General features: G+C 34.3%; 6 protein-coding genes and 2 pseudogenes across 6 annotated transcripts; 3 read left to right on the top strand and 5 right to left on the bottom strand.

Annotated features, from left to right (window-relative positions):
• The first annotated feature begins 11379 nt into the window (after positions 1-11379).
• LOC133829860 (receptor-like protein 49) lies at positions 11380-14332 on the top strand. The gene has a single exon (XM_062259675.1). The coding sequence runs from the start codon at positions 11394-11396 to the stop codon at positions 14100-14102; it is 2709 nt and encodes a 902-aa protein (XP_062115659.1). The 5' UTR covers positions 11380-11393; the 3' UTR covers positions 14103-14332.
• A 7016-nt stretch (positions 14333-21348) lies between these two features.
• On the bottom strand, positions 21349-22803 carry LOC133831850 (putative disease resistance protein At3g14460). Its single transcript, XM_062262261.1, has one exon. It carries the CDS (start codon positions 22801-22803, stop codon positions 21349-21351), a length of 1455 nt encoding a protein of 484 aa, XP_062118245.1.
• Positions 22804-23222: 419 nt separating this feature from the next.
• Positions 23223-25215, bottom strand: LOC133831851 (putative disease resistance RPP13-like protein 1; annotated as a pseudogene).
• Positions 25216-31052: 5837 nt separating this feature from the next.
• LOC133831852 (U3 small nucleolar ribonucleoprotein protein imp4-like) lies at positions 31053-33005 on the bottom strand. The gene is made up of 5 exons (XM_062262262.1): positions 32802-33005; positions 32352-32441; positions 31919-32025; positions 31737-31821; positions 31053-31154 (listed from the first exon to the last, which is right to left on the bottom strand). Exons 1-5 carry the CDS (start codon positions 33003-33005, stop codon positions 31053-31055), a joined length of 588 nt encoding a protein of 195 aa, XP_062118246.1.
• Positions 33006-43828: 10823 nt separating this feature from the next.
• Positions 43829-45793, top strand: LOC133831853 (receptor-like protein 6). Its single transcript, XM_062262263.1, has one exon. It carries the CDS (start codon positions 43829-43831, stop codon positions 45791-45793), a length of 1965 nt encoding a protein of 654 aa, XP_062118247.1.
• Positions 45794-45798: 5 nt separating this feature from the next.
• LOC133829861 (putative receptor like protein 25) lies at positions 45799-46539 on the top strand. The gene has a single exon (XM_062259676.1). The coding sequence runs from the start codon at positions 45799-45801 to the stop codon at positions 46537-46539; it is 741 nt and encodes a 246-aa protein (XP_062115660.1).
• An 18750-nt stretch (positions 46540-65289) lies between these two features.
• On the bottom strand, positions 65290-67005 carry LOC133831854 (putative disease resistance RPP13-like protein 1; annotated as a pseudogene).
• Positions 67006-67721: 716 nt separating this feature from the next.
• Positions 67722-71259, bottom strand: LOC133829862 (uncharacterized). Its single transcript, XM_062259677.1, has 9 exons — positions 71066-71259; positions 70883-70966; positions 70504-70613; positions 70327-70377; positions 69732-69875; positions 69278-69367; positions 68844-68950; positions 68662-68746; positions 67722-68197 (listed from the first exon to the last, which is right to left on the bottom strand). The coding sequence occupies exons 1-9, from the start codon at positions 71175-71177 to the stop codon at positions 68099-68101; spliced, it is 882 nt and encodes a 293-aa protein (XP_062115661.1). The 5' UTR covers positions 71178-71259; the 3' UTR covers positions 67722-68098.
• Between the last annotated feature and the right edge of the window lie 830 nt (positions 71260-72089).

Below are 72089 nucleotides of genomic sequence, written 5' to 3' on the forward strand. Positions count from 1 at the left end.
TGAAAACTGTGATAAGAAGTTTTAGGGAGTGTTTTTCTTTTTTCTGGCTTGTGATGAACAAATGTGAAGAAGACGAAGAGGGGGTCTTGTATATATAGGTGGGAAAACTAAATTAATCAGGAGCGTTGATTAAAATCCTCAACAGATCGAATGGATGGGGATCGGTGACAAGATGGCGCCGAAAAGTTGTCAGACGAGCGATCGTGGGCGTGTTCCCAAGGTACTCAAGTACCTAAAGTGAGCAATACCCATCTGGCACGTGTCCATTTTCAAGAGTGTGACAGTATGGTTCCCAGAAAGAGTAGTTCAAAAGTTTCCTTCTCTTAGGATTCGAACAAATACTTTTGAGGGGGCAAGATGTTATACCCAGATTTCGAGCCATAGTAAATATGACATCGAAAGCTGAGTTCGCAACAAATGGTCTCGTGAGGATTAGGGTGATCTAGGATTGTAAGTCGATCCTGCAAAGTATAATATATGATCTCGAATGCGGTGATCTCGAAATGATCTCGATCTCGAAAGGTAGTTCCGAGAACACCTTCATCTTCAAGAACTTCGGAGCATGGGTCTTGAGCTCGATATCCCATCTCGAAAGCAACGTTAGCTCGGGAGATGTCAGTGGCTCACACAATGACATGAAACCTGAAATGCTGGAGCCTTGGAGATACGCTATAACCACCTTGAATATCTACAAGTATTGTAAACATGAGATGTAATCCTCATTTATTGATGTAAATCCCCAAGAATCGTGGGATATTATTTAGTCAGTTATGCGTTCCCTGGTCTTTAGGGACGTTTCCTTTTTTATCTGATTAAAGGCATTTAAAGCCATTTATTTTTATTCACAAAAGAGTAACTACCCAAAATATGTGGGGTAGTATTCTGCATCCTTCTCTATAAATAGAGAAGCCATGCACCATTGTAAAGGACCGAAATTCTGATCTTTGAGAGAAAACTCTGGAGAATTCATGCTAAAGAATTGTCCAGAGATAATCTTGAGATTAATAACAGAGACTCGTGGACTAGGCAGATTTAACTGCTGAACCACGTAAAAAACCGTGTGTTTGATTCGTTTGTTTCTTTTGGCCATTGTCTTTAATTGTTTACGTGCTCTCTTCTTTTATCTGTTGACGAAAAATGGCGTCAACAAATAGCGTATCTATATTTGTTATAGAGCGTTCTATGAATTCAAGAGTGCAATTCCAAGTCTATAGTGGAGTCACGAGGAATTAATAAGTTAGTAAATTTATTTGTTAAATTTATGATAACTTATTGGAGCTTGATTTCATAGGCCCATGGTCCCCATTGTACCTTGGATAAAATCATCTAGATAGTCTCAATTAATTGATTTAATTATCAATTAGAATTATCAAAGTTGACCAGATCAATTTTGGATAGTTTCACAGAGTTGTGTAATTTTGAGAAGAATAGAGAAATTATGGTAGATTTATTAATTAAGATAAATTGGTATATAAATTAATAAATAAATGTAAATAAAGGTTTAAATTATAAATAATTAATTTGATAAAGGATTTAAATAATTATTTAATTAATTAAATCAATAGAAAATAATACAGGCCTTGATTTTAAGTCCAATGGGCTTATAATCAAATGGGAAATTTCACGGGCCTATAGTCCATGATAATTTCGACCTAGGGCTTCAAAATGACTGTTATTTTATTGATTTTTTAATTAAATTAAATGGCCTAATTGAGTCTATAAAAGGAGTGCTTAGTGAGAAATTTGATAAGTCACAAGTCAGATTTTCTGATAGTTTTAGATTCTCTCTAAACACAAGTCCTTTTCTAAACCTCTTTGTTATTTTCTCTTCTTCTCTCTATATCTACCTCATGTGTTGAGAATTGTCCACACTAGTCTAGGTGGTTCTAAGGATACATTGGAAGATTGTGAAGAAAATAGAAGATCGTTCAGTTTCTTGATAATACTCTGCGACAGAAAGGATACAAGAGTTAGAAAAACTGAAGGAAGGACTCTTAATTCCGCTGCGTATACTGTAAGTATGATATTATTTGTTTCTCTTTGAATTCAATTTTAGAAACATGTTTTTAGGAAATCTCGTATTAATTTGTTTAATATTAGATATACATGAAAATAAATAAAGATCTTATATAAGCTTATCCAACATTATCATCATCTTGTACTTACCTAGCTTTTATTTTTTTGAGAAGGGAAAAAGTACATGGTTTTGGTATTATAGTGGCTGCTGGATTTCATACAAGTCAAGGCATATTCACACCAAGCCTAGGAAGCAGCCCTCAACAAAGTCCACACTATATTCACACCAAGTTGGCATGAATCAAGAAATGGTTGAATATATTGACTGTTTATTGAAGATGATATGGTTAAGACGAGAGACACAATTATACCTCATATTCATTTGTCTATAGTCCCACCACCCTTCAAAAACGTCAGTCAAATTCCAATTTTAGTCCAAGTGTTGCTCCATCAATTTCACACTTTCTTGCACACTAGGCTAGGTAAATACCTAATATATTTTTAAAAAAAATCAAAACATGGTCTATATTTTTTTAAAAATAAATTAAATAAGATATTTTTTATTTAAAAAATCATTAAACCAAAAATTTGTTAGGAGCACATTTTTTATGTATAAAAATATGTGCATTCTAATTTTAAAATTTAATAATTTTCTTTTAAAAAAAATACATATGAATTTTAATATAATAAAATATTAAAAAATTCTAAATTAAAATTATGATGTGTCGCCACTAATATTATAAATATAACCGCTAATAATATTTTTAATTAGAAAAATTATCCGAAGTGATATCATTAGCGAAGAGTAATGATATGTGCACCCAAAATCTGTACTTAAACATTACATACAGTGACGTGGTAATGCTTTTTAAAATAGTGGGTCTCAATTTTAATAAATTTGATTAGCTAAGTTAGTCTGCCACGTCACTATGTGTAATATTTAGGTGCATATTTTTGGTGCACATATCATTACTCCACTAACAAATATGCTTTGTGGCTACTAATAACGACACTTCTAATCGCTACTGATATAATCACTCCTAAAAATCATTTTTGTTATAGAAGTAGTGTATTATTCAGCAAAAGTGTTCTAAAAGAAAAATATGACTTTGTAACTGTAGTGGTTGGTGGCGTTGGTCACATAAATGCATTTAAAGTCAAGGCAGTGGTTGTTGTTGGGGCCTAGCTAGCCTAGAAATCAACCCCCAACAAAGTCCAAAAATTCCCGCCAACTTCACATGAATAATGAAATGGTTGGATATATTCTCACTTAATTTATTGAAAATCAGGATTAGGACTAGAGATATAGGGTTGTTTGACATTGTTTTATGTTTTTTATTTTTAAAATTGTGTTTTTAGAAATAAGAATAGAAAATAATTTTTGTAGTTTTCAAAAATCAATAGTTGTTTGGTTAATGTTTTTTAAAATTAATTTTTTAATATTTTTTTTAAAATATCTTAAATAAAAAATTAATCAATATATTTACAAAGAAAAAAATCTTTTAAAAATTTGTAATAAATAATGAGATAAAGTAATGTGAAAGAAAAAATGATGAAAAATAAGAAAAAAAAATTAGAAAGAAATTGAGAAGGGAGAAATTGATACAAGAGAAAGTGATGAGAGAAAAAATAGCGAGATAAAAAAAATGAGGTGAGAGAAAATGAGAATATATGAAATGATTAGATAATAAGTGATGAGAAAGAAAATAAGGAGATCAAAAGTGATGAGAGCGAAAGTGATATTAGAGAAAGTGACGATAGAAAAAGTAACGATGGATAAATTAATGAGAGAAAAAATAATGTGAAATAATAATAATTAAAAATGTTATATGAAAAAAAAAATGACAAAAAAAATTGAGAGCTACTAAAAATAATTTTTTATTATTCTTAAAATTTTCTATTTTTGTAACTTTATTTTTAAAAATTATTTTCTGAAATCAATACTAAACACTCCTATATGTTTTCAAAATATAAATTTTAGATTTTAAAAATAAAAAACAATTTATTTTAGTTAAGGAACCAAAACCCTGTAATCTCATATTCATTGTGGTATTCAATTGCTTCACACCTCCAATTTGCTTAATATATTCATGTGCTTAAAAAAGCTTCAGTCAACATTATTGATTAACACCAAAGGATGAATTGCAACATTAGTAAAACTAATTCTTAAAAATCAAACTTAAATCTTTGATTAAAAACACCAAGAAAATATGAATTAAATAAAAGTCGTCATTAATTAAAAAAAACAAAAAACTTAAATTATGTTTTTTTGGCACAATTGAAAGAAAGAAAAAAAAACTGTAAAAGTGTACATCTCCTCCTCCTCGTGCTACTGAGGATCCTGATCACTTCTTCATTTTTAACTAAATTTAATTCTAATTTTAATCTGAAATCCAATATTGGATTCACCCAGATTTCAATCACATTAATCCAACTAATTAGTTTGGATTTACCATTTAAAACCAGGTTTCAATCCTCATCTTCCTCTAATTTAAACCTCCAAGTTTTAATCTTCATCAAAAGACACTAAAAAAACGTAATAACACATGCAACTAATTTATACAAAAAAGTCAAACAATCATCAAAAAAACTTTTGATTTAATTAACAATATGAGCACAAATATTATGTTTGATGATGAATTTCATCGGTGACAAAGTTCTTTATGAACAACACTTACGTTCACTAAAGTATTTTATTATTGCTTTTTTTTTTTGGAGTTGAGATTTGTAAAAGGATGACATGCTAAGATTGCCATGACTTGCATTCATGCTACTCCAAAGTATTGGAACATAGTTGTGAGATGAATACAAAATTTAATTGGGACTTTTATCTTCACCCAAAATATGTACCCAAATAAGGTGTTAAAACAGTGGGCCTCAATTTTCATAAATGTGATTAATTAGGCTAAACTGCCACATCATTGTGTGTAATGTTTTCGTGCATATTTTAAGTGCAAGTATCATTACTCTTCTTAGATACACTTTCCAAGTTAATTTTTGAATTTTCAAAAAAATTTGGGAACTTATAAATAGGTAGGACCCGTTAAAATAAATTGTGGTCTTCAATCGATTGGGTTTTCAAAATTATTGAATTTTTAAAAAAGTTAAAATGAAACTATACACGTTAACAACAATGATTTAGTCTCAATAAAATACAAAAGAGAATGAAATTGTTACAAATTAATTCAAAATCTAACCTTACTTAATTTCTTATTGTGGCCTTTACTACAGTATCTACTACATTTAAGTTCCATAGCTAATTGCTCGCCTAGTGACAATGACGTTTTTTCTTTGAACTTATAATTTTTTTCTTCCTTGGACTGTTGAACCTGGGATTTTAAAGAATGTTTAAGTGGGGTATAGCAAGGTATATTCAAGAAAAAAATACACAAGGATCATCGAGATCTAGTGAAGTGTATTCATGTTAAATGTTATTGAGGTCTAGTGAGACTTAGCGAGGTCTTATTGGTGTGTGTTATGCTATGGAAGCTCAAGCATTTATATCTTTCATTCTTAACATGTGCTCCTTGAGTATGCAAGTATTAAGAATCTAATTCAATTGTACTGATCAGTGATCAGTACTGACCATATAAGGGTAACCAAAAAGATCATTGAGAAACTCATGTTGCCTGTATAATTTGCTATATAATATAATACAAATGTCATTTCTGATGATGATTTATATTTTACACTACTTAAACCACTTTGGGGATTGACTTCCCATGGTAAAACTGTATAGTTGCTTATCTGAACTGAAATGAACAGTTGTAAATTCTGCATCAATCAAATTCTATTGGGAACTTGTCAACAGTTTCTCCTATTGTAGAATTTCTTGAAGAACTAATCCTTTTTGATGTGTTATTAGGATACAGATAAATTGAAATAATACATTTACTTGGAGATGATTATTACAGACGTATTTACTTTTAGCAAGACATATGTCAAATGTGGGACATCCTAATTCGATTAAATGGGATGACGGTTTCTCATTCTGCATTTGTAACATAATTTTTATCAAATCACACATCGCAGTATACCAGACCTTCTAATTCTTTAAGCGACTTATTTAAAAGATTTGCGATATAACTAGGAAAATTTTTTAAATACCACGCATGGGTTAGTGGGCATGCCAGTTTGATTCAATACTCTTTTCTCACCAATAAGGCTCTCAATAGTTTTTATTGGTAACCATATGGATTACATCAAGAAAAAATTATTTCACAATATCAAATAATTGGAAGAAATAAAAGAGTTCTATCTTTTTTGATATGTTAGCCGACTGAAAAGGTGTGAGCTAGATGGTTGACAAATAAATTAATATATTCTTTGATATATGGTTTCAATTTGCTTCTCCATGCATATCTGTTTTCTTCTGTTCCATATTTCTAATTCCTCCATCCTTATAAGAATATAAGGTTATTGAATTGAATACTATAACTCTCATTTGATTTCAGTAATAGCTTTAGGAAAAGGGTTGCTCATTGGGGTGTTCTCTACTATGAAAATGTAAGTTTTCTCTTAATAAAATCCACCACATGGTAGTTATGTCATTTTTTTATACCAAATAAAAAGACCCATGTGTTAAAAAAATTCCAGTAAGGGCCTTATGGAAGTTCCTTATGTGATAAATTAACGTGTTTGCATGCTCTAAGCAAACTCCATTAGAATATATTCAAAGCAAAAGCCTTGTAAAACTAACTCAACTTCATGAACTATGTCAAGTTAGTGTGAATTGTGGACTTGGTTGGGGTGTTGAAATTTATTTTGTTCTTAAAGCTCACATTGCTAGCTCAGTTTGTAGAAAGATGGCTTGTGCTCCAGTCTTTCTCTTTAGTTTGTGCTTTGTATATGAATCTTCTGTTTTGATTAAAACTTACTTTCTAGGACACTATTACTTCTGCAAAAAGACACTCTCAGTATAAGCCCTCCAAGATATTTGAGGCATCTTGTTGCTGTAAATAATGATAATAAGTTTCTCTAAAAAGATTGTGATAGCATATTTTCATATCAGATTGTACACATGAAGTTATACACTAACAACTAAATTGCATCAAGAACATTCACAAAATTTTCCTAATAAGTTCCAGATTATGGTGGAATAACCACTTCCATATACATACAAAACAACTCAAAAATAAACAAAGAAAGATGTAGTAATAGAGCATCTCTCATGGAATCAAATTATACAGATTTATCAATAGCAGTAATATGCTACATATCCTTGTCTGATATAAAGAGAGTGTATGAGCTCATGGGTCCCTTGTCTAAAAGAATAACAAAAAAAGTTAATGAACCAAAAAAAAAAAAGCTAAATTAACAGACAAGTTGTTAAGAATGCCATTTTAATTGAAAGAAAAAAATGTAGTAGCATTGCAGAGTGCATGTAATAATCACTAAATTTAGAATTGTAGTTTTAATCTTGATGATGATGCATGTTATAAATAAGTGATCCAATGACTACAACATGGATATCTTATATAGCACATGATTTCCTTAAAATGTATGAAATATACCTCTGTAGTGTGACAAATTTTGTTGTTTATATCTCATAATTTGTATGGCTTGGATAAACTTGCTCAGCTGCCACAATTCTGGCAACAGGAAAATAATAATCATAAGTTGTGGACATGAAATCTTATATGTAGGATTAAGATTGAGCTGAAATGAAGTACTCAAAAAGTAGCACCCGGATGAATATGATGAATTGAAGTAAAGGGAATCCATATTGCTCACCATGTTGTATTGCACTTCTTCAGGCAAGCATTGGATTTCATAGCAATCAGCAGTCCAGAACTCTTCCAGTGATGCCACTCATCGAAAGGCGTTGCCATTCAGTGATTTGAGGTGGGGGAGATTCTGAAGTGACAGAGAAGTCAAAGACGTTGGAAGCAGTCCCCAGGGGAAGGATTCCAACACTATGTCATCACAATCTTCAATGGTCAATGATGAAAGAAAAGCAAGTCTTTGAAGATCCCAACTCGCATGTTGCGCCACAAGTCTGCTGCATTTTGAAATCAAGAGGTGAATCCTGATCCTTGAGGAAATATCTCAACTTCAGGGCACTCCTCAATGAGAAACAAGCCAAGAGATGGAAGCATAGTGCCCATTTGTGCAGGTAGTGACCTCGATTTGTTGCATTGAATAACTTTGATGGAGCTGAGAGAGTGGAGAACAGTGCTAGAATTTTCAACAGGCTCATCTGAAGTAATGGTAAAGGATTCCAAATTTTGACAGTGCCTTACATCAAGAGATTTAAGCTTGGGGAAGTAGTCTAATGGAAAGAACTTCAGAGAATCACAGCTCTACACTATTGTCAGCTTTCTAGCTGATGAGCACTCCAAGCTCTCAATGAATTCCAGCTTTTTGCATCCCTTGATATCAAGAGTTTCTAGCATCATGTCTGTACTTGAGCCTCTTGTTAGTTGCTTGATATTTCCACAACCTTGTAATTGAAAGTGATCCAGAGAAAGAGACTCCATAGAATCACTAACGGCACCATAAATGTCCAAGCTTCTGAGAGAGATGTATGACTTGTTCTCTGGAAAGTTCAAATTTCTGCACCCTGAAGATCCGGATTTCATGAGATACTGCAAAATATCCTAGGATATTTATGTAGCCCATATTTGAATGTAATGTATTATTTGAATTTGTAACTAGTTGTAACAATCCTACACTACACATGTAGTGCCTGGATTGCCTGGATTAACTTGTAAGGGCCTATAGCCCATTAAGAGACTTTGTAAATATAGATATCTCTCAATCATTATTTCTAAATTAAATTTGTGCGCATTTTACATACAAAACTATATCGAATTGTATTCTTTTTCTACCAGGTGTTGAACTCTGTTTCTCCTTGATCTTGAGTCTGAAACCTTTTTTATTAATAAAAATACAAGTGGACGTAGGTCATTACTAATTCTTATGGTCAAACCACTATAAATTATTTGTGTCGTTTTACTTGATTTCAGTTCATTTAATTAATTCGTGTCGTATAATTTGACTATGTGTCGTTGACGAAAACGCCAGTCAATAGTAACTATTAAAAACTCTTCCACTTTTATATATTAAGTATAAGTAACGTGCAATACATATTTGCTTAGTTTTATTTAAAAATTATTATATATTTTTTAATTATCATTTAATTTTAAATAAATAAACAATATCATATATTATAAAAGAACATTGTCCATAGTCTTAAAAGAAATAAATAATATCATAATTTTTATTTAAAAATATCGTTAAACCAAAAATTTGTTAGATACACACTTTTTACGTATAAAAATATGGTGCATTCTAGTTTTAAAGTAAATAATTTGATGTTGCTTAATAGTTTTAATTTTAGTGTTCATAATAATTTAAACTTTGGTATTTTTTATGTTTTGATTTATATAATAAAAAACATTTAAAGCGAACACAGAAATTTATATATAAATATATTATTCAATAAATGACTAGAACAATTAAAATAGTGATTTCTCATTAAAATACTAAAGGACAAAATAACAAATATGTACATTTATGTATATGTCAATATTACATATATGTTTGGATAAACAAAATATATTAAGTGACAAGACAAATAATTGATAAAAGAAAGAAAAAAAAAACACATATATATTTTTTTGTTATAGTTTTTAAAACTTTAATATAAAATTTTAAAATATGTAATGAGAAATTATTATGGCTTATTTATTATTATTTTTTATTTTAAATTTATTTACCTTATTTAAATAATTTATTTACCTTTTTTTAGATGATTTTAATACTAACAGTGTTAGAAAACAATAAAAAACTATTAAATCTAACATAAATCAACAATTTCTGTTAAACTCACATTTATAATATATAAATATATATATATATGATATTTAATACTTTTTTGTTAAGATAATATTATATATACATAAAATACACCTAAGATGTAAAATATATATGATATTTTGATAATAAAAATATATAAACATATACTATTATTATTGTTATTATTCATTCATATACTATTATTAATGTTATTATTACTTGTTTATCCAAAAAAAAATAGACATAGTGATGTGACATATAATTAACAAAATGGCATGTATCCCGGCTGGTTAATTAGGCTCGACCAGATAGTCAAGAATTTCCCTCCTCGAGTTCATCCGATATAGTTAAAGGTGTTGTTCGGAGACAACAATTTAAATACATGCAAACTACCATGGCTCGAAGAAGCCCTGGTCGTAGGAAATCCCTAGATGCAATTCAAACTACCAGAGCAACCCAAATCTTACAAGATATTTATTTAACTGTGATTTGAATGTATTTTTTTTATATTCTTTTATTGCATATCCAATTGTAACAAACCTGTATTATTCTTGTAAAGCCCAAGACTCACTAGAGACTATAAATAAGAGAAATTATAGGAAATGGCCCAAAATAAAGCCATCAAAAAGCTAATGTCCTCATTTTTAAAATTGTAGATAAATGACCCTTTTACATTGTTGATTATCTAAATTGCCCTTTTTTATAATTTATTTATTTATTTAGGATTGTATGACTTTAATATAGTGGTATATGTATATTAGTTTTTATTTTAAAGTTATATTGATTTTTTAAGTTTTTTATAGGTTGTTGGTATATTATTTTCCAATTAATGTATTTGGTAATATGTGATATTAAATAGATAATTAGGCTATTTTACTACAAAATTAAAAACATGGACATTTACTTACTTTCACACAACATCAATGGTCATTTTGCACCATGCCCCCTATAAATAAAGACCTCTCACCGTCATTATTTTTCATGCACACTTTACATACATAAACTCTTTCAAACTTTATTTTCTCTCTCAAGCATAATTAAGAAATAAAACTCAGCTGAATCTTGCTCTTATAATCTTGAGTCTGAGACCTTTGTGATAAATAAAAGTGCAAGTGGACGTAAGTCATTATCAACTCTTAAAGCCAAACGACTATATATTTATGTGTTGTTTACTTAAATTAAGTTATTTTATTATTTATTATCATTTACTTGACTTAGTGTCGATGACTAAATCATTTATTATTATTTACTTTACTGTGATTAACATTACTGAATACATTTAATTTTGAAAGGTCATTTTTATTTATTTGAAAATATTTTTTGTCATGCCTTTAAATCATAAATATTTTTTAAATTTATTTATATTTTGAATATTTTAAAAAATATAAACAAAAAAAGTAAAGTACGGACAATTATGTCAATAAATGACAGAATCCAATGTTCATTCAACACCATTCTTATTCTATTAGATTCTATTACTATTAACAGTGAAGCCTAGAATTCCCTGTAATTATATATATATATATATATATATATCCACACACTTCTGTCTATTTTTAAAGGAATAAGGGAATTGCATGATCTCTACCAAGATCATAAAATCCATTATTAAGTTGGAAAGAAACACTATGGCTCTTTCATTATTAGTTGTGATTAATGTACTGTTTCATTTTCTGCTACTATCTCATCAACTTGTTAATTCTATGCAGCCTTCTTGCCATGATGAGGAGAGAAATGCTTTGATACAATTCAACAAAAGCTTTAAATTAGATTGTCAGAGTAGACCTAATCCCTATTTGACTATAGTTGTCCATCCAAAGACATCGTCTTGGGGATCGAATAATGGTACCAACTACTGCTCGTGGGATGGTGTTGAATGTGATGTGGAGACTGGTCATGTCATTGGTCTTTACCTCGATAGTTCATGTCTCTACGGCTCTTTCCACTCCAACAACACTATCTTTCACCTTGTTCATCTTCAGGAGCTTGATCTTGGTTATAATAACTTCACTTTCTCTCCAATTCCCACTGCCATGGGCTTTTTTCCGGAGTTGAAATCTCTTCGCTTGAGTTCTTCTTTCTTCCAAGGTCAGATTCCATCTCAGCTTTCACTTTTGTCTAAGTTGTCTCACCTTGACCTGTCATATAACACTGGTGTTAACGATCCATTTGTAGTTAAGAATCTTTTGAAACTTAAAAATCCCAATCTTGGAAGCCTAGTCCAAAACTTGACTGCTTTGGACACTTTGTTTCTACACTATGTGGACATGGGTTATGAACTAGGTGATTCCTTGGCAAATTTGACTTCTTTGAAAAATCTTGGTCTAGGAGGTTGTGGATTGTATGGGCCTATTCCATCTTCACTTGGTGAATTAACCCAGCTTTCTTTTCTGAATCTCAAAGAAAATGATTTCACTGGGTACATCCCATCTTTTGTTCAAAACCTCACCCACCTTTTCTTCATAAATTTAGATAACAATCAAATTTCAGGGCCAATCCCTTCTTGGTTTGGCAATCTTACTGCAAGAGAATACATATATTTTTATTCAAACAAATTGATTGGTTCAATTCCGCCATCCTTGTTCAAACTCAATAATCTTGAAAGTCTCGATCTCTCGCATAATAGTTTGAGTGGTACATTGCAGTTAGATTCATTTCTTAAACTGAGAAATCTCATTGCCCTTGATCTAAGCTACAATATGATTTCGTTACATATTGAAGAACGAGAAAGAGATCCTAACACCACACATTCAAATTTCAATTATCTATCGTTGGCCTCTTGCAACTTGAGCAAGTTTCCTGAATTTATTGGTAATCAAACTAATCTCGAACTGTTTGACCTTTCCAGTAACAATATATATGGCCAAATTCCCCAAAATCTAATGAACTCGAGCCTTCAACGCTTGGAAGAGATAGATATATCCAACAACTTGATAACAGGGTTTCATAACCATCAAACCATTCTACCTTGGTCTAGTCTGCGTGTGTTAAAAATCCAATCTAATTTGTTGCAAGGACAACTGCCAGTTCTTCCATCATCTGTCATACATTTCGATGCCTCTAACAATATTCTAAGTGGTGAAATTCCCAAGTCGATATGCAATTTGAGTTCAATTTTTTTCCTTGATTTGTCAAACAATAACCTGAGTGGGGAGTTTCCTCGTTGTTCAGGCGGTATGATCAGTGGCTCTATAATAGCTTTGAATTTGAGAAACAACTCTTTCCATGGCACCATTCCTCTTGAATGTCAGCAGCAGGAAAGTGATTTGAGGATGGTGGATTTCAGTCACAATAATTTTCAGGGAAAACTTCAACGACCATTTGCAACATGTGTGAATCTTGAGTTTCTTGACTTTTCTTACAATCAAATCAGTGATGTGTTCCCCACTTGGCTTGGGAGTTTTCCTCTGTTAAAAGTTGTTTTAATGAGGGAGAACAAATTTCATGGAGTCATAGGGAAACCTGAATACACTAAGGGTGCGTTTCCAATGCTACAAATTATTGATGTGTCTCACAATTATTTCACAGGGGCATTGCCTTCTCAATATATGCTCTTATGGGATGCTATGAAAGCTTTTAAGGTGAGTGATTTGAAATACATGAACGCATGGGAAAATGTCACCTTTAACACACATGAAATTGTTGGTGAAACCACTTTGTATAATTATTCAACAACATTTGTGATGAAAAGTGTGGCAACAAGCTATGGGAAAATCCCAGCAAATCTAGCAGTCATTGACCTATCGAGCAACAATTTCAGTGGTCAGATTCCTGAGTCCATTGGAAGCCTCAAGGCTCTCTACTCACTCAACCTTTCAAACAATGCGCTCACAGGTCACATTCCACCATCGTTGGGGACATTAACAGAACTGGAATCATTAGACCTTTCTCAAAACAAACTGTCGGGAAAGATTCCTCAGCAACTAGCAGAGCTAAAATTCCTCCAAAAGTTTGATGTCTCTTATAACAATCTCACAGGTCCTATACCACATGAGAGCCAGTTCAACACGTTCGAGAATACCTCATTTGAGGGTAATCAAGGACTGTGTGGAGATCCATTGTGGAAGAAATGTGAAAACTGGCTGCTCCCACCATCATCTGCTTTAAACAAAGATGTTGATTCTAATTTTGCCATTGAACTAGACTGGAAATTCGCTGTGACTGGACTTGTTAGTGGGTTTGTTATTGGACTCTCTCTTGGGGAGATGGTGATCCCAAGGACGCGGTTGGCATGGTTGATTTACTTCTCTAGAACAAGATTGGCGGAGCTGATGATCAGAAACTAATTAAGTGTGTATGTATCCACAATAGCTGTTGTTCCGATATTATTTTTCTGCTATATAAGTACTACTGTACAACTAATAAACATATTGGTGTGTTTTTATTTTGTATAAATTAAATTATGTCCTTCTTCCTATACCCAACTTTTTGAATGGTGACAAAATGTTTAAATCTCATGATCGTGACAAGATGTAACATATATCATTGTATAAGAACCACATTTTCTTTTTCCAAAGTTTTTATGCCCCTTCTAATTAGTCATTAATTATGTCATCTGCTTTTCTTTCTTTAATAATACATCTCTACCAAAAAATATCAGCATTCGTGGGGGACCAAAGAGATATGGCTCTCCTCTCTCGTCATATAATGATCCATCTCTCATTCTCTCGTACAATCTAAATTGAAAATATACTACTCACATGCAATTATTGTTGTAAAGACATGATTGACTAACTTTATTTTTAAACTAAATATTTTAAATTGCAAAAAATAGCAGCATATTATTCCATAATTCAGCTGTTTTTTTAAGTGAAAATTTCTTTTAGGGTGAATACAATTTTTACCTTATTTATCATATTCAATCTCAATTGATAAAATATATGAACAAAGAAGGTTTCGAAAATGAGCATTGACCTATTTTTGTAGTTGTGTAGAGAAGAAACTAACTAAGAACAATAAAGAGGTCAAATGATGAGACGAGAGAAAATAATGGACAAAGTACAACGTGTAAAGTAGGATGGAATTTAATGGAACTAATACTACTTTGATGATATTATTTTTTCTATTGAGAAGAAATTCATTATAGTCTCAAATGAAAAATCAAAACGTGTAGACGAAGTTGGAATAATTGACTCTTTATGTTTAATCGATCGAAGACTAGATAATGAATAAGAAAATGAATCATTTAACTCAACCATATAACTTATAAGATTTTTCAACATTATATATAAAGTATAATTATTTTTATCAAAGTCAGTGGAACTATTTTTGTTCAAAAGTCAGGCATATCACACATATACGTACAACCGACGTTAATAGTTTATCTTTTTTTGTCCATTTCTTTTACAAAATTTGACTTAAAACTATAATCTTTTATACCTTCTTATTTATTCATTTACTTAAATGAAGAAAAAATAACATGACAAATATTGATAATTTTAACGTTAGTAATTTTTGTAACTTTTAAATCAAATGGCCAATATTTTAAATAGTGCAAGGGAGCACTATATATTAAATATTGTGTAAAATTTAATACTATATTTGCCACATACATTAATTAGAGATGATCTTATTAACGGTTAATATAAATTTTAATTATAACTAGCTTTTTTATATTAAAAGATTTATACTAGTATTAATTGTTCATCTTTTCTTTTTCTTTTTTTTTAAAAAAGGAAGAAGAAATTGTTGGCTCATGCCTAATTAATAATGATAATAATTGGCATATTATGGTGTGAGAGTATTGCCCGAGAAGAAAAGTCATTAATTGATCACTTTCCCATAAGATAAGGTGGTCTCACTAGATGTGTCATTAATTAATGAGTGTCCTAAAATCTCTAAAAATATTTTTAAAGACTTGCATTTATGTGTGTATCTTATCCTAAAAAAGTGTCCTCAACAAGCCTAGGATTTCATATTCACACCAAGCCTAGGAAGCAGCCCTCAACAAAGTCCACACTATATTCACACCAAGTTGGCATGAATCATGAAATGGTTGAATATATTGACTGTTTATTGAAGATGATATGGTTAAGACCAGAGACACAATTATACCTCATATTCATTTCACACTTTCTTGCACACTAGGCTAGGTAAATACCTAATATATTTAAAAAAAAAAAAACCCAAAACATCTTCTATATTTTTTTAAAAAATAAAATAAATAAGATAATTTTTATTTAAAAAACCATTAAACCAAAAATTTATTAGAAACACATTTTTTATGTATAAAAATATATGCATTCTAATTTTAAAATTTAATTATTTTCTTTTAAAAAAATACATATGAATTTTAATATAATAAAATATTAAAAAATTCTAAATTAAAATTATGATATGTCGCAGCTAATATTAAAAATGTAGCTGCTAATAATATTTTTAATTAAAAAAACTATCCAAAGTGATATCACTAGCGAACATACTTTGTCGCTACTAATAACAACACTTCTAGTCATTGCTGACATAATCGCTCCTAAAAATCATTTTTGTTGTAGTAGTAGTGAATTATTGAGCACTCGTTGAAAGTGTTCCAAAAGAAAAATAAGGCAATGGCTGGTGGTTGGTCATAGTCCACATAAATGTATAGTGGCTGGTGGTTGGAACACTATAGTGGCTGGTGGCATTGGTCATAGTCCACATAAATGTACAGTGGCTGGTGGTTGGAACACTACAGTGGCTGGTGGCGTTGGTCATAGTCCACATAAATGTATTTTAGGAAAGTGAAGGCAGTGGTTGCGGTTGGGGCCTAGCTAGCCTAGAAATCAGCCCTCAACAAAGTCCACAATTCCCACCAACTTCACATGAATAATGAAATTGTTGGATATATTCACTTAATTTATTGAAAATCAAGATTAGGACTAGAGTTATGGGGTTATTGTTTTATGTTTTTTGTTTTTAAAATTGTGTTTTAAAAAATAAGAATAAAAAATAGTTTTTGTAATTTTCAAAAAACAACAGATGTTTGATTAATGTTTTCTAAAAATAATTTTTTAGTTTTATTTAAAAAATATATATCTTAAATAAAAAAAATTAATCAATATATTTACAAAGAGAAAAATCTTTTAAAAGTTTGTAATAAATAATGAGATAATATGAAAGAAAAAATGATGAAAAATAAAGAGAAATTTTGAGGAAGAAAAATTGATAAGGGAGAAATTAATATAAGAGAAGGTGATGAGAGAGAAAATGACGAGATAGAAAAAATAAAGATATAGGAAGTAATGAGAGATAAAATAATAAGATAATAAGTAATAAGAGAGAAAATAAGGAGATCAAAAGTGATGAGAGCAATAGTGATGTTAGAGAAAGTGATGAGAGATAAATTAATGAGAGAGAAAATAATGTGCAATAATAATAATTAAAAATACTATATGTGAAAAAAATATTGAGAACTACTAAAAATAAATTTTTGTTATTCTCAATATTTTTTATTTTTTGTAACTTTATTTTTAAAAATTATTTTTTGAAAACAATACTAAACACTTTTCTTGTTTTCAAAAAATATTTTTTAGATTTTAAAAACAAAATACAATTTCTTTTAGTTAAGAAACCAAACAACCTCTTAATCTCATATTCATTGTGGTATTCGATTGCTTCATCTCCAATTTGTCCAATTTGCTTATTATATTCCTGTCCTTAAAAAAGCTTCAATCGCCACTATTGATTAACACCAAAGGATGAATTTCAACATTAGTAAAACTAATTCGTAAAAATCAAACTTAAATATTTGATTAAAAACACTAAGAAAATATGAATTAAATAAACTTCGTCATTAATTAAATAAAACAAAAAACTTAAATTATGTTTTTTTTGACACAATTGAAAGAAACAAAAAAAACTGTAAAAGTGTACATCTCCTCCTCCTCCTCCTCTCCTCCTCCTCCTCCTCGTGCTACTGAGGATCCTGATCACTTCTTAATTTTTCACTAAATTTAATTCTAATTTTAATCTGAAATCCAATATTGGCTTCACCCAGATTTCAATCACATTAATCCAACTAATTAGTTTGGATTTACCATTTAAAACCAGGTTTCAATCCTCATCTTCCTCTAATTTAAACCTCCAAGTTTTAATCTTCATCAAAAGACACTAAAAAAAACGTAATAACACATGCAACTAATTTATACAAAAAAGTCAAACTATCATCAAAAAAACTTTTGATTTAATTATCAATATGAGCACAAATATTATGTTTGATGATGAATTTCATCAGTGACAAAGTTCTTTATGAACAACACTTACGTTCACTAAAGTATTTTATTATTGCTTATTTTTTTTGGAGTTGAGATTTGTAAAAGGATGACATGCTAAGATTGCCATGATTTGCATTCAATCAACTCCAAATTATTGGAACATAGCCGTGAGATGAATACAAAATTTAATTAGGACTTTTATCTTCACCCAAAATATGTACCCAAATAAAGTGTTAAAACAGTGGGTCCCAATTTTGATAAATGTGATTAATTAGGTTAATTAAGTTAAACTGTCAATATTTTGGTGCATATTTTGAATACATGTATCATTACTCTTCTTAGATACACTTTCCAAGTTAATTTTTTAATTTTCAAAAAAAATTTGGGAACTTTTTTAAATAGGTGGGACTCGTTAAAATAAATTGTGGTCTTCAATCGATTGGGTTTTCAAAATTATTGAATTTTTTTAAAGTTAAAATGAAGCTATACACGTTAACAACATGATTTAGTCTCAATAAAATACAAAAGAGAAGGAAATTGTTACAATTCATTCAAAGTCTAACCTTACTCAATTTCTTATTGTGGCCTTTACTACCGTATCTACTACATTTGCGTTCCACAGCTAATTGCTCGCCTAGTGACGGTAGACGTTTTTTCTTTGAACTTATAATTTTTTTCTTCCTTGGACTGTTGAACCTGGGATTTTAAAAAATGTTTAAGTGGGGTATAGCAAGGTATATTCAAGAAAAAAATACACAAGGATCATCGAGGTCTAGTGAAGTGTATTCATGTTAAATGTTATTGAGGTCTAGTGAGACTTAGCAAGTTCTTATTGGTGTGTGTGTTATGCTATGGGAGCTCAAGCATTTATATCTTTCATTCTTAACATGTGCTCCTTTAGTATGCAAGTATTAAGAATCTAATTCAATTGTGCTGATCAGTGATCAGTACTGACCATATAATGGTAACCAAAAAGATCATTGAGAAACTCATGTTGCTTGTATAATTTGCTATATAATATAATACAAATGTCATTTCTGATGATTTATATTTTACACCACTTTGGAGATTGACTTCCCATGGTAAAACTGTATAGTTGCTTATCTGAACTCAAATGAACAGTTGTAAATTCTGCATCAACCAAATTCTATTGGGAACTTGTCAACAGTTTCTCCTATTGTAGAATTTCTTGAAGAACTAATTCTTTTTTGATGTGTTATTAGGATACAGATAATTGAAACTATACATTTACTTTGTGATGATTATTACAGACGTATTTACTTTTACCAAGAGATATGTCAAATGTGGGATATCCTAATTCGATTAAATGGGATAACAGTGTCTTATTCTGCATTTGTAATATAATTTTTATCAAATCACACATCGCAATATAACAGGCCTTCTACTTCTTTAAGCGGCTTATCTAAAAGATTTGCGATATAACTAGGAAGACGTTTCAAATACCACACATGCCAGTTTGATTCTTAAACGATCAAAACAGAACTTATCAATTGCAGAACTATTTTAGAACAATTTCAGGGAAAGAGTCATAAAGCTTTGCAAAAAGTTACAAAGCTCAGAGACTTGGGTTGTATTTATAGAGGAAAGGAATACACTGTTAAGTATTACAATCAAGAAATGAAAAGTTGTTGCAACAACTAATCAAGAGAGATAAAACAGAAAAAAAAAAGAATTAACAAGTAAACTGTTTTGAACTAATTTTAACAGTGTACAACTAAGTCAATCCAAGTATAGGATTATCAATTCTACACTCTTTTCTCACCAATAAGGCTCTCAATAGTTTTTATTGGTAACCATATGGATTACATCAAGAAAAAATTATTTCACAATATCAAATAATTGGAAGAAAAAAAAGAGTTCTATTTTTTTGATATGTTAGCCGACTGAAAAGGTGTGAGCTAGATTGTTGACAAATAAATTAATATATTCTTTGATGAATGGTTTCAATTTGCTTCTCCATACATATCTGTTTTCTTCTGTTCCATATTTCTAAATCTTCCATCCTTATACGAATATAAGGTTATTGATTTGAATACTATAACTCTCATTTGATTTCAGTAATAGCTTTAGGAAAAAGGTTGCTCATAGGGGTGTTCTCTACTATGAAGATGTAAGTTTTCTGTAAAGGCTTTATAAAATCCACCACATGGTAGTTATGTCATTTTTTTTATACCAAATAAAAAGACCCATGTGTTAAAAAAATCCCAGTAAGGGCCTTATGGAAGTTCCTTATGTGATAAATTCATGTGTGTGCATGCTCTAAGCAAACTCCATTAGAATATATTCAAAAGAAAAACATTGTATAACTCAACTTTATGAACTATGTCAAGTTACTGTGAATTGTGGACTTGGTTGGGGTGTTGAAATTTATTTTGTTGTTAATGATTTTTTTTTATTTCTGTTCTTAAAGCTCACATCTCTAGCTCAGTTTGTAGAAAGATGGCTTGTGCTCCAGTATTTCTCATTAGTTTGTGCTTTGTATATGAATCTTCTGTTTTGATTAAAACTTACTTTCTAGGACACTATTACTTCTGCAAAAAGACACTCTCAGTATAAGCCCTCCAAGATATTTGAGGCATCTTGTTGCTGTAAATAATGATAATAAGTTTCTCTAAAAAGATTGTGATAGCATATTTTCATATCAGATTGTACACATGAAGTTATACACTAACAACTAAATTGCATCAAGAACATTCACAAAATTTTCCTAATAAGTTCCAGATTATGGTAGAATAATAACCACTTCCATATGTTACAAAACAACTCAAAACTAAACAAAGAAAGATGTAGTAATAGAGCATCTCTCATGGAATCAAATTATACTGATTTATCAATAGCAGTAATATGCTACATATCCTTGTCTGATATAAAGAGAGTGTATGAGCTCATGGGTCCCTTGTCTAAAAGAATAACAAAAAAAGTTAATGAACCAAAAAATAAAAGCTAAATTAACAGACAAATTGTTAAGAATGTCATTTTAATTGAAAGAAAAAAATGTAGTAGCATTGCAGAGTGCATGTAATAATCACTAAATTTAGAATTGTAGTTTTAATCTTGATGATGATGCATGTTATAAATAAGTGATCCAATGACTACAACATGGATATCTTATATAGCACATGATTTTCTTAAAATGTATGATATATACCTCTGTAGTGTGACAAATTTTGTTGTTTATATCTCATAATTTGTATGGCTTGGATAAACTTGCTCAGCTGCCACAATTCTGGCAACAGGATTAAGTTGAGCTGAAATGAAGTACTCAAAAAGTAGCACCCGGATGAATATGATGAACTGAAGTAAAGGGAATCCATATTGCTCACCATGTTGTATTGCCTTGGATTTTAAGGCGAGGGATGCGAGAAACCTTGAGCCAGTCCACTCCTTTATCTCTATGGTACCGTTGTTCTAATAATGGGCAGTATAAGATGCTCAAATCAACAAGAGAAGCAAAATGTAGCACTTCTTCAGGCAAGCATTGGATTTCATAGCAGTCAGCAGTCCACAACTCTTCCGGTGATGCCACACATCGAAAGGCGTCGCCATTCAGTGATTTGAGGTGGGGGAGATTCTGAAGTGACAGAGAAGTCAAAGAAGTTGGAAGCAGTCCCCAGGGGAAGGATTCCAACACTATGTCATCACAATCTTCAATGGTCAATGATGAAAGAAAAGCAAGTCTTTGAAGATCCCAACTCGCTTGTTGCGCCACAAGTCTGCTGCATTTTGAAATCAAGAGGTGAATCAAACTTGAGGGGAATCCTGATCCTTGAGGAAATATCTCAACTTCAGGGCACTCCTCAATGAGAAACAAGCCAAGAGATGGAAGCATAGTGCCCATTTGTGCAGGTAGTGACCTCAATTTGTTGCATTGAATAACTTTGATGGAGCTGAGAGAGTGGAGAACAGTGCTAGAATTTTCAACAAGCTCATCTGAAGTAATGGTAAAGGATTCCAAATTTTGACAGTGCCTTACATCAAGAGATTTAAGCTTGGGGAAGTAGTCTAATGGAAAGAACTTCAGAGAATCACAGCTCTTCACTATTGTCAGCTTTCTAGCAGATGAGCACTGCAAGCTCTCAATGAATTCCAGCTTTTTGCATCCCTTGATTTCGAGAGTTTCTAGCATCATTTCTGTACTTGAGCCTCTTGTTAGTTGCCTGATATTTCCACAACCTGGTAATCGAAGCTTATTAAGGTTTGGAAAGTGATCCAAAGAAAGAGACTCCATAGAATCACTAACCGCACCATAAATGTCCAAGTTTCTGAGAGAGGTGTATAACTTGTTCTCTGGAAAGTTCAAATTTCTGCACCCTGAAATTGTGATTAATTCTAATGTTCTGCTATCAGGTAAGAACTCAGTCAGATTTGGACAAGCACTTGAGTGAAGCTCCTTGAGACAAGGAAATCCTTGCATACATGCTCTGTGGGGAAATTCATAAAACTTGTTCCATCTTGGAATTTCATAAAACTTTAAAATTTCTAATGATGGAAACGAGGTACTATGCAGATAATCTTCACCATAAAACTCTAAACCTATTGTCTCTACAACATGAAAACTTATAATCTCAAGCTCGCGAAGAGAAGGTAATTGTCCCAATGGTGGCAGGGAAGGACAATGCACATTGTAGTTAAGATGAACAGATACTATGCTTAAAAATAAAGAATCTCCAACCCAGTTTCGAAAACTTGAACCTTTGAATGTACGAATGGTTAGTTTCTGCAGCGTAGGCAAGGCAAAATGGGGCGGTGGGACGGGGCTGGCCCCGTCGAGCATCTTTGCCCGGGTAAAAATGGGGCAGCCCCGCCTTGAAAACTTTTTTTTTCTACTACTTATATACATAATATATATAAAATTGACATTTTAGATGTGGTTTAGAATATTCTTAATTCTATATAGACTAGAAATAATTATAAATATTGAAAAATATGTTTTATATAATTCATCCTTATTTTTATATTTATTTTGTAAATTTTAAAATAAAAAACCAAAATTTAATATTTGATGGTGTAGTTGATACGAAGTGTAAAATATAAAGATTACAATAAAAAAATAATATTTAGGCTTAGGAAAAATTCTAACATTATAATTTAATATTTCTAAAAAAATTAAATGGGGCGGGACGGGGCAAAGTGTTTGCGGGGCAGAAGCAGGGCGGGGCAGACCCGCCCAATTTACATGCCTACTGCAGCGCCTCAACCATGAGCTTCCTTTCTTATGTCGGTAGTTTGGCCTTCCCATTCCTTATCTTTCAAATTAGCCTTCAGAACATCCTCAACATTATTTGTATTATGAAGCCTTGAAATAAGAAGTTTTCCCAGCAAATGATGGAGCTCCCCTAACTCTTTGATGCTAGCAAAACCAGGTTTTCTCTGATTATCACTAACTTTTCCCAAAACAAAATTAGTTAATGTCTGCAAATTTATCAATCTACACAACTCCAGTGGCATCATTTCTAAAGGTGAGAAACCAGTGTCGAGCTGACGCAAGTTTATGAGCCTCTTCATATTCTTTGGCAACTGAGTAAGTCTATCACAGTTGGAAAGCAACAAGGTTTGCAAATTGTACAAAGAGCATACAGAATCAGGTATACACGCTATTTCAGTCGAAGATAAGTTCAAATACCGTAGATGTTTTAGCTTACCAATCGAGTCAGACAGCTTGAAAGATCTAAATACAGAAAGGACTCTCAAGCATCCTAGAGTTGGCAATACTTCATGCAATTCCAAATCCAATAACACCCCTCCTTTAATTGTTAGAAGGGTATGCAATGATTCAGCTTTAGATAAACCAGCAACTTTCTCAATGTATGTCATACATGACAAATGACGAGTTTTGGTTGCAAGATTATCTAAGGAATTATCATCATCCAATCTAAAGCAGAATTCACCTGCTACAAATGAAGCTAAATCATGTACAAGGTCATGCATAAGAAAAGTTGTTGTACCCTTACTTGATTTATGTTGACTTGTCTGTTGAAAGAATGATCTTGATATGAGATCTTCAAACTACTGCTCTCCAACCTCCTCCATTGATTTCCCTTTCTTGTTTTGCAAAAGACCTTCTGCCATCCACAACAAGATGAGTTGTTTCTTCTCAAATTCAGAATCTTTGGGAAATATTGAGCAACAGGCGAAACATTGCTTGATGTTTGAAGGTAAGTAGTAGTAACTCAACCATAGAGCTGGAAGAATCTCATCATTGTGTGTCTCATACAACTCCCATACATCACTTTTGAGTACATTTTTCCATTTCATTTGATCTCTTTCAAAGTGTAAGAGACCGCCAAGTGATTTCACCGCTAAAGGTAGGCCTTTACACTTTTTCACAATCTCCTTCCCAATCTCATGTAGTTTTGAATGAGCATGACCAATGTCTTCCTCAAAGGCATGGTCAACAAATATTTTCCAGCAATCTTCATTGGATATTCCTTGTAGCTTGTGTACGTTTCTAGTGCTCATAACTTGTGCAACAACCTTGTTACGAGTTGTCACAATGATCTTGCTTCCACGTGCACCAGATTCAAAAGTACTTTTTAGAAAATCCCATTTATTATAAATCTCATTCCAAACACCATCAAGAACGAAGAAAAACTTCTTCCCCCTCAAAGCCTTCTTCAACTCACATTGAAGCTCTGACAAATCATCAATATCGCATTTTTCAGAAGTAACCTTTTGAAAAATCATTCTCATTATCTTGCAAACATCAAATTCTTCTGACACAGTAACCCATACTTTGAACTCAAAAGACTCAGCTATGGCGATCATTGAAAACAAGTTGAGCAAGAGTATAGTTGAACAAGTTGGGAATCACAGACATACACCCTTTAACATCATCTAGCAGCAATGACTTAAGGATGGCTTCTTTTTCAGCATCTCTACCATAAACTCTTTCTCTCCAAGGAGATGGTAGTCTCATCAAAGATCTATTTGAAACATTTTCCATCAAACCAAGCTCATATTTTTTATCGACAAGAAAACTCAACTTCCTCAAGAGTCCTCACTTTCTCAGGTTTTACAGCTTCATCGAACTCGTTGAATGAAGAAGATGGAATGAACTTGACCAGCATACTGGTGGTGCCACCACACTCATCTTGATGATCAGGCTGCTCCATCTTGCATCGTAAGGCTTCATTGTCTATCTTGTCAATCAAGTCACACGCTTCATAAAATGTCTTTAAACTTAGCAAGCCAATCCCTCAAATTTCGATCTCAAATAAGCTTCTGCTAAACATCACTAAGCAGTGCATTGGCTGACTTTAACTTGATCTTGAACTTGTCAAGTAGCTCAACAATAGGTTTCTTCTCATGAAATAAGTCTGCAAACTCTTGAGAAGCCATTCTTTGAAATATCACTTGGAATGTGGAAGAGAGAAAAGCTTCACATACCAACTCTACTGCTCGCCCTTAGAGAAAATAATAGGACAAGAATCAATGAGAGAGCTCGGGTTTTGGTGTGATTTTATGAACCTTGGTTTTCGAAATGAAGCTCTATATGTTCTTATTTGTTTTCCTCACTTCATGCACATTTGGGGAAATTTGAATTTTACAATATTCACAATATTAATAATATTATATATTATCATAAATAAAATGATTACATGTGAAATTAAAGGATTTATAAAGAGTTATCATCCCTTTCAAAAAAATTAAAATAAAGAGTCATCATCAATACACGACATGGATCAGAACCACAGCGTGTTACACGTGGTGCTTTCTATAGACAGTAATCCAATATTCCACCTTTTTTTTTTCTTCTTAAAGATAGAAAAGGTGCCAAACTAAGGAAAAAAAAATGATTTAGAAGTGAATGTGAATGGACTTTATCATAAAGAAAAGGTTGATTTTTCTAGCCAAAATGAACATAGATCAGGCTGTCTTCAATTATGAAGAGCAATAATTCATAATATTAATAGTGGAAGTGGTCTATGTTTTTTAGGAAGTGGTGTCTTTCTTTTACTCCACCATGCATTATATGCTAAAAGAAGATGCAATTATGTCGTTAATTTAATAATAAACAGAGAATCAAGATCGAGAAGAATAAGAATAAGGCTCAAATCAATCCACATGAATCATGAACTGCCAACAATTTTATCGTGAAATGCCGCAAGAAAATTGTGTGAAGATGTACCAAAAAAAAAGGGTATAATACAGTAATATTTGACTAGGGTATATATATTGTCAAAGAAGATGGGATATTTGTGGTATGCAAAACAGGTTCAATATTAAGATCTTACTATCAAAAATTTTACATTGACCACCAATTGGGAAATGACCATTCACTAAAGAATGGCGTAGAAAGACATAACATGTCGAGTACGTAAAAAACTACATTTCTTTCTAGAAGATATTAGTTAGTAGGAATTTGAACAAAACAAAAATCATCTACTTATGAAAAGCAAGAGTAAAGTGGATGATGCAGTTGTGTTAATCCCCAAGAAACTTCCTCTTCTTTGATGTATTCATATAAGGTCGGATGACCCATTCAGTCTACTGTTCCTAACTTTATCTGCAACACCAAACACAAAACCCCAATACAATAAATTATACATTAGATAGACCTGTGAGGCTGTAATTGTACTCTTCCTAGAAATAAATAAACTCCGGTTCAGCTCTAGGGAAGCTTTTGGTTCAAATAAATAATTTTTTTTTTAGTTTTGCTCTGTCTAATCTAGAGAGCTAAATATCAAACAGCATCGATGCTTGTTAAGCTTCTCCGCAAGCTTTATCTTCGATCTACACCACTGGTTGTTGCCAGAAACACAACACCAATAACAACAGAGCACTAGCTCTTAAACTCAGAACAAGAACAATAATGTATCTTTGAAACTCTTGTGTCTTTATTGTAATGAATTGGAATGTTACATAATAATGCATTACAATGTCTATCTATAGACTTGGTAACATAACAGAAAATATGGTCAGCTAGGCTGACCAATCCTATGTAACTAAAGTCTTGGTCAGATAAAACGAGACCGACCTCTAACAATTACTAAGAGTAGCAATTTAACTAACAATTTCTCCACCTAATTGCTAATCTAGTAATTACAAACTAAAAAACATGTAATAAGTTCAGACATTGTCTGAACTTTGATGATGGGAGAACCTTGGTGAGCATGTCAGCTGGATTCTCTTCAGATGCAATCTTAATAAGCTCCACCTTTCCATCTGTGATGATGTCTCGAATAAAGTGGAGTCTTATGTCGATGTGCTTGGTCCTCTCATGAAAGACTTGGTTTCTGCTCAGGTGAAGTGCACTTTGGCTGTCACAGTGCACGATCACGCTTCCTTGATTCACTCCAAGATCCCTTGACAGACCCTTCAACCAGATGGCTTCTTTAACAGCTTTTGTGCAAGCCATGTACTCGGCTTCATTAGTTGATAGTGCCACAGTAGCTTGAAGGTTTGCCTTCCAACTTATAGTGTAGCCCCTTAGTTGAAACACATACCCTGTTTGAGATCTCCTGGTGTCTAGATCTCCACCATAGTCAGAGTCAACAAACCCCACCACTTCTGAGTTGTTGTGTGATCCATACACCAGTCCAACCTTTGTTGTGCCTTTCAAATACTTTGAAAGCCATTTAACAGCTTTCCAATGCTCCACACCAGGATTTCCCATGAACCTACTGACTATGCTCACTCCATGACTTAGATCTGGCCGTGTGCATATCATTAGGTACATTATGCTCCCCACCAAGCTAGTGTAGGGAACACTAGACATGTATTTTTCTTCTTGAATAGTAGTTGGGGCTTGAGTGTGGGAGAGTTTGAACTGATGTCCAATAGGTGTACTGACTGCCTTTGCATCAGCAAGTGAGAATTTCTTTAAAATCTTGAGAATGTATCCTTCTTGAGAAAGTTTCAGTGTCCTGGATTGTCTATCTTTTGTGATTTCAATTCCCAAAATCTTCTTGGCTGACCCCAAGTCTTTCATCTCAAATTCCCTACTTAACACCTTCTTTACCTTCTTAATTTCTTCCATGTCTTTGCTGGCTATCAACATATCGTCGACATATAGGAGCAAGTAAATCACTGATTTGACTGTCTTCACATAGACACAGCTATCATACGAGCTTCTCCTAAAACCAGATTTGACAACAAACTCATCAAATCTCTTATACCATTGCCTAGGTGACTGTTTTAACCCATACAAGGACTTCTTTAAGAGACAGACATGGTCTTCCTTTCCTTTCCCCTCAAAACCCCTTGGTTGCTTCATTAGAATGTTTTCTTCTAGGTCTCCATGCAAGAAAGCAGTCTTAACATCAAGCTGCTCTAGCTCTAGATCTTCAGTAGCTACCAAACTCAACAACACCCTGATTGAGGTATGCTTCACCACAGGTGAAAAAATCTCATTATAATCTATCCCTTGCTTCTGTGTGAAACCCCTAGCTACCAATCTTGCTTTGTACCTAGCTTTTTCTACACCAGGAGTACCTTCTTTGTACTTGTACACCCATTTGCAGCTAACAATTCTTTTCCCCACTGGTTTTCTAATCAACACCCAAGTCTGATTTTTCTTCAGTGAGCATATCTCTTCTTCCATTGCAGTATTCCACTCCTGACTATCAGCTGAGTTGATTGCTTCCTCATAATATGTTGGCTCTTCTCCATCTATTCCGGCTATGTTTAAAGCATAATGGACCACATCTGCATAGCCGAATCTTACAGGTGCTTTGATAACCCTTTTCTGTCTATCTCTAACTAACTGATACTCATTAGTTTCTTCTGATTGACCATCTTCATCTTCAGGGTGATCAATTTCTTTTGTTCCACCAGTTTCTTGGGGTGTTGGGTTCACATTGTCATGAGATTGATCATCATTGGTCTCCACCTCGAAATGAGAATTATTATTGCTGCTGTCACTAACCTCCTTGTCACCTTCTGTCCTTTCTTTGAGTGTGTCCTTGTACATTTCTGATTCCTTGAATACTACATCTCTGCTGATGAAGTACTTCTGATGAGTTCCAGCCTCAATGCTCATCATTTTATAGCCCTTTACACCCTCAGGATAGCCAAGGAAGATGCATTTCCTTGCCCTTGGCTCTAACTTATCCTGTTTGGCATGGGCATAAGCTACACACCCAAAGATTCTAAGGTTTTCATACACTGTAGGCCTTCCTGACTAGACCTCAATGGGGGTTTTTAATTCAATTGCAGAGGAAGGACACCTGTTTATCAATTATGTTGTAGCTACCACTGCTTCTCCCCAAAAACTTTTCGGTAGACCTGAGTAGACCAACATACATCTTACCCTCTCCAAAATGGTCCTGTTCATCCTTTCAGCAAGACCATTTTGTTGAGGATTTTTAGGTACAGTTAGGTGTCTTCCTATGTCAGCCTTCTTGCAATAATTTTTAAACTTATCTGCACAGAATTCTAGCCCATTGTCTGTCCTAAGCTTCTTAATTCTCCTTCCTGTTTGGTTCTCCAATAATGTTTTCCATTCAGTGAACTTATTGAAAGCATCTGACTTGTTTTTCAACACATAAGTCCAACTATATCTAGAATAATCATCCAGGAAGAGAAGAAAATACCTGGCTCCGCCTTTTGTTACTATTCTTGAGGGCCCCCATAGATCTGAGTGAATGTAGTCTAATATTCCCTTTGAAATGTGCAAACCAGTTCCGAATTTAAGCTTTGTAGCTTTACCTAGTACACATTGATCACATAATTCCAGATTATGGATTTGATCATTTCCAAATACACCATTCCTAGCTAGAATCTTAAGACCTTTGTTACCAATGTGTGCAAGTCCTCTATGCCATAACATAGCATCATTTTTGTTATTTTCTGTTACATTCACTTCATCCCTTACTGCTCCTCCTTGCAACACATAAATACCATTTTCTTTCTTCCCTCTCATGATTATTCTTGAACCCTTTATCACCCTCATGCAGCCATTATCAACTTTGATCAGATAGCCTTCTTGATCTAACACAGCCACTGAGATTAAATTTCTCTTAATTTCTGGAACAAACCTCACTCTTTTCAATTCCGCTATAGTCCCATCATCCAATTTGATCATGACAGATCCAATCCCTTCAATTGTACATGCTCGATTATCCCCCAGTTTTACTGTGCCTGACTTCTTACATTGAAACTTACTAAATTTTGATTTATCAGGACAAATATGAAATGAACATCCTGAGTCAAGCACCCAATTCGAACTCAAGCTATCATCAGAAGCAATTAACACACCTGCACTCTCATAGCCATCGCTTTCTTCACCTTCAGATGCTATGTCTACATTTCCATGCTTATGATTATAACTCTTGAAAATTGGACAATCCTTTTTTAGATGATTGGGCTTATTACAGATGTAACACCTCCTGTGTTTCGGTTTTGATCCAATCTTCTTGTTCTGATTCGACTGACCTTTGTTTTCTTTCTTGAAGAACTTTCCATGAACAAGCAATCCATCTCCACCTACCTCCTTTTTCATCTCAGACTTTCTCTTCATTTCTTTAGACATCAATGCATTCTGAACCCTTTCAAGAGTCAAGGTCTCCTTCCCATACATCATGGTGTCTACAAAATGTTCGTATGAATCTAAAGGCAGTGAGTTCAGTACTATGATAGCTTGATCTTCATCTCCAATCTTCACGTCGATGTTCTCAAGATCAAGAATGATCTTGTTGAATTCATCCAAATGGTCTTCAATATTTTTACCTGATCCCATCTTGAATGAATATAGTTTCTGCTTCAAGAACAATCGATTGGCAAGGGACTTAGTCAAATACAAGCTTTCCAACTTCGTCCAGAGACCTGCAGTAGTTTTCTCCTTCGAAACTTCTCGCAATACCTTATCCCCAAGACTCAGGATAATGGCACTATGAGCTTTGTCCAGTATCTCTGTTTTTTCTTTCTCTGTCAAGCTTGCAGGGAGCTTCTCTTCACCCAACAAGGCTGCTTGAATCCCTTGTTGCACGAGCAAGGCTCTCATCTTCACCCTCCACAATCTGAAATCATTCCTGCCAGTGAATTTCTCTAGATCGAATTTTGCATTCCCCATGGTGACAGAATTCACCACAATCTTGAATCAAGAATCTTCCCTGAATCTTCTTGACCAAAGCTCTGATACCACTTGTTAAGCTTCTCCGCAAGCTTTATCTTCGATCTACACCACTGGTTGTTGCCAGAAACACAACACCATTAACAATAGAGCACTAGCTCTCAAACTCAGAACAAGAATAATAATGTATCTTTGAAACTCTTGTGTCTTTATTGTAATGAATTGGAATCGTTACATAATAATGCATTACAATGTCTATTTATAGACTTGGTAACATAACAAAAAATACGGTCAGCTAGGCTGACCAATCCTATGTAACTAAAGTCTTGGTCAGATAAAATGAGACTGACCAATAACTAGACACAATCTAACAATTACTAAGAGTAGCAATTAAACTAACAATGCTTCAATCATCCAGGATGCAATATAATACATGCTATGTATTTATTTTGCTGTCTAATCTAAAGAGCTAAATATCAAAGAGCATTGCTGCTTCAATCTCCCCGGATACAATATAATACATGTAATGTATACCAATCTATTTTTTTAGCATCCTAAAATTCTGCAACACGAGGTTTGAAATATTTATAAACATTTCAACAACTATTTAGAATGTGAACCTGGTGATGCAATTTGCAGAGTATGCATACCACTATACCAACCTTATTAAAGTATTCTTAAAGCATCTTAATTACCTGGAAAAGCCGCAACTCAAACCGAGGACCAATCTCCTTGAGCTTAACAGACTTTGGACCGGCCTGCTTCTCATAAATATGATGCCTATAATTATGTTATATTGATTAGCTAACTTGTATTGGAATGTGACACTAGGCTACAACAAGATCCATATTCCATCTGATTATGTGATAGAACAAACCTAAATGAAATATAGTCAGACTGATTGGCAAAAGTAATTATGCATTTTGTTTCTGGCTTTGGAGGAGGAAAGAGATGCTTCAAAATATTAGTTGCCCTTTCACCCACCTATAAACAGTTTAAAGTATATATATAAAAAAAAACATGTTAGTAATTCGGTAATAATAATAAATTAATATACATGATATGATAGTAAAATCTTCAACAGCAAAACTCAACCTGGATCTCTGGGAAAAAAAAGATGATGAAGGATAGAAATCATAAGGAAAAAGAGAGGGTTCTTAAAAGATATATTTTTTTTTTTTGGATTGCTATTATCATCTCTCTGCAGGTCTATCAGCCATGCTAGCAATTAAACCAACTTCTCAATGCATAACATATTGATCATGTATAAGCAAGATAAACTGAGACAAGTGACTACTGAGATATGATACCTTAGTTGTGAAATTGTTGAGAATCAAATGAGGGTAAGCCTGAGGCATTGTTCCCATGGCTTTCTTGTCCTTAATGTCATGTCTTGTAACCTACAGGGGAAAGCAAATTAATGCCCAAAAATAGTTAGGAGAGAATAAACAAACTAGTAAACATGTAAGTACGTAACAAAGTCCACAAGACACTCAAAAGAACTGTGCATATGTATATATATTTAGCAATCACTTCTCAAAACATCAGATATCTCTCTTTCATTCTCTGAGCAATATCACTTCTCAAAATATCAGATATCTCTCTTTCATTCTCTGATTAATATCAAAGTATATATGGATTTCCCACAAATTAACCATACATTTGCTACTGTCTGAATTTCTTTCCTGCTCTCCTATCCTATATCATTTGTCTTAAACAATTTGACGAACTTGTAAAACAAAACTGACTTGATTACGTACCACATTGAGTAATTGGAAATAAGTAGTTGGGCCAAAAGGCAGATGGCTTATAATTAAGCCATCTGGTACTCCACGATGCTCATGGACCAAAATAACATCAGTGAAGTCATGAGCACGACAGGTTTCAATAATTTCAGAAGTCATGAGCACCCGGTTATGTGTTTGTGATGGGATTAAGAGTTCCCTACATCTGTATGATGTCATAGATGGTATTATGTCATGGGACATGTGATAAACGGCCAAGGGGTGTCGTAAATAATACTTACGCACAGGGCATGGCTCGGTCACTAGTACCTGAGGACAGCTTAATATTCATTGAGCTCGGTTTAAGCGGGCCGGAGGGATAAATAGAGGGTGCGCCCTAAGGGCGCTAACCCTAGTTATCATATGTGAATTGATTAATGATATGAGATGATGTACTTGGTATGCTAAATACTTGAACAACATGAATGTCTGAACTGTTGAGTATATGTTTATACTGTGTGAGTTATCTTAATGATCATGCTCTGCTATTGTGTTTTCTTGCTGGACCTTGGCTCACGGGTGCTACGTGGTGTAGGTAAAGGCAAGGGCAAGTTGGACCAATCCTGAGATGGAGAGCTGCGGGGCTGAATGTACAAAATCAGTTGATCGGCCGCCACGGCCGAGGAGTGGATCGGGAAAAGAAAAGCTTAATTGTCTGTTTGGCCTTAGAGTGTCTAATAACTGTATTTTAATCCCAAAATTTTGTAGACTGTCTTTTAACTTTACTACTTTTGCGATCCCATGTAAGGAAAAATGTTTGTTTATAAGTAATGAAGCTTTTGAGACCAAAATCTTTTAACCCTAGCTCAACTGTAGTTTCAGTAACACATTTCAAATTAAATGACTTTATTAGCAAGTCTTGCACCTTTATAAACACACAGTGTAGCGGTCTTGGCTATCCAGGGCGTTCCAGCCTCTCTCATGAATCTTTGAATGTAGTCTTTCAGGGATTCATCTTTCCCTTGTTTGATGTCCGCTAACTGATTGGCATAAACTGGTTAAATATGCCCATTGCTAAAGACTTTACAGAATTCCTTCCTGAACTGCTCCCAGGAAGTGATGGAACCAGGTTTGAATTTCCAATACCATTCTTGAGCTAAGTCAGAGAGAGTGGTAGGGAATACCCTGCACCTATAATCATGCTCCACACCGAGTAACTCCATCTGATCTTCGAACTTCCCAAAGTGTCATACTGGGTCCTCTTTCCCAGTGTATGCAGAAAGTTTTGTGGTCTTGTATTTTTGTGGTGGTTGGGCAGCTTGGATCTTGGTACTGAAAAGACTCCCACTCCTATGAGCCAGCTCAAAATCTGAAGGTTTCTTTGTTAAACCTTGAATAGCCATAACGAGTGCATCTATTTGAGCATGCACTGCTGGTGGGATCGTTGCTCAAGGTGTGGTAGGTGTCACTGGTACCCCCTCTTGAGTGCTGGTCCTTCTGTTGATGACCTCCCTCAAATCCTGAGGTTGCGCATCTTTCCCCAGCCTATCGAACATAGTATTGGTGCTATTCATCGGTTTTTTTCCCTTGCGAGACTGAGGGTGTAGGGGTGGTAGGTCCGCCTTGCCCTTGTCAGTGCGACCCTGCCCCTGAGCCTCTCCTCTTACATGACTTTGAGACTTTGAGCGACCATTTCCATTCCTGTCACGCCTCTTAGATGTTTGACCCTCATCTCCGGTGTTGTTTCGTCTGTCCCCCTGGGAGGGGGCCTTCGGGCTGGTAATACTCCCACTCTGAGATGAAATGTTATTTTTCTTAGTCATGGAGGAGGTAGTCTTGGACTGTGCTTCTACATGTTGTCTCTGGGAAAGTGGTTCTGAAAGTGTCCTTGGGGTCATACTCCTCCCATGGGACTCTCTGTTACTGTTGTCTCGCATTCCTGCTGCTTTGGTCTGAGTCTCCCTCATCGTCTGAGCAGCAGCTTCAGTGTTAGTTCAGGCTAACTGAGTAGCCGCCTCCAAGGCCACAACAACCTCTTGGTGTCTTAACATTTTCCCAGAGGTTTTTATCGTGCATTATCCACCACGATCTAGAGAAACAATGAAAGACCCACGATCTCATAATCATGGGGAGGTGGACACGTATCTCCACTACCAAAATCACGTACTAAACCACGATCCAAGTATGATTGGTCATGTAACAACCCCTGGGTACTATAAATAAAGGACCCAGGGCTTCATTATGAAAGAAAAGGCTCTTTTATGGACTTTTGGACTCTTTTCTAGATCTCTTTTTCTGAAATTTTGGGAGAAAAATCTTTCTGTCGAGTAAACTCATCAGTTCATACTTGTAATTATTGATCAAGTAATTCAATACTAAAGACTAAGTGGATTAGGTTATTACTGTTCATCAAAACAGGGCTGAGCTACTATAAAATTTCTCTGTGTTTATTTGAGATAATCGTACTCTTTCGTTTATTCTATTTATTTCGTTCAAAAGGTGTTGTATATTGTGCATACGACCGTTGGCCAATTTCATAGGTCAACATGGGTCATTAAGAATATTGAGGATAGAGGGTGGTTGGGATCTTTAACTGGGTTTGGTGGTTTTATCCCTCGAGTTGTTCAGGAATTCTATGCTAATCTTAATGATGAATTGTTTGATAGCAAGTCTTTTATGTTTGGTCAAGTTTATGTTCGGGGCCATTGGTATTTATTTAGTGCTGCTAAAATTGCCAAGGTACTCAATGTGCCTTCTCTTGTTACCAATGATGCGGTGGATTTCAACAAATAAGGTTTTACCTGAATTGGTGGGACATAATATGGTTTGGGAACAACACTCGATTCTCAAAGTGACTGATCTTACTCATTACTATACCGTGCTTGACAAATTTGCCATCAACAATTGGATTCCCACCACTCATTCATCCACCATTAACTTTAAGGGCTTGGGATCAATCCTACTACCCAGTTTGGTAGGATTCGACGGCCCGGAGGCTAGGACTCGGTCCGGAAGTCTTTATTTACTCATTTTTTAATGAGATTTTATATTATGGTTGTGACTAGGTGATCGCTATGGGCTTGGAACAGAATCGTGCTTAAGGGTCGTTTATTGGTAACCTGTGCTTGGACCAAAGGTAAGAAAACTGCACCCAGTATGTAGTGCATGTGATGCATGTGATACATGTGATTATGGCATGACATGAATGTTGAATATGGAATTGATCAGAGCTCGAGTCTCTGTAAATGTGCATTATCAAAATTATGATGGTGATTGTTGATTAAGATTGTTGAATGCCTTATATCTGGATATTTGACTTATGATATATGCATGTTTGCATTAGCTCATTGAGGAAGCACTGACTTATTAGTTAAGAAACGACAATGGTTTTTAGTGTTGGTCGTGAAGCTCTGACTTATCAGTCATGATTGGCAATAGTACTGAACGCTGGTCGTAAAGCACTGACTTATTAGTCAAGAGCGGCAATAGCATCGAGCGCTGGTCGATATGAATGGATCTAATCAACAAGAACATTATATGCTTGTTTGACCCCATAGTCGAAGAAAACTAAAGCGCTTGGCTACTAAGGCTAATTACTTAGAGCCAAGGCTAAAAGGCCCAGGTGACTTGATGGTCACATGGCTTAGGGCACATGTCCCTAGAATGACTCCATAGTCATCTATTCAAGGCACAAGACCACATGTTTACTCCATAGTCATCTATTTAGGGCACAGGACCCCAGGTTGACTCCATGGTCATCTATTCAGGGCATAGGACCACAGGTTTACTCCATGGTCATCTATTCAGGGCACAGGACCCTAGGTTGACTCCATGGTTGTAACGCCCTACCACCTTAGAGTCGTTACTAAGTGGGTTAAAAATGTGCAATTAGCTCGCTAGACGAGGTTTTAGTAATAAAAGTGTGATTAAATAGGAATCTAGGCTGTAATGTTTAAAAGTACTCTATTTCGTTAAAAGTTTAAGAGTTTAACATTCGGGATCCCAAAATGAGATTTGTAAAATATTTACAATTCAAAACAAGTTTACAGATGACTAATTAGCAAAAACATAGTTTAATACAGCCATTTCTCAAAATGCCCCCAACCAAAGCAGTCGGGCAGGCCAAACATGTACGTGCTGCCCCCACACTCGCCATACTCATGGCTGGTTAACTTTCTCTTTACCCTTACCTGCAACACAGAGCACCCGTGAGCCGAAGCCCAGCAAGAAAACTCATATAGCACATAACATATGCATATCATATAATCACTATAGCAGATAACTCATATCTAATCAGGCAATCCTTAAGATTTAAACACATACACGGCCATGCCGTCCCAGAAGCGTTACCAAAGCCTGGGATCTCGGTCTACACCGTAAGGATATCCCATGTATCCATTGGGGTCTCACCCTAACCACGAGCACTCCATGTGCTAAGTGGTATTCCCGGCCCCACTGCCGTTCTCGGCCCTTCGTCGTTCCCCTTACTATTACATTCCCAAATAACAATCAAGTATAAAATCATTCATTTAGAGCTACACCCTAGCAACGATACAATCTAGGGCCGCGCCCTGCAACAATACTATGGGCCCAAGCCCTGCTCTACGAGTGCTACAGTTTTCTTACCTGTATCCCGAGCTTTCCGATGCACCAAGGCCGCGAGCACGGTCCTCTAACTCGAGCCTCTCCGAAGACCCAGTCACAACACATATAAAACATTCTTTAATACTAACCAATCCAAAACCACTTCACGGGACCAATCCCACACTCTCGGAATCCCTAAATTCCTAAAACAATTTATCGGAAACATCCCCCGAACCCCCGGAGCAAAAGCTCAAAATTGCAAAATTCCATGTTCTGAAAATAGCCTAGCGCCGCGGCGCTGCCCTAGAGGGCCGCGGCGCCCAGAAAGTCAAAGAGCATTCCCCTGTCCTGAAGCAGCCTCGCGCCGCGGCGCCCAAGAACAAGGCTGCGGCGCTCCTTCGCGAACCCAGAAATCTGGGTTTTCCCCTGCATTTTCCCCGAGCCAAAACACTCCCAATTCAACCCAAACACATACCTAAACCCCAAAATCAATTTAAAACCCCAAATAAACCATTTAACAACCTATAAACATCATAAACCAGCTCAATCATAAGAATCACACCCAAAATCCACCCTTTGGTTTCAAATTTCAGAAACTCAAACCAAGACTTGAAAAACTTAACCCATGCTTCAATATTCTCAAACCACACCAGAAGCGAAAATTCAAAGGTGATAAAAACTCTTACCTCGATCAATAACTCAGCTTGAGCTTCCTCCAATCCCAGCTTTAGACCAACTCCTCTTGATTATCAAGCTGAATTCTCATAAAAACCAGCCATAACTATCCTTAAATTTCCATTCTTACTTTCTAAAATCAAGCTTAAAACTCAGTAAAACAGGAGCAATTCTTACCTCAGAACAAATCTTGATTCTTGTTTGGCTTCAATTACTTCAAACCACCTTAATTCCTCTCCTAAATCTCAGAATTCCCAACTCCCTTCCTTTCTTCCTTTTCTTCTCTTTTCCTCTAGGTTTCTCCCAATTTCAGCATAAACAAAACATATGACTAAGTGTAATACGTATTCCCTTTTTCCTTCAGCTAAAGTAATCTAAATCCCTGCCAAATTACTATCCTATCCTCCCATAGTTATCCTCTCCTAACTAAACCTCAAGGGCACTCTTGTCCTTTCACTTATATTACAATTCTACCATTTTTCCATCTAAACTTGTTACTCTCAGCAGTTACTAATGGTTACTCAGGTTACCCAATCACCAATAACCATTAACCACAAATTCACAACTCAACTCATGAAATTCCCCAAAGTACCCCTAGGCTTCTCCCGAGCCGGGTATCAAATCCTGTTGTGACTTTTGAGTTATCTAGCTCTCTAGGACCGTCTCGGCACATGCATCACATTAATAACACCACACTCATGTGGTACAAATCACATAATACCATTAACCCATTTAGGCCCTCAGCGGGCTAAGATTTCCAATTTACCCCTAACATACAAACGGGGTCCACATGCATATTTATACCACCTAAACATGCATTCTAGTCACATATTCATTCAAATTCATATATAAACATGTTAACTCACTTATTGCCCTCCAGGCACGCTAATCATGGTCCTAAACCTTATTAGCAGATTGGGGTGTTACAATGGTCATCTATTAGGGCAAGGGACCCCAGGTTGGCTCCATGGTCATCTATTCAGGGCGCATGGCCAAAAATAACTACAGGTCATCTATTCAAGGCATAGGAACCCAGGTTGACGCCATGGTCATCTGATTAGGGCTACAATTCCCAAAATGATCCCATAATCATTTATTTGTACTTGCCTGCATGCATGAATAGGGTTATTACTGCTAGTCATGCCTATTATGATTTGATGACATGTTATCATCTGCTTATGAGCATGTTTGAGTTTTCTTGCTGAGCCTCGGCTCACGGGTGCTATGTGGTGCAGGTAAAGGTAAAGGAAAGCTGGACCATCCTTGAGTTGGAGAGCTTAGGTGAAGATGTGTACATATGTAGCTGCTCGACCACCACAGCCGAGGGTTTAATGAGGAACTAGGGTTAAACCCTATTTTGCTGCTTAGGTCGGCTGGTTGTAACTCTTTTATTGTAATTAACCTGTAAAATGTATTTTGGGATCCCAATGTATACAGTAAAAGTTTTAGTGAAACGTTGTATCTTTGACCAAAATTTTTAACCCTGAATCATTAATCACACTTAGTTACACGATTACGGCCAAATGACTCATTTAGCGAGTTTAGCACTGTTTAAAATACATAGTGTAACGATCCCTGGGTAGTAGGATGTTACACAACCTATCTCTCACACTCTCCATTCCTCTCTCTACTATGGCAACACCACCACCACCACCATTACCTCACCATTGAAGCTCTTTTTCTCACTCAAAAATCGTTTATCTCTATCATTTCTCCTTTGGTTCTCTACCCATGACCATCCTTTGGATTGAAGCACCATTGAAGCACCTACCCCCATGAACACCACAATTGAAGTACCCATTGAAGGGCTCGTCAAAATTGTGTGTTCTACATACAAATTTTAGGATTTTACATGATCTCGTCTTATAAATCTCGTAAAAATACCAAAATTAAAACAAATCATCTGAAACAGAAATTTGAGTGAAAAGATATGAGCCTCCAAAGTTTAATTTCGTCAAATAATTTCAACGCAGAACATCGAAATTGCATCGAAAAAACATCATTTTGGCTAAAAAATCAAGTTTTCATGATTTCATCGAAAGAGCATCGAAACAACATCAATTTTGTTTCGAAATTGCCTCGAAAAAGCATCATTTTGGCCAAATATCAAGTTTTCATTATTGCATCGAAACAACATCAATTTTGTATCGAAAAAGCATCGATTTTGCATCAAAAAAATATCGTTTTGACCAAAAATTAAGCTTTCATGATGGCATCGCAAGAGCATCGAACCAACATCGATTTTGCATCGCTTTGCATCATTTTTCACTCGAAGTTCCAGATTTCACAAGATACTGCAAAATATCCTAAGATATTTATGTAGTCGATATTTGAATGTACTTTTTATGTATTATTTGAATTTGTGATTAGTTGTAACAATCCCACACTACACATGTAGTGCCTAGATTAACTTGTAAGGACCCATAGCCGGTTAAGAGACTTTACAAATAAAGATCGCTCTCAATCATTATTTCTAAGTTAAATTTGTGCGCATTTTACATACAAAACTATACCGAATTTTATTCTTTTTCTACCAGGCTTAAGAAACTCAGTTGAACCTTGTTTCTCCTTGATCTTGAGTCTGAAACCTCTTTGATTAATAAAAGTGGAAGTGGACGTAGGTCATTACTAATTCTTGTGGTTGAACCACTATAAATTATTTGTATCGTTTTACTTGATTTCAGCTCGTTTAATTGATTCCTATCATATAATTTGACTTTGTGTCGTTGATGAAAACGCTAATCAATAGTAACTATTGAAAAATCTTCCATTTATATATACTAAGTATAAGTAACGTGCAATGTACGTTTGCTTAGTTTTATTTAAAAATTATTATATTTTTTAATTATCATTTAAATTTTAAATAAATAAACAATATCATATATTATAAAAGAACATTGGCTAAAGTCTTAAAAGAAATAAATAATATCATAATTTTTATTCAACAATATCATTAAACCAAGAATTCGTTAGATACACACTTTTTACATATAGAAATATGATGCATTCTAGTTTTAAAGTAAATAATTTGATGTTGTTTAATAGTTTTAATTTTGGTGTTCATAATCATTTAAATTTTAGTATTTTTTATGTTTTGATTTATATATTATATATGATAATTTTAATTATTTAATTGAATTTTTTTAAAAGCAAACACAGAAATTTATATATAAATATATTATTCAATTAATGGCTAGAACAATTAAAATAAGTGATTTCTCATTAAAATACTAAAGACAAAATAAAAAATATGTACATTTATGTCTTATGTCAATATTGCACATATGCTTTGATAAACAAAATATATTAAGTGACAATACAAATAATTAATAAAAGAAAGAAAAAAATTAAACACATAAATATTTTTTTGTTATAGTTTTTAAAATATAATTGATAGAGTAGTTTAATACTTTAATATGAAATTTTAAAATATGTGATGAGAAATTATTATGGCTTATTTATTATTATTTTTTATTTTAAATTTATTTACCTTATTTAGATAATTTTTTTAATATATTTACCTTTTTTTAGATGACTTTAATACTAACAGTGTTAGAAAACAATAAAAAAGTATTAAATCTAACAGAAACTAAGAATTTCTGTTAAACTCACATTTATAATATATAAAGATATATATATATACATGATATTTAATACTTTTTTGTTAAGATAATATTATATGTACACATAAAATACACACCTAAGATATAAATTATATATTATATGTTCATAATAAAAATATATAAACATATACTATTATTATTGTTATTAGTAATTCATATACTATTATTATTATTATTGTTATTATTACTTGTTTATCCAAAAAATAGACATAGTGATGTGGCATATAAAAATGGCATGTATCCCGGCGGGTTAATTACACATAAAATGGCATGTTGTTCGAAGACAACAATTTAAATACATGTGTTACACCTAATTTTCGAGAATAGAAATTATGATCTAGAAAGACAGACTCGTAAAATGTAAGCTCGAAATAAGCAAGTGTCATGTTATCAGTATTTACGTGGATTGGGTTTGACAGTCTCGCTCAGCATTAGGATGACGACAGAATTGGTGAGCTCGAAACTATGTGCGGTCTCGCGAAGATGTTTTAAGATTACAAGTTAAGCTCGAAGCTACAACCACAAAGGGTTCAACACTTGTATAAATTCCTGATTTGTTCTTATTGGTGATTGAGTATCATCAGTCAAGATGGTTCGAGTCTAAGCGTTGCGAGCTCGAAGGAGATGATCTCAGTAAAGTTACTTTCTAAGGACGGAGCTAATCAAAATGACGAGCTCGTGATGTTGGTCGGTCTCGAAAGTATGTACGTTATATGTTCAAGATCGGTAATCGCTTTGTCGATAATCTAGTTTGAATACGGTTACTGTTTGAAAATCCCTATTTCGTGGGGATTTGTTGTAATTTGATAATGAATCCCGATTATCATGAGATATTATGTAATTAATGCATTTATTTGTGTTTATTTGAAATTTGAATTATAACTTATCGAAAGAAGAGGGAAAATATTTTGTAAACCAGTCTATAAATAAATTGGAAAAATTCATTTGTAGGGACACTGAAATTGATACTAGGAAGACTCTGCTAAAATTGCTTTCTAAAAGCTTTGAGAGGAATCTATCATTCAATATTATTGACTCGTGGACTAGGTAGACTTTAACTGCTGAACCACATAAAATATCGTGTGTTTTTCATTGATTTTCCTAATTCTGTGTTTAATGCTCTTCTATTCTAAGTTGACGAAAAACGACATCAACAATATGCAAACTACAATGGCTCGAAGAAGCCCTAGTTGTAGGAAATCCCTAGATGCAATTCAAACGACCAGAGCAACCCGAATCTTACAAGATATTTATTTAACTGTGATTTGAATGTATTTTTTTATATTCTTTTATTGCATATCCAGTTGTAACAAACCCGTATTATTCCTGTAAGGCCCAAGACCCACTAGAGACTATAAATATAAAGACCTCTCACCGTCATTATTTTTCATGCGCACTTTACATACATAAACTCTTTCAAACACTATATTTTCTCTCTCAAGCATAATGAAGAAATAACTATCTTGTTCTTATGATCTTGAGTCTGAGACATTTGTGATAAATAAAAGTGCAAGTGGATGTAAGTCATATTTATATGTTGTGTACTTAAATTCTGTTATTTTATTATTTATTATCATTTACTTGACTCAGTGTCGTTGACTAAATCTGTGATTAACATTACTGAATATATTTAATTTTGAAAGGTGATTTTAATTTATTTAAAAATATTTTTTTGCCGTGCCTTTAAATCATAAATATTTTTTAAATTTATTTATATTTTGAATATTTTAAAAAATATAAACAAAAAAGGAAAATATGGACAATTAAGTCAATTAATGACAGATTCCAATGTTTATTCCAACAAGAATTCAAACATCATAATCAATTTTCAACACCATTCTTACCACTCAAACATTACGAATTAGTTTTAACGTTGCACTTACGAATTAGTTTTAATGAGCAATCACAAATAATGGTATTAATTAGTGCATCGGTGATGACTTTAAAGACTTTCCACCGTTTGGTTTTTGTTTTTTTTAACGTGGAAAATACGAATTGGTTTCATGTGGTGATGACTCGTTAGTATTGGGACGTGGACTTGAGCTCCGCCACTCGTGTACACATCAAGTTGAATAAATGGAGATAACATATATAATTATATATATATATATAATTAAGGGAATTGTATGGTCTCTACCAAGATCATAAAAACCATTATTAAGTTGGAAAGGAACACTATATATGGCTCTTTCATTATTTGTTGTGATTAATGTACTGTTTCATTTTCTGCTACTTTCTCATCAACTTGTTAATTCTATGCAGCCTTCTTGCCATGATGAGGAGAGAAATGCTTTGATACAATTCAACAAAAGCTTTAAATTAGATTGTCGGAGTAGACCTGATCCCTTTTTGACTGTAGTTGTCCATCCAAAGACATCGTCTTGGGGATCGAATAATGGTACCAACTGCTGCTCGTGGGATGGTGTTGACTGTGATGTGGAGACTGGTCATGTCATTGGTCTTCACCTCGATCGTTCATGTCTCTACGGCTCTTTCCACTCCAACAACACTATCTTTCAGCTTGTTCATCTTCAGGAGCTTGATCTTAGTTATAATAACTTCACTTTCTCTCCAATTCCCACTGCCATGGGCTTCTTTCCGGAGTTGAAATTTCTTCGCTTGCGTTCTTCTTTCTTCCAAGGTCAGATTCCATCTCAACTTTCACTTTTGTCTAAGTTGTCTCAACTTGACCTGTCATATAACACTGGTGGTAACGATCCAGCTGTAGTTGTGAATCTTTTGAAACTTAAAAATCCCAATCTTGGAAGCCTAGTCCAAAACTTGACTGCTTTGGATACTTTGTCTCTAAACTTTGTGGACATGGGTTATGAACTAGGTGATTCCTTGGCAAATTTGACTTCTTTGAAAATTCTTGGTCTAGGAGGTTGTAGATTGTATGGGCCTATTCCATCTTCACTTGGTGAATTAACCCAGCTTTCTTTTCTAAATCTCAAAGAAAATGATTTCACTGGGTACATCCCATCTTTTGTTCAAAACCTCACCCTCCTTTTCTTCATAAATTTAAATAACAATCAAATTTCAGGGCCACTCCCTTCTTGGTTTGGCAATCTTACTGCAATACAACACATATATTTTTATTCAAACAAATTGATTGGTTCAATTCCGCCGTCCTTGTTCAAACTCAATAATCTTGAAGATCTCGAACTCTCGCATAATAGTTTGAGTGGTACATTGCAGTTGGATTCATTTCTTAAACTGAGAAATCTCGCTGTCCTTGGTCTAAGCTACAATATGATTTCGTTACATATTGAAGAACGAGAAAGAGATCCTAACACCACACATTCAAACTTCAAGTTTCTATCGATGGCCTCTTGCAACTTGAGCAAGTTTCCTGAATTTATTGGTAATCAAACTAATCTCGAACTGTTGGAGCTTTCCAGTAACAATATATACGGCCAATTTCCCCAAAATCTAATGAACTCAAGTCTTCAACTCTTGGAAGAGATAGATATAGCCAACAACTTGATAACAGGGTTTCATAACCATCAAACCATTCTACCTTGGTCTAGTCTGCGTGTGTTAAATATCCAATCTAACTTGTTGGAAGGACAACTGCCAGTTCTTCCATCATCTGTCATACATTTCGATGCCTCTGACAATATTCTAAGTGGTGAAATTCCCAAGTCGATATGCAATTTGAGTTCAATTTTGATCCTTGATTTGTCAAACAATAACTTGAGTGGGGAGTTTCCTCGTTGTTCAGGCAGTATGATTAGTGGCTCTATAATAGCTTTGAATTTGAGAAACAACTCTTTCCATGGCACCATTCCTCTTGAATGTCAGCAGCAGGAAAGTGATTTGAGGATGGTGGATTTCAGTCACAATAATTTTCAGGGAAAACTTCAACGACCATTTGCAACATGTGTGAATCTTGAGTTTCTTGACTTTTCTTACAATCAAATCAGTGATGTGTTCCCCACTTGGCTTGGGAGGTTTCCTATGTTAAAAGTTGTTTTAATGAGGGAGAACAAATTTCATGGAGTCATAGGGAAACCTGAACACACTAAGGGTGAGTTTCCAATGCTACAAATTATTGATGTGTCTCACAATTATTTCACAGGGGCATTGCCTTCTCAATATATGCTCTTATGGGATGCTATGAAAGCTTTTGAGGTAGCAACTTGAAATACATGAACGCAAGGGAAAATGTCACCTTTAACGAACATGGTATTGTGAGTATTTATCGTGGAACCACTTGGTATAATTATTCAACAACATTTGTGATGAAAAGTGTGGCAACAAGCTATGGGAAAATCCCAACAAATCTAGCAGTCATTGACCTATCGAGCAACAATTTCAGTGGTCAGATTCCTGAGTCCATTGGAAGCCTCAAGGCTCTCTACTCACTCAACCTTTCAAACAATGCGCTCACCGGTCACATTCCACCATCGTTGGGGGCATTAACAGAACTGGAATCATTAGACCTTTCTCAAAACCAACTGTCGGGAAAGATTCCTCAGCAACTAGCAGAGCTAAAATTCCTCCAAAAGTTTGATGTCTCTTATAACAATCTCACAGGTCCTATACCACATGAGAGCCAGTTCAACACGTTCGAGAATACCTCATTTGAGGGTAATCAAGGACTGTGTGGAGATCCATTGTGGAAGAAATGTGAGAACTGGCTGCTCCCACCATCATCTGCTTTAAACAAAGATGCTGATTCTAATTTTGCCATTGAACCAGACTGGAAATTCACTTTGGCTGGACTTGTTAGCGGGTTTGTTATTGGACTCTCTCTTGGGGAGATGGTGATCCCAAGGACGCGGTTGGCGTGGTTGATTTACTTCTCTAGAACAAGATTGGCGGAACTAATTAAGTGTGTATGGATCCACAATAGCTGTTGTTCCTATATTATTTCTTCTGCTATATAAGTACTACTGTACAACTAATAAACATATTGGTGTGTTTTTCTCTGGTATAAATTAAATTATGTCCTTCTTTCTATACCCAACTTTTTGAATGATGACAAGATGTTTAAATTTCATGATCTTGACAAGATGTAATATATATCATTGTACAAGAACCACATTTTCTTTTTCCAAAGTTTTTATGTCCCTTCTAATAAGTCATTAATTATGTCATCTGCTTTTCTTTCTTTAATTATACATCTCCACCAAAAAAATATTAGCATTCGTGGGGACCAAAGAGATATAGCTCTCCTCTCTCGCCATATAATGATCCATCTCTCGTTCTCTCATACAATCTGAATTGAAAATATACTACTCACATGCAATTATTGTTGTAAAGACATGATTGACTAAACAAAATATTTTAAATTGCAAAAAATAGCAGCATATTATCCCATAATTCAGCTGTTTTTTAGGTGAAAATTTCTTTTAGGGTGAATACAATTTTTACCTTATCTATCACAATTAATCTTTATTGATAAAATATATGAACAAAGAAGGTTTCGAAAATGAGCATGGTCAAAAGAAATGATCTATTTTTGTAGTTGTGTAGAGTAGAAACTAACTAAGAACAAAAAAGAGGTTAAAGGATGAGACGGGAGAAAATAATAGACAAAGTACAACGTGTAAAGTAGGGTGGAAATTAATGGAACTAATACTACTTTGATGATATTATTTTGTCTATTGAGAAGAAATTCATTATAGTCTCAAAAGAAAAATCAAAACGTGTAGACTAAGTTGGAATAATTGGCTCTTTATGTTTAATCGATCGAAAACTAGATAATAAATAAGAAAGTGAATTATTTAACTCAACCATATAACTTATAAGATTTTTCAACATTATATATAAAGTATAATTATTTTTATCAAAGTCAGTGGAACTTTGTTTGTTCAAAAGTCAGGCATATCACGCATACACGTACAACCCACGTTAATAGTTTATCTTTTTTTGTCCATTTTTTTTACAAAATTTGACTTAAAATTATAACCTTTTATACCTTCTTATTTATTCATTTACTTAAATGAAGAAAAAATAACATGACAAATATTGACAATTTTAACGTTAGTAATTTTTTTAACTTTTAAATCAAATGGCCAATATTTTAAATGGTGCAAGGGAGCACTATATATTAAATATTGTGTAAAATTTAATACTATATTTGCCAAATACATTAATTAGAGATGATCTTATTAACGGTTAGTATGCTGTTAAATTTTAATTACAACTAGCTTTTTTATATTAAAAGATTTATACTAGTATTAATTGTTCATCTTTTTTTAAAAAAAAAAAAAGAAGAAGAAGAAATTGTTGGCTCATGCCTAATTAATAGTGATAATAATGGGCATATTATGGTGTGAGAGTAGTGTCTGAGAAGAAAAGTCATTAATTGATCACTTTCCTATAAGAGAAGGTGGTCTCACTAGATGTGTCATTAATTAATGGAGGTCATTCACATATTTATCAAGAGTGTCATTCTATTGGGAGAATAAAAACAAGAAGAAATATCAAACATAAACATGCCAAAACGTGTTATCATTATTTTGACTAGTTTCAAACTTTCAATGAAGAAAACTTGGTTCGAATTCTATTATATATATGTGATAAAGTCATTGATTTTTTATATATATCTTTTTACATGTGGTCTATGTATAATAGAGACAAATTAGGAAAATAATACATAACCAAACGTGTAAAGTATGGTAGAATAATACTTGACTTCTAAATTATTCATATATATCACTATTTTTCTCATTTTATTGTATCAATCTCTACAGCCATTTGTGATTATAAATCTTTATAATATATATGATTATGTATAATTTATCAAAGACATGTTTGAATGTTATTGTATAACTAATCAATGATCCGAAAATACTAACGCCAATTTTGTGCAAACCATTCATAACATTTAAAAGGTCTAAAAAAATACAGATTAAAAAAATTTGCCGTAATGTGTGCACACACTAAACATATTTACACAACATATTATACAATAGAGCATAAGCACCCCAAGGATCATTCAGACTCCTAGGATACCTGGCTACTTATCTCTTCGCTAATTCTCACGGTCGTGAACCATATTAAAATTTTGTATTTAAAGAGCCATGTAGAGATTCTCCTCATTCAGGATGGAATTTTATCATGGAAATTCTTAATGGACACAATCAGCGTTGCCATGAAATTTTTCGAATGGAAAAACATGCATTTTGTAAATTATGTGATAAATTAAGAAGTTATGGTTTAACATCCACTAGAGGTGTGAACTTAGAAGAAGTTGTAGGTATGTTTCTAATGATCTTAGGGCACAATCTTGGAAATCAAATGATTCAAGAACAATTTCAACGTTCAGGTGAAATTGTTAGCTGAAAATTTAGGCATGTTTTAAAAGCAATGATGAAGCTTGCTATTGAAGAAATTAAACCCCATGAAAATTGCGATGATACTCCACAATACATTCGACAAAATCCAAAGTATTTGAAATTCTGTATTTTAATATTAAATGTGGAATACTAATTAAGTTGTTTCAACAGATTTCAGTTTTGTTAATGCTGCTTATATAATTATTACAACAGAAACAGAAAAACAGGTAAAAATTCAACACACGAGAATTTTTACGTGGTTCAGAAATTCTTTCAGATAACTTACATCTACGGGGCCACGCCCAGAGAATCAACCAATTAGTAAAGAAATAATGTGTGCAAAAGCATCGACTTAAACAATGTAAGATTCCCTCTTAAACTATTGTCGCAGTCTTATTGTACTCTTCTCTCCAAATCTGGTTTTGATGAAATGCTGATTCTCTTGAAATTCCTTCAAAGAATAGTGAGTGCTTACTTCCTCCCGAAGTGAGACATAGATAGAATCATCTCCTGGAGATCCTTATGAAAACGTTCACAATAGACACTACATGTTTACAAAGGACTAGATAGATATCCACAAGTAGACTCAACACTCTCACAAATACTATGCTAATCTTAATGATGAATTGTTTGATAGAAATTCTTTTATGTTGGTCAAGTTTATGTTCGGGGTCATTGGTATTTGTTTAGTGCTGTTGAAATTGCCAAGATACTCAATGTGCCTTCTGTTGTTACCAATGATGCATTTGATTTCAACAAAGATAAGGTTTTATCTGAATTGGTGGGTTAGAATATGATTTGGGAACAACGCTCAGTTCTCAATGTGTCTGATCTTACTCATTACTATGTCGTGCTTCACAAATTTGCCATCAACAACTGGATTCCCACCACCCATTCATCCACCATCACCTTAATATTTGACACAATTATAAAACGATACGATTATTAAACGGGTCAACACGATTATGACACGACACTATTAAGGTAAACACGAACACGGCACGATTATTAAACGTGTCAAAAATTCAAACACTAACATGATTATTAAACGTGTCACTCAAACTCATTTATTTTCGTGTCGTGTTGTGTCATCATGTCGTGACCCAAATTATCACCCCTAAACTTGAAATTATATATTGTAGCAAGATGTAACCTCATCCATCCATTGTATAAGAAGAACCACATTTTCTTTTCCAAAGTTTAATTTATGTCGTTTCTAAAAGGGCAGTATCCTTTGCCTTTAATTTTTTCTTCGATAAAACAATATCATGGAACGCAGTAGGCCAGGCTAAGGCCAGAGGGAAAGCTCATATTGACTCACTCAATGCTTTATCATCATCTTGTACTTACCTAGCTTTTATTTTTTTGAGAAGGGAAAAAGTACATGGTTTTGGTACTATAATGGCTGCTGGATTTCATATAAGCCAAGGCATATTCACACCAAGCCTAGGAAGCAGCCCTCAACAAAGTCCACACTATATTCACATCAAGTTGGCATGAATCATGAAATGGTTGAATATATTGACTGTTTATTGAAGATGATATGGTCAAGACCAGAGACACAATTATACCTCATATTCATTTGTCTATAGTCCCACCACCCTTCAAAAACGTCAGTCAAATTCCAATTTTAGTCCAAGTGTTGCTCCATCAATTTCACACTTCTTGCACACTAGGCTAGGTAAATACCTAATATATTTAAAAAAAAATCAAAACATCGTCTATATTTTTTTTAAAATAAATTAAATAAGATATTATTTATTTAAAAAACCATTAAACCAAAAATTTGTTAGGAACACATTTTTTATGTATAAAAATATGTGCATTCTAATTTTAAAATTTAATAATTTTCTTTTAAAAAAAATACATATGAATTTTAATATAATAAAATATTAAAAAATTCTAAATTAAAATTATGATGTGTCGCCACTAATATTATAAATATAACCGCTAATAATATTTTTAATTGGAAAAATTATCCGAAGTGATATCACTAGCGAAGAGTAATGATATGTGCACCCAAAATCTGTACTTAAACATTACACACAGTGACGTGGTAATGCTTTTAAAATTGTGAGTCTCAATTTTAATAAATGTGATTAGCTAAGTTAGTCTGTCACGTCACTATGTGTACTATTTATGTGCATATTTTTTGTGCACATATCATTATTCCACTAACAAATATGTTTTGTGGCAACTAATAACGACACTTCTAATCGCTATTGATATAATCACTCCTAAAAATCATTTTTGTTATAGAAGTAGTATATTATTCAGCAAAAGTGTTCTGAAAGAAAAATATGGCTTTGTAACTATAGTGATTGGTGGCGTTGGTCACATAAATGCATTTAAAGTCAAGGCAGTGGTTGTTGTTGGGGCCTAGCTAGCCTAGAAATCAACCCCTAACAAAGTCCACAATTCCCACCAACTTCACATGAATAATGAAATGGTTGGATATTTTCACACTTAATTTATTGAAAATCAGGATTAGGACTAGAGTCATGGGGCGTGATTTATGTTTTTTGTTTTCAAAATTGTATTTTCATAAATGAGAACAAAAAATAGTTTTTTTGTAGTTTTCAAAAAACAATAGATGTTTGATTAATGTTTTCTAAAAATAATTTTTTAGTTTTATTTAAAAAAATATATATCTTAAATAAAAAATTAATCAATATATTTACAAAGAGAATTTTTTTTAAAAAAATTGTAATAAATAATGAGATAAAGTAATGTGAAAGAAAAAATTATGAAAAATAAGGAGAAATTTTGAGAAAGAAAAATTGAGAATGGAGAAATTGATACAAGAGAAAGTGATAAGAGAGAAAATGGCGAGATAGAAAAAATGAGGAGAGAGAAAATGAAGATATAGGAAGCGATGAAAGAGAAAATAATAAGATAATAAGTGACGAGAGAGAAAATAATAAGATAATAAGTGACGAGAGAGAAAATAAGGAGATCAAAAGTGATAAGAACGAAAGTAATTAGAGAAAAAATGACGAGAGATAAATTAATGAAAGAGAAAATAATGTGAAATAATAATAATTAAAAATACTATGTAAAAAAAATTGAGAAATACTAAAAACAATACTAAACACTCTTACTTATTTTCAAAAAACAAATTTTGTAATCTCATATTCATTGTTGTATTCGATTGATTCATCTCCAATTTGCTTATTATATTCCTGTCCTTAAAAAAGCTTCAGTCAACAGCATTGATTAACACCAAAGAATGACTTTGCAACATTAATAAAACTAATTCGTAAAAATCAAACTTAAATCTTTGATTAAAAACACTAAGAAAATATGAATTAAATAAAAGTCGTCATTTATTAAAAAAAATACAAAAAACTTAAATTATGTTTTTTTGACACAATTGAAAGAAAGAAAAAAAACTGTAAAAGTGTACATCTCCTCCTCGTGCTACTTAGGATCCTGATCACTTTTTAATTTTTAACTAAATTTAATTCTAATTTTAATCTGAAATCCAATATTAGATTCACCCAAATTTCAATCACATTAATCCAACTAATTAGCTTGGATTTACCATTTAAAACCAGGTTTCAATCTTCATCTTCCTCTAATTTAAACCTCCAAGTTTTAATCTTCATCAAAAGACACTAAAAAAAACGCAATAACACATGCAACTAATTTATACAAAAAAGTCAAACAATCATCAAAAAAACTTTTGATTTAATTAACAATATGAGCACAAATATTATGTTTGATGATGAATTTCATCAGTGACAAAGTTCTTTATGAACAACACTTACGTTCACTAAAGTATTTTATTATTGCTTTTTTTTTTGGAGAGAATTGTAAAAGGATGACATGCTAAGATTGCCATGACTTGCATTCATGCAACTCCAAAGTATTGGAACATAGTCGTGAGATGAATACAAAATTTAATTAGGACTTTTATCTGCACTTAAAATATGTACATAAACATTACATACAATAACGTGTCACTGTTTTTTAAAACAATAAGTCTCAGTTTTCATAAATATGATTGATTAATCACATTTTAGGTGCATATTTTAAGTGCACATATCATTACTGTCACATCACTGTGTATAATGTTTTTATGCATATTTTAGGTGCACATATCATTACTTTTCTTAGATACACTTTCCAAGTTAATTTTTGAATTTTAAAAAAAAAATTGGAACTTTTTTAAATAGGTGGGACCCGTTAAAATAAATTGTGGTCTTCAATCGATTGGGTTTTCAAAATTATTGAATTTTTTAAAAAGTTAAAATGAAGCTATACACGTAACATCATGATTTAGTCTCAATAAAATACAAAAGAGAAGGAAATGGTTACAATTCATTCAAAGTCTAGCCCTACTCAATTTCTTATTGTGGCCTTTACTACCATATCTACTACATTTGCGTTCCACAGCTAATTGCTCGCCTAGTGACGGTAGACGTTTTTTCTTTGAACTTATAATTTTTTTCTTCCTTGGACTGTCGAACCTGGGATTTTAAATAATGTTTAAGTGAGGTATAGCAAGGTATATTCAAGAAAAAAATACACAAGGATCATCGAGATCTAGTGAAGTGTATTCATGTTAAATGTTATTGAGGTCTAGTGAGACTTAGCGAGTTCTTATTGGTGTGTGTGTTATGCTATGGAAGGTCAACCATTTATATCTTTCATTCTTAACATGTGCTCCTTGAGTATGCAAGTATTAAGAATCTAATTCAATTGTACTGATCAGTGATCAGTACTGACCATATAATGGTAACCAAAAAGATCATTGAGAAACTCATGTTGCCTGTATAATTTGCTATATAATATAATACAAATGTCATTTCTGATGATGATTTATATTTTACACTACTTGCACCACTTTGGAGATTGACTTCCCATGGTAAAACTGTATAGTTGCTTATCTGAACTCAAATGAACAGTTGCAAATTCTGCATCAACCAAATTCTATTGGGAACTTGTCAACAGTTTCTCCTATTGTAGAATTTCTTGAAGAACTAATTCTTTTTTGATGTGTTATTAGGATACAGATAAATTGAAACTATACATTTACTTTGTGATGATTATTACAGACGTATTTACTTTTACCAAGAGATATGTCAAATGTGGGATATCCTAATTCGATTAAATGGGATAACAGTGTCTTATTCTGCATTTGTAATATAATTTTTATCAAATCACACATCGCAATATAACAGGCCTTCTACTTCTTTAAGCGGCTTATCTAAAAGTTTTGCGATATAATTAGGAAGACGTTTCAAATACCACACATGCCAGTTTGATTCTTAAACGATCAAAACAGAACTTATCAATTGCAGAACTATTTTAGAACAATTTCAGGGAAAGAGTCATAAAGCTATGCAAAAAGTTACAAAGCTCAGAGACTTGGATTGTACTTAGAGAGGAAAGGAATACACTGTTAAGTATTACAATCAAGAAATGAAAAGTTGTTGCAACAACTAATCAAGAGAGATAAAACAGAAAAAAAAAAAAGAATTAACAAGTAAACTGTTTTGAACTAATTTTAACAGCGTACAACTAAGTCAATCCAAGTATAGGCTTATCAATTCTACACTCTTTTCTCACCAGTAAGGCTCTCAATAGTTTTTATTGGTAACCATATGGATTACATCAAGAAAAAAATATTTCACAATATCAAATAATTGGAAGAAATCAAAGAGTTCTTTCTTTTTTGATATTTTAGCCGACTGAAAAGGTGTGAGCTAGATTGTTGACAAATAAATTAATATATTCTTTGATGAATGGTTTCAATTTGCTTCTCCATACATATCTGTTTTCTTCTGTTCCATATTTCTAAATCCTTCATCCTTATAAGAATATAAGGTTATTGAATTGAATACTATAACTCTCATTTGATTTCAGTAAGCTTTAGGAAAAGGGTTGCTCATTGGGGTGTTCTCTACTGTGAAAATGTAAGTTTTCTCTTTATAAAATCCACCACATGGTAGTTAAGTCATTTTTTTATACCAAATAAAAAGACCCATGTGTTAAATAAATCCCAGTAAGGGCCTTATGGAAGTTCCTTATGTGATAAATTCATGTGTTTGCATGCTCTAAGCAAACTCCATTAGAATATATTCAAAGCAAAAGCATTGTAAAACTAACTCAACTTTATGAACTATGCCAAGTTAGTGTGAATTGTGGACTTGGTTGGGGTGTTGAAATTTATTTTGTTGCTAATGATTTTTTTTTTTTATTTCTGTTCTTAAAGCTCACATCTCTAGCTCAGTGCTCCAGTCTTTCTCTTTAGTTTGTGCTTTGTATATGAATCTTCTGTTTTGATTAAAACTTACTTTCTAGGACACTATTACTTCTGCAAAAAGACACTCTCAGTATAAGCCCTCCAAGATATTTGAGGCATCTTGTTGCTGTAAATAATGATAATGAGTTTCTCTAAAAAGATTGCGATAGCATATTTTCATATCAGATTTGTACACATGAAGTTATACACTAACAACTAAATTGCATCAAGAACATTCACAAAATTTTCCTAATAAGTTCCAGATTATGGTAGAATAACCACTTCCATATACATACAAAACAACTCAAAACTAAACAAAGAAAGATGTAGTAATAGAGCATCTCTCATGGAATCAAATTATACTGATTTATCAATAGCAGTAATATGCTACATATCCTTGTCTGATATAGAGAGTGTGTATGAGCTCATGGGTCCCCTGTCACCATGTGATCAAGACCCTTTTCCACCTTGAACTGCTTTATTATGAACAAATAAAAACACTATTTGATTGGATAGGGATTGCTTGTTTTAAAAAGAAAAATGAAGAGTGAAGATCAATTTTACGAAGTTGTGTGCTAAAATTGATTTCGTCATTCACTTCACATTGAAAAGAATAGCAAAAAAAAGTTAATGAACCAAAAAAAAAGCTAAATTAACAGACAAGTTGTTAAGACTGCCATTTTAATTGAAAGAAAAAAATGTAGTAGCATTGCAGAGTGCATGTAATAATCTCTAAATTTAGAATTGTAGTTTTAATCTTGATGATGATGCATGTTATAAATAAGTGATCCAATGACTACAATATGGATATCTTATATAGCACATGATTTTCTTAAAATGTATGAAATATACCTCTGTAGTGTGACAAATTTTGTTGTTTATATCTCATAATTTGTATGGCTTGGATAAACTTGCTCAGCTGCCACAATTCTGGCAACAGGAAAATAATAATCATAAGTTGTGGAAATGAAATCTTATATGTAGGATTAAGATTGAGCTGAAATGAAGTACTCAAAAAGTAGCACCCGGATGAATATGATGAACTGAAGTAAAGGGAATCCATATTGCTCACCATGTTGTATTGCCTTGGATTTTAAGGCGAGGGATGCGAGAAACCTTGAGCCATTCCACTCCTTTATCTCTATGGTACCGTTGTTCTAATAATGGACAGTATTTTTTTTTTTGAAAAGAGACAAGGTCAATCAATGATTGACCCCCAATTTCATTAGAAACCCTCACTTAAGGCGGAGGAAAACCATGGATCATTACATAGAAAAACCAATACCTAGAACATAAGTACAAGTTATACATCAGATACGATTCTAATCATGGTCACTATCGTAGGATAAAATACAGCCCCAGTCTCTATTGAGATCTTGAAATGAAAGGTTTTTAAAGTATTTTGTCCTATAGACCCATGTTGCAACCCAAAATTTAACTTTATCCCACACCTCTACACTCTTCTTTTCTATATTGTCAAAAATTCTGCCATTCCTTTCTAACCATATTGCCCAAAGGATAGCCAATACAGTAGCTGTCCATAATCTAGCAGACCTCTTCCCCCCATCTATCTTGCAAGACAAGAGATCAACACATTTCTTTGGCATGCACCAACTTAATCCAAATTCTCTCAGTAATCTATTCCATAGACCTTGGCTAAAAGGACACTGAAGAAATAGGTGTGACAAAGATTCATCAGCATTCTTGCAGCAGACACACCAGCCCGGAGACAACACCTGGAAAGGTCTTCTCTTTTGCATTATCTCCTGAACGTTTACTTTTTCCAAAGCTAACAGCCAACCAAAAACTTTGATTCTAGATGGAGCGCAACCTTTCCACACCAACTTAGCCCAATTTCCTTGTGAATTATACTCGTATGAGACTAAACTTTGAAAGGCACTTTTACAAGAGAAAATACCATTAATCCCAGGAGACCAAATTCTTGAGTCATCCACTACATCAAGAATTGGTTTCTGTTCAAGAAGCTGAAGCAGATCTACTAAATGGGGGGCCTCCCACTCTCTCAATTGTCTTCTGAACTGAAAATCCCATCCAGAGTTAGATCTTGAGAGGCCTTCTCCCCCACCCGCCATTTCTTTTACACTCTTTTGTCTCCCATTAGAAATCTGCATTAGATCAGGAAATAGTCTCATAAAGGCTTCATCACCCACCCAAACATCCTCCCAGAATCTGATTCTATTCCCCTTACCAACCTTGAAGCGGACCCTAGTCAGGAATGCATCATACAATGCCGCAATACTCTTCCATGGTCCTCTAAACGACAGAGAATCCCCTCTTTTCGAATCCCAGAAGTTATCAGCTCTCCCATATCTACTTTTAATCACCTTATACCAAAGGGTCTTGTCTTCCAGCGGGAATCGCCACAGCCACTTCATCAAAAAAGCCTTATTTCTTGCTTCCAACTGCCCAATACCTAGCCCTCCTAGAAAAAGAGGTTTACACACCTTTTCCCAAGCCACTAGATGCTCACCCCCACCCAGATCACCCCCTTCCCAAAGGAAATCCCTCATCATCTTTTCAAGGGCGATGATCACAGTTTTGGGTGCTCTAAACAATGAAAGGAAGTAAGTTGGTAGGGATGATAACACAGATTGAATGATAGTTAGTCGACCCCCTCTAGACAAGTATGCACCCCTCCACCCATCTAATCTTTTCGCAAATTTTGCTACAACCGGTTCCCAGAACACTTGTTTTTTAGGATTCCCCCCCAAAGGCAACCCTAAGTACTTCAAGGGCCACTGACCCACTTCACACCCTACCGACCTCGCCAAAGAATCAACCACCTCCTCCACCATGTTCAGCCCCAAGATTTGACTTTTACTCATGTTGATTTTCATCCCGGATGCAGAGCAAAACGTCTTTAGAATATCAAGTAACTTTTGGACTGAACCTTTATCTTTAATGAAGAATATCGTATCATCTGCAAATTGTAAATGACTTACCGAAACCTTTTCCCTCCCCACAAGAAAACCATTATACAAAGAGGAGTCAATAGCTTTGTCTACCATCCTACCAAGTACATCCACTAGCAAAATGAATAGAAGAGGTGATAACGGGTCCCCTTGCCTTAGCCCCCTTTCCCCACAGATCTTTCCTCTCGGTCTTCCATTTATAAATATAGAGTAGGATGCTGAGGATACACAGCCTTTTATCCACTTCCTCCATTTATGGCCAAATCCTTTCTTTGCTAGTACCATGTCTAGAAATTCCCAATCAACATAGTCATAAGCTTTCTCAAAGTCTATTTTGAAAACTATACCACTTAGTCCTTTGCTTCTATATTCCTCCACCGCCTCGTTTGCCACCAAGACCGAGTCTAATATCTGTCTATTTTCCACAAAAGCAGACTGAGTTTCAGAAATAGTGTCATCCAATACCCCTCGAAGCCTGATAGCCAATACTTTGGAAATTATCTTGTACAAGCTTGTAGTTAGGCTTATCGGCCTATAATCCTTTATCTTACAGCTATTCAGTTTTTTGGGAATAAGGCAAATGTATGTCTCGTTCAAATTCCTTTGGATAATACCATCTTCTGAAAAACTTGTAAACGCCCTCATCAGATCCCCTTTTAAAATATCCCAATTCCTCTGGTATACTGCCATTGAGAAGCCATCTGGACCTGGTGCTTTGTCCCCATCACATTCAAACACTGCCTTTTTCACTTCCTCTTCTTCAAACGGTCTTTCCAGATGTGCAACGAGGAAGTCCGGGACTGCCTTCCACTCAATACCCTCGATTCCGATCACTTCTCGGTGTCCTGATCTATACAGCTTTTTATAAAACGAAGTGATTTCATCTACTATCTCGTTCTCTTTTTCCAATAATACCCCATCCTCCCTTTCAATTCTGGATATGAAATTTTTTGCCTTTCTGGCATTAAGCAGCCGATGGAAAAACTTGGAGTTTGCATCCCCTTCTTTTGCCCACTTGCATTTAGCTTTCAGCCAATTTCCTCTCTCTTCTTCAAAAAGAAATTGTTGCCATTCTTTCTTAAGAGATCTCCTTTCTTCCATATGTAGTAAGCTCCAGCAATCACTTCCTTCCATCCTATCCAACTCAGAGATTCTCCTTTCTATTGTTTGTTTTAAAATCTTTTTGCTTCCAAATTCCTTCATGCTCCACTCCTTCACCTTCTCTTTGATTATTTTAAGTCTTTCCATAAAGTTGTATTCTGTCCCAAACTTTTCTCCAACATCCTTCCACCAAGTTGCAAATTCCTTCTTAAAAGAACTGTGTTCCAGCCACATATTGTCAAACCGGAAGGGACTTGGCCCCCACTTGGGTGGGTTGGAGTCCAAGACAACCGGATTATGATCTGAAACAATTCTAACATGCACCTCTTGCCTAACAAAAGGGAATATCTCATTCCATTTGCTAGAAAACAGGAATCTGTCCAATCTACAACAAATTGGGAGCTGTCTAAAATTTGACCATGTAAATTGACCATTATTCAGCTTGGGAACAACGAGTCTCAGCTGTCTTATTAGATCATCAAACAACTTCATACTTTTGGTTACTGTCTTACTGTTTAACTTCTCTTCCAGCCTTCTAACTACATTAAAATCACCCCCTAAACACCATTTATCACCACATATGGCACTTAAGCCTGCTATCTCATCCCAAAACGCAGCTCTCTCGCCATATCTACTAGGTCCATAGACTCCTGAAAACCACCAAGGCTCCTTTCCCTCCGCTTCAATAAGTACCGATATAGAAAACTCTCCTATTAAAGAGTCCAACACTTTAATTTTCCTCGAATCCCAAACAATTAGAGTACCTCCTGATCTCCCCATGGCTGGAAGTAGAGACCATGCTTTAAATCTAGACCTCCAAATGCTTCCAACGAATTTTCTATTCACCAACTCCCTTTTGACTTCTTGTAACACAATAAAATCCGGATTAATCTTGCAAATCGTAGCCTTAATATTCTTTCGTTTCTCAGCTGCCCCACTTCCCCTCACATTCCATGTCAAAATCTTCATTTATCTGAAGTCCCCTTCCCCCCTTTCTTCTTAGAGTTGTTATCATAATTTATGTTACATGCCAATTTTCTCAGTTCCCTACTCCTCCTTGAATTCTGAAATATCACCTTCATCCCCAACTCATGCAAAGATTCAGCTACCTTATTCCAATCATTCTCGGGACTCTGACTTGGCTCCATTCTTCCTTTCTCCGTACTTTCTTTCCTTGATTCCCCCCTCGTGAAACCGTTAGAGGATCTGTGCTCCAAGGATATATTATCCCCCATCTCTTCCATTACTCCATTACTCCATAGCTTTCTCATATCTGGTAAAATCTCTTCTACTCTCTCTGTAGGAATTACAGAGTAATCATCTTCCTCTTCTGAACTACCCCCCTCCGAGCTGTCATCATTCATAACAACCTCTTGAAAGTCTTCAATCCTTTCCATTTCTTCTATATTGCATTCCATATTATTTTTCATTATGTCTGGGTACATCCTATCCCCCTTAGGAGTACTTTTCTTTTTCCTTCTATAAACAATCAGCTGTCCTTCTCCCTTTTCCTCCTCTTTTTCTAGCATTGTTCCATCTTTTATCAGGATTGAATTCTTTTTTTTCTTTGCTGTGTTGACAAACTCAGACCAAAAACTTGTTGCTGCCTTTGAAAAAGCAAGCCTAACCTTCGGGCTCATTTTCCTGAAGCTGTTAATAAAAAAACCCCTCACTAAATCCATCTGCTCCCTTTCTTTTTGAGCCATTCTTAACTGGGGAAAATTGGACCACACTACATTTGACACCTCAGCAGTATGGAGCTGCCTTTCCTTGCTGCCACGTTGGCACCCCCATATCTCCCCCCTTGGTTCTTTATTTATTTTATCTGAGTTCATTCCCATAATGGCCCGATCCTCTATACTCCAACTCTCCTTTCTAGAGTCCAGAAAAGTGAATAAGGGCCCACCAAGCCCATAGTCCTTTTGGCCCCAATCTCTCTGGTTTATATTTAAATTTAAATAAAACCAAGGCTTCGGTTCCTTTAGACAGAGTGAGCAATAAATGCGATTGAAAACCCTTTGGAGACTAATCAGCTTCTCCCCCCTGAATTTCTCTGACGTCGTGCAAAGCTGCAGCTCTTTGTTTGAAACCTCCTCGATTCCCCCACTCGCTTCTGCAGGGAATGGCCGCCGCCCCTTTATGCTTGATGATTGCATCTCAAAATCCTGGGTCTCTCCTAGCCCGACCTCGACAGCTACGCCTACACCTGCGATTTCTGCATTCCGAAGCCCTTCGGTCTTCTCCTCACCAGACTCCTTGCCGCCGACAACAGCCGCTCCACCTACCAGCGGTACTGGAAGCTGTTTTCCGTCGACCGTTTCCCCTCCATAGTCGCCAGTCAAACCAGCTCCTAAAAAATCACCCTCTTCCTGCCATCTTGTGTTGAGAAATCCATGAAATCTATAACCCCAATCATTTAGTCTGAATAATTTTAAAGAAAATTCAGAACCCTCATACTGGAGTCGAATGTTTTTAGGTACAAAGCCCTCTTTATCCCCTTCCATCTTGAGTCTCAAATGATTCAAGTACGTTTTTTCTGCTGTATCCTTCTCCACGTCTAGCAATCCTCCACACATGTCACCAATTTTCCTCATGATCTTAATATTCCATAAATTCAGAGACAGTCCTTCAACCCCAATCCAAGACCTCCTGCATTCTATTTTGATATTTCTGATTTGTTCTTCAAATGACCATCTCCTAAAAGAGACCTCCGTGCCCCCCGTACCCGGTATTACAGTCTTGTGCAATTTCATCAAACTCTCCATCTCTTCTTCGTTCTTGCACCAGATTATGATTCGATCATCATACATTTGGCTAGCCTCCCAAAACCTCTTAGTTTCCCGAGAGAGATTATAAAAAATAACACTCCATCCCACCTTACTGTTATCTCTAAACATTATTAGTGCCTTGTTCCAATCCTTGTCGCAATTTTCCGCTTGTAAGAATTCGTGAAAGTTTTTCTGTTTCATTCTCTCTCTCGGGAACTTGTTCCTTGGTCTGAAACTCCCATTCCCCATAGGTAAGAAGTCCCAATATCTTAGCTTATTAGTGTCCCGATTCTGTATTGTTTTGTGGAAGCTCTTATTTGTTATATGGTGGTGGTTCTGTTGTATATACTTGCTCCTCCCGCCAAATACCTTCATACCCCCATCGAGTGCCTTCCTTCCCCCTCCCATCTCTGGCTCGTTATATTTGGCATCAGGTTGTTTTCTTATTTTTTCTTTTGTCTGTTTAACTATGTTCGCATAAGAAGGCTTCAAAGCTCCTTTCCTGACAGACTCGCTATCCTCCATAATCAAATTCTGTTTCTCGTACTTCTGCATTTTTTGTCGTTTTAGCACCCCCCTAAGACACCTTGCAAGCTCGCTCCACCCCCTAGTTTGTCTTTCCTCCGGAATTATCACCTTGGACATCCTTTTATTCTTCAGGACTGATATCTTGATAAAGCCCCCTCTACTATTTTGAAAACTCTCTAAATAACAGCTATTCGAAGTGTTTCGAAAAGATCTCTTGAAGTTCACCCTCTGCGTCTCCTCCTTGTTCTACATTTCTTCCAGTAGTTCGATAAGCCATGCAGCTGCATCCAGTGTTATAGATATTTCATAACCCGATAATCGGGTCCTCTCACATATTCTAACCAAACCCCCGTCAAATGATAAGGTGAGCATAAACACCTTATACAAGGTACGAAAGCTCCAGTATCTTTGCTGCCCCTGGTCACCAAAGGATCCAGGTTGTTTTTTTAGGCCAAAACCAGTGGGGTAGTAGCCCTCTTTCTTCCCAAAACCAGTGGGGTTTTGGTGCCAACCATGGCCGGAAAGACCACGGTCGTACCTAACGTGCATGGGAAGACTCTTAGATTTCTCTCTCTAATGACATCATATATCTTTTGATTACTGCCTCCTAATAATGGACAGTATAAGATGCTCAAATCAACAAGAGAAGCAAAATGTAGCACTTCTTCAGGCAAGCATTGGATTTCATAGCAGTCAGCAGTCCACAACTCTTCCAGTGAGGCCACACATCGAAAGGCGTCGCCATTCAGTGATTTGAGGTGGGGGAGATTCTGAAGTGACAGAGAAGTCAAAGACGTTGGAAGCAGTCCCCCGGGGAAGGATTCCAACACTATGTCATGTTGGACGCCACAACACGTGAAAACGTAACTACTTTATTGATACAAAAGTAATTACACCAAGACTTGATTACAATTCTTGACCACACACACTAAACACTCTAGCTTACACTCTTTGGAACACTTTTAGATGCACTTTGTGTACTCACTCTCTTTTACTCACTTTTGGGACACTCACTTTTCTAGTACCTTGGACACACATTACATTTATATTTATAGGCTACCAAGGAAACATCTACATCTTTCTAGACTTTTCTAACTTTATAATTTATTTAACTACTTTCTTCATTTTTCTAAATGTTTCTAGAACTTTCTATATTGTCTAATTAGTTCTAAGCTATTCAAGAACTTTCTAGAATGTTCTATGTTCTTCCTAGTATATTCTAGAACATTCTAGAATTCTAGAGCATTCTAGATACGGTAATGACTTTTAACATGTCATCACAATCTTCAATGGTCAATGATGAAAGAAAAGCAAGTCTTTGAAGATCCCAACTCGCTTGTTGCGCCACAAGTCTGCTGCATTTTGAAATCAAGAGGTGAATCAAACTTGAGGGGAATCCTGATCCTTGAGGAAATATCTCAACTTCAGGGCACTCCACAATGAGAAACAAGCCAAGAGATGGAAGCATAGTGCCCATTTGTGCAGGTAGTGACCTCAATTTGTTGCATTGAATAACTTTGATGGAGCTGAGAGAGTGGAGAACAGTGCTAGAATTTTCAACAGGCTCATCTGAAGTAGTGGTAAAGGATTCCAAATTTTGACAGTGCCTTACATCAAGAGATTTAAGCTTGGGGAAGTAGTCTAATGGAAAGAACTTCAGAGAATCACAACTCTTCACTATTGTCAGCTTTCTAGCAGATGAGCACTGCAAGCTCTCAATGAATTCCAGCTTTTTGCATCCCTTGATTTCGAGAGTTTCTAGCATCATGTCTGCACTTGAGCCTCTTGTTAATTGCTTGAGATTTCCACAACCTCGTAATTGAAGCTTATTAAGGTTTGGAAAGTGATCCAAAGAAAGAGACTCCATAGAATCACTAACCGCACCATAAATGTCCAAGTTTCTGAGAGAGGTGTAGAACTTGTTCTCTGGAAAGATCAAATTTTTGCACCCTGAAATTGTGATTGTTTCTAATGTGCCGTTATAATCCCTGAAATTGTAAGAACTCAGTCAGATTTGGACAAGCACTCAAGTGAAGCTCCTTGAGACAAGGAAAAAATCCTTGCATACATGCTCTGTCATCTCCAACTCTAATACATAACCATTTGTTCCATCTTGGAATTTCATAAAACTTTAAAATTTCTAATTATGGAAACGAGGTACTATGCAGATAATCTTCACCATAAAACTCTAAACCTATTGTCTCCACACCATGAAAACTTATAATCTCAAGCTCGCGAAGAGAAGGTAATTGTCCCAACGGTGGCAGGGAAGGACAATGCACATTGTAGTTAAGATGAACAGATACTATGCTTAAAAATAAAGAATCTCCAACCCAGTTTGGAAAACTTGAACCTCTGAATGTACGAATAATTAGTTTCTTCAAGTTTCTGTGAGGCTGCAGCGCCTCAACCATGCGCTCTTCCTTTCTTATGTCGGTAGTTTGGCCTTCGCATTCCAAAGCTAGCTCACTGAGATGCTCCTTCTTTATCTTTCAAATTAGCCTTCAAAACATCCTCAACATTATCTGTATTATGAAGCCTTGAAATAAGAAGTCTTCCCTGCAAATGATGGAGCTCCCCTAACTCTTTGATGCTAGCAAAACCAGGTTTTCTCTCATTATCACTAACTTTTCCCAAAACAAAATTAGTTAATGTCTGCAAATTTATCAATCTACACAACTCCTATGGCATCATTTCTAAAGGTGAGAAACTAGTGTCGAGGTGACGCAAGTTTATGAGCCTCTTCATATTCTTTGGCAACTGAGTAAGTTTATCACAGTTGGAAAGCAACTGAATCACGTATACACTCTATTTCAGTCGAAGATAAGTTCAAATACCGTAGATGTTTTAGCTTACCAATCGAGTCAGACAGCTTGAAAGATCTAAATACAGAAAGGACTCTCAAGCATCCTAGAGTTGGCAATACTTCATGCAATTCCAAATCCAATAACACCCCTCCTTTAATTGTTAGAAGGGTATGCAATGATTCAGCTTTAGATAAACCAGCAACTTTCTCAATGTATGTCATACAAGACAAATGACGAGTTTTGGTTGCAAGATTATCCAAGGAATTATCATCATCCAATCTAAAGCAGAATTCACCTGCTACAAATGAAGCTAAATCATGTACAAGGTCATGCATAAGAAAAGTTGTTGTACCCTTACTTGATATATGTTGACTTGTCTCTTGAAAGAATTATCTTGATATGAGATCTTCAAAGTACTGCTCTCCAACCTCCTCCATTGATTTCCCTTTCTTGTTTTGCAAAAGACCTTCTGCCATTCACAACAAGACGAGTTGTTTCTTCTCAAATTCAGAATCTTTGGGAAATATTGATCAATAGGCGAAACATTGCTTGATGTTTGAAGGTATGTAGTAGTAACTCAACCATAGAGCTGGAACAATCTCATCATTGTGTGTCTCATACAACTCCCATACATCACTTTTGAGTACATTTTTCCATTTCATTTGATCTCTTTCAAAGTGTAAGAGACCACCAAGTGATTTCACCGCTAAAGGTAGGCCTTTACACTTTTTCACAATCTCCTTCCCAATCTCATGTAGTTTTGAATGAGCATGACCAATGTCTTCCTCAAAGGCATGGTCAACAAATATTTTCCAGCAATCTTCATTGGATATTCCTTGTAGCTTGTGTACTTTTCCAGTGCTCATAACTTGTGCAACAACCTTGTTACGAGTTGTCACAATGATCTTGCTTCCACGTGCACCAGATTCAAAAGTACTTTTTAGAAAATCCCATTTATTATAAATCTCATTCCAATCATCATCAAGAACGAAGAAAAACTTCTTCCCCCTCAAAGCCTTCTTCAACACATTGAAGCTCTGACAAAATCATCAATGTCGCATTTTTCAGAAGTAACCTTTTGAAAAATCATTCTCATTATCTTGCAAACATCAAATTCTTCTGATACAGTAACCCATACTTTGAGCTCAAAAGACTCAGCTATGGCGATCATTGAAAACAAGTTGAGCAAGAGTAGTTGAACAAGTTGGGAAATCACAGACATACACCATTTAACATCATCTAGCAGCAATGACTTAAGGATGGCTTCTTTTTCAGCATCTCTACCATAAACCAAGCTCATATTTTTTATCCACAAGAAAACTCAACTTCTCAAGAGTCCTCTCTTTCTCAGGTTTTACAGCTTCATCGAACTCGTTGAATGAAGAAGATGGAATGAACTTGACCAGCATACTGGTGGTGCCACCACACTCATCTTGATGATCAGGCTGCTCCATCTTGCATCGTAAGGCTTCATTGTCTATCTTGTCAATCAAGTCATACGCTTCACAAACTGTGTCTTTAAGCTCAGCAAGCCAATCCCTCACATTTCGATCTCGAATAAGCTTCTGCTCAACATCACTAAGCAGTGCATTGGCTGACTTTAACTTGATCTTGAACTTGTCAAGTAGCTCAACAATAGGTTTCTTCTCATGAAATAAGTCTGCAAACTCTTGATAAGCCATTCTTTGAAATATCACTTGGAATGTGGAAGAGAGAAAAGCTTCACATACCAACTCTACTGCTCGCCCATAGAGAAATAATAGAACAAGAATCAATGAGAGAGCTCGGGTTTTGGTGTGATTTTATGAACCTTGGTTTTCGAAATGAAGCTCTATATGTTCTTATTTGTTTTCCTCACTTCATGCACATTTGGGGAAATTTGAATTTTACAATATTCACAATATTAATATTATTATATATTATCATAATTAAAATAATTACATGTGAAATTAAAGGATTAATAAAGAGTTATCATCCCTTTTCAAAAAAATAAAAATAAAGAGTCATCATCAATGTACGATATGGATCAGTACGACATGGATCAGAACCACAGTGTTACACGTGGTGCTTTCTATAGACAGTAATCCAATATTCGACCTTTTTTTTCTTTTTTTTCTTCTTAAATAAAGGAAAGGTGCCAAACTGAGGGAAAAAATGATTTAGAAGTGAATGTGAATGGACTTTATCATAAAGAAAAGGTTGATTTTTCTAGCCAAAATGAACATAGATCAGGCTGTCTTCAATTATGAAGAGCAATAATTCATAATATTAATAGTGGAAGTGGTTTATGTTTTTTAGGAAGTGGTGTCTTTCTTTTACTCCACCATGCATTATATGCTAAAAGAAGATGCAATTATGTCGTTAATTTAATAATAAACAGAGAATCAAGATCAAGAAGAATAAGAATAAGGCTCAAATCAATCCACATGAATCATGAACTGCCAACAATTTTATCGTGAAATGCCGCAAGAAAATTGTGTGAAGATGTACCCAAAAAAAAAACGTATGATACGGTAATATTTGACAAGGATATATATTGTCAAAGAAGATGGGGTATTTGTGGTATGCAAAACAGGCTCAATATTAAGATCTTACTATCAAAAATTTTACATTGACCACCAATTGGGAAATGACCATTCACTAAAGAATGGCATAGAAAGACATAACATGAAAAACTACATTTCTTTCTAGAAGAATATTAATTAGGAGGAATTTGAACAAAACAAAAATCATCTACTCATGAAAAGCAAGAGTAAAGTGGATGATGCAGTTGTGTTAATCCCCAAGAAACTTCCTCTTCTTTGATGTATTCATATAAGGTCGGATGACCCATTCTGTCTGTGCTTCACTTTGATCTACTGTTCCCAACTTTATCTGCAACACCAAACACAAAACCCCAATACAATAAATTATACATTAGAAAGACCTGTGAGGCTGTAATTGTACACTTCCTAGCCCTAGGGAAGCTTTTGGTTCAAATAAATTTTTTTGTTTTTTGTTTTGCTCTGTCTAATCTAGAGAGCTAAATATCAAACAGCATTGATGCTTCAATCATCCAGGATGCAATATAATACATGCTATGTATTTGTTTTGCTCTGTCTAATCTAAAGAGCTAAATATCAAAGAGCATTGCTGCTTCAATCTCCCCGGATACAATATAATACATGTAATGTATACCAATCTATTTTTTTAGCATCCTAAAATTCTGCAACACGATGTTTGAAATATTTATAAACATTTCAACAACTATTTAGAGTGTGAACCTGATGATGCAATTTGCAGAGTATGCATACCACTATACCAGCCTTATTAAAGTATTCTTAAAGCATCCTAATTACCTGGAAAAGCCGCAACTCAAACCTAGGACCAATCTCCTTGAGCTCAACAGACTTTGGACCTGCCTGCTTCTCATAAATATGATGCCTAAAATTATGTTATATCGATTAGTTAACTTGTATTGGAATGTGACACTAGGCTACAACAAGATCCATATTCCATCTGATTATGTGATAGAACAAACCTAAATGAAATATAGTCAGACTGATTGGCAAAAGTAATTATGCGTTTTGTTTCTGGCTTTGGAGGAGGAAAGAGATGCTTCAAAATATTAGATGCCCTTTCACCCACCTATAAACAGTTTAAAGTATACCAACCAAAAAACATGTTAGTAATTCGGTAATGATAATAAATTAATATACATGATATGACAGTAAAATCTTCAACAGCAAAACTCAACCTGGATCTCTGGGAAAAAAAAAAGATGATGAAGGATAGAAATCATTAGGAAAAAGAGAGGGTTCTTAAAAGATTTTTTTTTTTTTTTGGATTGCTATTATCATCTCTCTGCGCAGGTCTACCAGCCATGCTAGCAATTAAACCAATTTCTCAATGCATAGCATATTGATCACGTATAAGCAAGTTAAACTGAGACAAGTGACTACTGAGATATGATACCTTAGTTGTGAAATTGTTAAGAATCAAATGAGGGTAAGCCTGAGGCATTGTTCCCATGGCTTTTTTGTCCTTAATGTCATGTCTTGTAACCTACAGGGGAAAGCAAATTAATGCCCAAAAATAGTTAGGAGAGAATAAACAAATTAGTAAACATGTAAGTACGTAACAAAGTCCACAAGACACTCAAAAGAACTGTGCATATGTATATATATATATATAACAATCACTTCTCAATACATCAGATATCTCTCTTTCATTCTCTGAGCAATATCACTTCTCAAAATATCAGATATCTCTCTTTCATTCTCTGAATAATATCAAAGTTTATATGGCTTTCCCACAAATTAACCATACATTTGCTACTGTCTGAATTTCTTTCCTGCTCTCCTATCCTATATCATTTGTTTTAAACAATTTGACGAACTCGTAAAACAAAACTGACTTGAGTACGTACCACATTGAGTAATTGGAAATAAGCAGTTGGGCCAAAAGGCAGATGGCTTATAATTAAGCCATCTGGTACTCCACGATGCTCGTGGACCAAAATAACATCAGTGAAATCATGAGCACGACAGGTTTCAATAATTTCAGAAATAACCTGCATATGGAAACAAATTCTCAATTATCAAATGACCAAAATCTTACAAACGTATTTGGTTGTAACCTCAATTAGACAAGAGCTGATGATTTCCATTTCATCATAACAAAAAAGATATAAAGATAGTGCCCAAACCATAAAATTTAAGGCAAACAGAAAAGTAAATAGAAAAACATATTCAAGAAACAGGTAAAATATTTAATCCTCATTTCTGTTTCCAAACAATGGAATTGACGAGATCATTAAATAAATTACCAACTATGCATGAGAAAAGGAACACTTTAAGGTTCCACACCAAATCACTTCTATGATAAGAGTGCTTAAACAGGATTTATCCTCCAGCAATAATGCAAGTTTTATTTGCTCCCTTCTAAATAATAAGAACGAGTACTCTATTTAAAATATCAGATCAAAGAAACTGCTAGAAAAGGATGAGGAAAGGATTTCTGACCTGACCACCGCGATTAATTTGTTGCGCATTTGGGAAGACTAACTTTAGTTCCTGGAAAAACAAAGCATTCTTATCAAATTCAAGTACAGAGAAAATATTGCAGAATAGAATAGTACCAATGCAAGTGCACAAAGCATAGACAAAAGAAAATAACTAAGTGGGAAGCCCAAAATCAACCTTTGTAAACTGTATGAGTGGAGCACTTGGGTTCCTAGATGTAGTTAGCAAAATTTTAGGATCCTTTTCTGCTGCATTGGCGTACTCATCATCGATGTGACTTCTTGGAACTAATATCACAACCGCAAAGTAAAAAAAGGCATAAGCTTCATTTCCAACAATCTTTAAACCAATTACAAAAGCTTAAAAAGACTACACTACACACAAATATCAATACAAGCCAAGCCCATCTGTAAAATTGAACCAAAATAATAAAAGTATGAATTAAAAATCAAAGAGATCACTAATTCAGGTTATCTTAGCCAGAATCAATACCCATTTTTTTCGCATCGCAAAACAATAACCAAAATTAGTGCACAAAATACCCAGAAAACCATACCAGCAGTACTTTCGTCCTCCAGATCAATTTCATGGCGAAGGGCTGCCTCCTCGTTCCTAAGCTCAGTGGGAATTGGTTTTCCCTCTGCGACCCAGAAGAAAGAAAAGCCATTTAAGCGTCGTGATTACTAATTAATGCAGGCAATACAGATACATACATAAATATATATATAGATGATAAAACCTTCAAGAATTTCTCGGATTTTGCGCTTCTTTTCGTAGAGCAATCGAGCTTTGCCTTCTAAGCTCTTTCTGTACAAGTACTCCCTCCTCAGCCGAACGTTTCTACGCAACATGGTCTCTCTCTGTAACTGGTCTCAAACACAACAAGAAGCTCCGCAGAGGTGGAGAGCCTCAGGGTTTAGGTTTAGGGTTTAGACTTAACGGGAAGACGACAAATTAGACGACGCCGTATTAATATTCACAATCTCCACCGTTTTGTTTAGTTTTTGTTCCTAGCCATGACATGGAAAACGACGCCGTATTGTTGTTTTGCATTACAAATTCGCACCGTTTCGTTTTCTTTCTCCTTTCTAGCCCAACCCAAGTGACCAAGTTAAATCATATATTAATTAAACAAAATACCATATACGATTATGACTCAATTTATTAAAATTACTCATTCACACTCTATCTTAGAGATGTTTTTTTTTCAATAATTAATCTTTCACTTTTTAAAAAAAAATCAGAAAAATATAAAAAAATACTTTATTTTTATGATTTTATTTTTCTTTTAATTCTCGTTTTTTTTATTTCCATAATTAATTTTAAATTATTAATTATGAATTTCCTTTCTCACTTAAAAAAATATATATTTCTATTTTAATCTTTCACTTTTTCAAAAAGTTAAAGAAAAAATTAGTTTTCAATTTTTTGACAAATAAAAATAAAAAAAAACACTTTATTTTATTATTTTATCTAGTTTAAATCTCCTTTTTTTTTAATGTTTTTAAATATGTATGTAAATTCATATTTTCATATAAATATAATAAAATAAATTTATTAAATTTAAATAATTAATAAAGTTATTATATACATTATTATATTTTTTTCTAATACAAATTATATTGTTTCCGTAAGAGTATTTTTTAAGAAGCTTTCCATAAATATTTTTGTAACTATAGATAGTGTATTAAAGCAATCACTAATGAATAATTTTCCATATATAAATACTTATATTTGTACCAGATACAAACAATGTTAAATAC

Source organism: Humulus lupulus, chromosome 4 (genome assembly GCF_963169125.1).
Source record: "Humulus lupulus chromosome 4, drHumLupu1.1, whole genome shotgun sequence".
Classification (NCBI taxonomy): Eukaryota; Viridiplantae; Streptophyta; class Magnoliopsida; order Rosales; family Cannabaceae; genus Humulus; species Humulus lupulus.

Excerpts from the sequence above, each read along its gene's own strand:
- LOC133829862 (XM_062259677.1), bottom strand. The coding sequence starts at position 71,177 with ATGTTGCGTAGAAACGTTCGGCTGAGGAGGGAGTACTTGTACAGAAAG. Across the intron at positions 70,614-70,882 it reads GGAGGACGAAAGTACTGCTG|TTCCAAGAAGTCACATCGAT; the intron begins GTATGGTTTTCT and ends TTGTGATATTAG. Across the intron at positions 68,747-68,843 it reads TCTGACTATATTTCATTTAG|GCATCATATTTATGAGAAGC; the intron begins GTTTGTTCTATC and ends ACATAATTTTAG.
- LOC133831853 (XM_062262263.1), top strand. The coding sequence starts at position 43,829 with ATGGCTCTTTCATTATTTGTTGTGATTAATGTACTGTTTCATTTTCTG.
- LOC133831852 (XM_062262262.1), bottom strand. The coding sequence starts at position 33,005 with ATGACATCATACAGATGTAGGGAACTCTTAATCCCATCACAAACACAT. Across the intron at positions 32,442-32,801 it reads ATTTCCAATTACTCAATGTG|GTTACAAGACATGACATTAA; the intron begins GTACGTAATCAA and ends TTTCCCCTGTAG. Across the intron at positions 31,155-31,736 it reads TTGAGTTGCGGCTTTTCCAG|TGGTGTAGATCGAAGATAAA; the intron begins GTAATTAAGATG and ends GGCAACAACCAG.
- LOC133831850 (XM_062262261.1), bottom strand. The coding sequence starts at position 22,803 with ATGCTCGACGGGGCCAGCCCCGTCCCACCGCCCCATTTTGCCTTGCCT.
- LOC133829861 (XM_062259676.1), top strand. The coding sequence starts at position 45,799 with ATGAACGCAAGGGAAAATGTCACCTTTAACGAACATGGTATTGTGAGT.
- LOC133829860 (XM_062259675.1), top strand. The coding sequence starts at position 11,394 with ATGATCTCTACCAAGATCATAAAATCCATTATTAAGTTGGAAAGAAAC.